The 72,089-nt window shown below is 43.5% G+C and overlaps 3 protein-coding genes across 3 annotated transcripts; 1 reads left to right on the top strand and 2 right to left on the bottom strand.

The window, feature by feature from the left end:
- Positions 1 to 10,265: 10,265 nt before the first annotated feature.
- Positions 10,266 to 12,665, bottom strand: LOC135828490 (E3 ubiquitin-protein ligase TRIM33-like). Its single transcript, XM_065340935.1, has 2 exons — positions 11,332 to 12,665; positions 10,266 to 10,815 (listed from the first exon to the last, which is right to left on the bottom strand). The coding sequence occupies exons 1-2, from the start codon at positions 12,524 to 12,526 to the stop codon at positions 10,538 to 10,540; spliced, it is 1,473 nt and encodes a 490-aa protein (XP_065197007.1). The 5' UTR covers positions 12,527 to 12,665; the 3' UTR covers positions 10,266 to 10,537.
- A 28,121-nt stretch (positions 12,666 to 40,786) lies between these two features.
- On the bottom strand, positions 40,787 to 45,999 carry LOC135828013 (E3 ubiquitin-protein ligase TRIM56-like). The gene is made up of 2 exons (XM_065340450.1): positions 45,189 to 45,999; positions 40,787 to 40,812 (listed from the first exon to the last, which is right to left on the bottom strand). The coding sequence occupies exons 1-2, from the start codon at positions 45,997 to 45,999 to the stop codon at positions 40,787 to 40,789; spliced, it is 837 nt and encodes a 278-aa protein (XP_065196522.1).
- Positions 46,000 to 60,174: 14,175 nt separating this feature from the next.
- On the top strand, positions 60,175 to 60,972 carry LOC135828012 (uncharacterized protein DDB_G0284459-like). The gene has a single exon (XM_065340449.1). It carries the CDS (start codon positions 60,175 to 60,177, stop codon positions 60,970 to 60,972), a length of 798 nt encoding a protein of 265 aa, XP_065196521.1.
- Positions 60,973 to 72,089: the final 11,117 nt, after the last annotated feature.

Genomic DNA, 72,089 nt, shown 5'->3' with positions numbered 1-72,089 from the left:
AGGGTGACAAAGCTCTACATTCCTGAACATTGAACCATTTTTAAATGCTGGTAAGATACAAGGAGTATCCAGCATCAGTTCTAGGAGAAAGGCAGTCGGTTGACTACAGTTAAGCTGGACTTCTGCATGCACTTCACCTTTTCCACACGCTGATATCAGCACTTGCACTGGCGCTGACGGCGAAAAACCACCTCCGATTCGAGTTGCCCAGATCTGAATGCTGGAGACTTTCAATGCGGCTTCAGACAAAGGTTGGCCTTGTCCATTTCTCACTCGAGCTGTAATTACAAATCGTTCTCCTGCAACCGCAATAGACGACGGGTAAATAAAGCAACAGCTTGACAAATCGATGTCAGTGTTATCCACGACTTTACCCATAACATCAAGGTGTCTTTTTAGTTCAGAAAGTTTTTTGCACTTTAATGTAATTCTTCTCGTTAGCGAACGTCTTTTGGCCACAATGCCACGGGATGTTTGCGAAAGAAGTTGAATGGAATGCGGATGCAGCTTAACGAGGTCTTCATTTGTTAGAGCATGTCTTTGTCCCTCGAGTATGTGCTGAACAGCGCCCGTTGCACTGTTCCATTCCCGATTACATTCTTGTAGTTCGACTAGCTCCTCTTTCCGAAATTCAACCCCGTTTCTCAGCTCGTGTTTTCGCTTCTTTACGTTAAGAAGTAGGTCCTGGCACTGCTCATGTATCATTGTCTTGATACTGGACACTTGACTCGCAGAGTAACACTCAAATGCTGTGAGGAGATCTCTGGCGTACTCAAGACCTTCGTTCACTTCCTTTTCTTTGTCCTCAGGGAAGATGATGCGCAGGAGCTCCATAAGTCTCTGCCTTAGCGCTGCGGCTGTTTCAGTAGCATCATTGACCTGATCGATGTGTGACGCATGCTTGATTTGTGCCTTACACGTTTCACACAAAACCTCCCGACAGCGATTGCAGTAATACCGTAACTCCATATTAATATGGAACGGGCAAAGGTGCGCTCGCCCGTGATGATGGTTTGGTTTATGGAAAAGATAGGCATCTACCACGGTTGAACGAACCTCGTGAGAGCTCGCTGTTTCTTGTGGGATGCTGGAAGGGTTCATACTTTCATCAGCGATTTGAAGACCAATACATTTGTCGTTCGTCTTCGTGGTTCCATCATGACTATCTGGAACTTTGTCGAACATGGAGTCATCAACCAACACCTGTCGGTGACTGCGACCGGGCGGTGGACATGGGGTAGTGCGCCGACATTTGGAACAGCGTATCCATCCATCTTGCTGAATGCTGTTTGAAAGACAGTCTAAGCAGATCTTGTGAAGACACTTGAGAAGTTTTCCCGCCTTCCCCGCTCCGTCCTTGCAGAACACACACGGTAGCCGCATCTTGCAAACGAACAAAACCAAATCTCTTAGACTAGTCTAAGCTGCTGTTCACGGGTATATCAAGAAGAATGCTCCAAGAACAATTTGCACTTCACAACTGAAGAGATTCCAACCGTCCTTGTGATCGCTTTACTTTCATGTGTGAAAGTTTCCGTCTTATCAGAGAGGTGAAATGTCCAGTGCCATATTTTTGTATGTGCACAGCGCAACTTAGCGAGGAATTTGGCGTTTCCACTTCCGACAATTTAGGCGACCGTTGGTACTATGTATGAGTTTTGCTCGCTTTTAGTTCTTCCAAATCGGAGAACTTGCACTAACAGACACACCAACGTGTGAATCCACTGCACAAACCATTCAATCCGAATAATTCAACACTTGTCCGCAGTGAGCGAACGTTTCTGCGAAAAATTGCGCGAAATTACGAAATTCGAGACATCAAGCGAAAATTCGGGTGCTGGGGTTCGCTCTGGAAACTATCTAAATTGACCGAGTACCTAAACAAATTTAATCCAGCGCCATGGACAGGCAGTGTAATGTTAGTTAATATTTCACCCGATGATGTTAGTATTTCATACGAAGGTGCACTACTTTGTACTGAATGCGGAAACCGGTAGGTCAAGTTGCGTGGCTGATGGGTCGTATTATCCACGCACGATTACAAGTACAGGTTTTGTGAACAACATTATGCGTACAGCAGGTAATTAGGTGAAATATGCATAGGCTTGGTAACGGCGAAGTCAGTGTGACCTCTGTAATGTTTGTCGCGATCGCTGCTAAGGTTCGACGTGATGTTACGTCATCATGAGTGTGGGTGTAATGTATGATTCTGCTGGTGCTGCAGCGATGTCCGTTTTCAGCAGGTTCCTCGTGCACGATAAGCCGCATCAGTAAGCCGAAGGAAGTGACTGAGGATCTGTGCGTGGTCAGATGCACCTAGAGGAGCAACATATGCTGGAGAGGGTGACAGGTGAGGATGATCCGTGAGTACAACGTCAATACACGATGATGAGCCATGGGGGGGGGGGTGAAGTGCGGTGGGAATGCCTCAATTTGCTCAAGGCCAAAACAAGAAAAGAGGTTATGGACAATCTTCCAGCATGATTCGTGGTGTCACTAGCCGATCAGTTAGAGTGGCGAGCATTCAAGTCTCCTGCGAGTACTAGCGCAGCATTGGCGAGGCTGATACTGGAAAGACAGTCATCTAGGTGCTCACTAAATGCCTGGACTTGGGAGATTCTGTCTCCAGGGGTTTGTTAGCAGAGCACAGATGATGAGAGGAAGTGAGAGAAGGGTTACTCGTCGCAATTCGAGCTAAACCGCTCCCAGTCCATAGCGCTCAAGGTCAAGGCGGCGCTTGATAGAGGAGTACGAACTGTCAGCTACAAGTGTAGCAAAACAGCCATAGCCTTTTGCTGGTACATTATCAGAGCGGATCAAAGGTGTGCGGTCCAGACGGTATGTCAGCCGCGCTTAACGTAGGCAGATTATGTCTGGAGAATATTGATGACAAACGTGACTAAGCTAAGCTAACTTATTCACTTTGGAGCGGCAGCTAAGTGAGAGTACTGAGAAGGATGAAGATGAGTGAGTAGGTTGATTGGGAGTTTTAGGTCTGTATAAGTGAAAATTTCGTTCACAAAATCTTTCGTTAGATCGCTCCACTAGCAGGCTTGTTACGTATTATATTTGGTTTTTGGTCAAGGTCCGTCCCCCGAAAGTTCAGACAAAAACTTTACTTTGGTACGAACTTTAGTTATTCCGTGGCCACTAACGGATATAGCGAAAGTTAATTCCAAACGAAAATTTGTACTTAGACAGTAGTATGTTGTCCAGAAGCAGGAAAGAATGGTGAAAGAATGGTGAAAGAATGGTGAAAGAATGGTGAAAGAATGGTGAAAGAATGGTGAAAGGATGGTGAAGAATGGTGAAAGAATGGTGAAAGAATGCTGAAATAATGGTGAAAGAATGGTGAAAGAATGGTGAAAGAATGTTGAAAGAATGGTGAAAGAATGGTGAAAGAATGGCAAAAGAATGGTGAAGGAATGGTGAAAGAATGGAGAAAGAATGTTGAAAGAATGGTGAAAGAATGGTGAAAGAAAGGTGAAAGAATGGTGAAAGAATGCTGAAAGAATGGTGAAAGAATGGTGAAAGAATGTTGCAAGAATGGTGAAAGAATGGTGAAAGAATGGTGAAAGAATGGTGAAAGAATGGTGAAAGAATGGTGAAAGTATGGTGAAAGAATGGTGAAAGAATGGTGAAAGAATGGTGAAAGAATGTTGAAAGAATGGTGAAAGAATGGTGAAAGAATGGTAAAAGAATGGTGAAGGAATGGTGAAAGAATGGTGAAAGAATGGTGAAAGAATGGTGAAAGAATGGTGAAAGAATGGTGTAATAAAATGGTGAAAGAATGGTCAAAGAATGGTCAAAGAATGGTGAAAGAATGGTGAAAGAATGGTCAAAGAATGGTGAAAGAATGGTCAAAGAATGGTGGAAGAATGGTGAGAGAATGTTGAAAGAATGGTGAAAGAATGGTGAAAGAATGGTGAAAGAATGGTGAAAGAATGGTGAAAGAATGGTGAAAGAATGGTGAAAGAATGGTGAAAGAATGGTTAGAGAATGGTGAGAGAATGGTGAAAGAATGTTGAAAGAATGGTGAAAGATCGGTGGTGCAAGTGAATTGAACGACAAACTCAGTTCTGTTGAGTGATGCGGTCTGATTCAAGGCGCCATTCACGAACCGAAATGCCTCTGGGGCAGAAATCTTAGCTCTTGACCTTCTGCCAATGCTCCTCCGAAATAACCAGGTGGGCCCTAGACCAAAATACCGCACAGCAGATACTGAGCATTGATTTTGATTACCGTGGCACTGCGATCCTCGCGCCGTTTAACAATTGCACTTGCAGAGCAACTTACATTATAGCAACAACAACTGCTTTATGGCAGTTTTCTAAAAAAAGTTATTGTGTTCTAGTCCATGGACCCCGTCTAAAAAGTAAGAAATTAACGAAATGTCATAGCCGAAAATTAAAATTTCACACCAAACCTCACAATAATCACACGCAGGATGAAATGCGAGAAGACCTTTTCCCCTCGTGGTCCTTTTTTCTATTCATGCATGTTGGCGCAGTACTCGTACAAGCCACCCGTGAAGTTTCAGCCCAGAAGATGGACTCTTGGTCGGACTAAGCAAATGTTGAAAGCAGTATTTCTTAAACTAAGATCCTCAAGTGTTGTGATTATTGTGAGGTTTTGTGTGAAATTTTAATTTTCGGCTATGACATTTCGTTAATTTCTTACTTTTTAGTCGGGTCCATGGACTAGAACACAAAAACTATTTTTAGAAAACTGCCATAAAGCAGTTTTTATTGCTATAATTTCTTTCGTTTTTTTGGCTAAGGATATTATTATTATTATAATTGTGTCACCAATGGAATGCCCTAAATGATGGCCTACATGTAGCGCCTCTACATGTGCATCATATCAAATTCAATACCGTATTATACGCATTGATGTGCAAGCCTTTTCTTGCAGAAAATGGCACTTGTCTTGCATATTCATGTTTTTCTGCAGGGGAATCATAATTATGGATAGTGGCGGTGATACTTTTTTTTAACACGCAGGTCATTCTGTGGATGTTGCTGTTGCAGAATTTCATGACTGTCATAAAATTGTCTTGCCTTTCCGATATTTCAGATTTCCAAACCCTCAATCAGATTTACTTGAGAAATGTAACCAGGTGCATGTCGCACATGTTTTTGTTCATTCTGCGTTTATAATTGTAGTCATGGGTTGTCGTGATAAGGTCATCCGGCATCATATTGTAAATCGTAATCCTGTTGATGTCGATAACAATTTTGGAAGTAGTTCAATGACTTCAAAGTGTTACAAGTCCACGATTGTCTAAAACAACACAGCAAAGTAGGAACAATAAACTTTGTTACAAAAAATGTATTATCTACGCATGCATCTACGCAAGAGTCACCACCAGCCAATTAGGACATGTGTCAAAGTATTGAGCGTTTTCGTTCCCTTCTTGTCAAAATACATGCTTTGTACATACGTAAGTTAGACCCTGAGCTTTGTGTTCAGAAGGAGAATGTGTTGTCTTTGCAGTTGTTTGGCACTGTTCGTCGTGAAGGTGCGAAATAGATCTCTTGATATTTCTCTCTTTTTCTTGTCACTACGTTTTTGTCACTTATTGGATTTGCATGCTGTTTTCTTGATTCTTCACATCTATTTTTTCGTGTCACTTCTTCCCATAATTGGAGTGATATATTTCTGAACTTCTTTTCCTTATAGTTGTAGTTCTTTAGCTTATTTCCATCATTCCCTGTAGTATTTTGACAAGAAGGGAACGAAAACGTTCAATACTTTGACACATGTCAAAAAATGTATGTATCTACGCATGCATCTACGCAAGAGTCACCACCAGCCAATTAGGACATGTGTCAAAGTATTGAACGTTTTCGTTCCCTTCTTGTCAAAATACATGCTTTGTACATACGTAAGTTAGACCCTGAGCTTTGTGTTCAGAAGGAGAATGTGTAATCTTTGCAGGTGTTTGGCACTGTTCGTCGTGAAGGTGCGAAATAGATCTCTTGATATTTCTCTCTTTTTCTTGTCACTACGTTTTTGTCACTTATTGGATTTGCATGCTGTTTTCTTGATTCTTCACATCTATTTTTTCGTGTCACTTCTACACATAATTGGAGTGATATATTTCTGAACTTCTTTTCCTTATAGTTGTAGTCTTTTATCTTATTTCCATTATTCCCTGTAGTATTTTGACAAGAAGGGAACGAAAACGTTCAATACTTTGACACATGTCCTAATTGGCTGGTGGTGACTCTTGCGTAGATGCATGCGTAGATAATACATTTTTTGTAATATTTTCTGCCTCCGTCCTACTTTCAAATAAACATTGTATTAAAATTTAAACAAATGCATTGTTGAGTCCGACACCCGTTAGGCACCGGCGGATTATGCTCGCGAAATCAAGGAATTATGCTTTCATGGATTCTCGCATTATGCTCGTAAAATCCTCATATTATGCTTTGGCACACGGGGATATATATTAACTTTGTTGTACTTTTGGAGCCTCAAAGTTCGGGAAATTGTGCCTTTTTTCGTACTTGCAAGTTGCAAGTGGCTATAAGTACAAGAAATTACATGTACATGTACATGAGTATCCCCATACCAAGGTGTCCATGCATGTAAGAGGTCAACATGGAAAAGAGAAAACAATACTTATTCTATTCATTACTTGATTTGTTTTGTACTTCAGTAAAAATATTATTTCATTGCTAAATTAGTTTGAGTTACCTTTGAAAATTGTCAAGTTCAACTGTCTTCGTAATCATTATACTAGTCCATCCGATGTCACCCTGGGCCTCACCCTGCGAATAATCAGCTCATCTTTACCTAGCTCCACGTCTCCTTCCATCATGACCGAACATCATCTAATTTAGAGCAATATCCGTAGCCTGCAGTCATATCATGGCTACTAAAATCCAGACTGGTCATGACTTCGTAACATGGATAATGTACAAATGTAATGTACATGTACACGGAGTTTTGCGGACTACCCGCCACTACATCATAAATGTACATGTATCTCGTCCGCCCCGGGATACCTGATGAAAGCTGATTCACTCGCATCTTCTGCTACATGTACTGTGTCAGTGTGAGAAAGAACTTTGAAGACTGAGACGAGTTCGAGCATACAATAATCATTGCCATGATTTCTACCCTGCTTTTCATTGAAAACACTATCTGCATGACCTCCGAACCCTTTGCCATGCAGACCACCAGCACTGATCAGGTGCATTGTACACAACTGTATAGCCTATATACTAGAACTGTGGTATAATCGTGTAGTTATGCTCCTACGTCCGAGAGGATGCCAAATTATGCTCCACATTTTCAACCATCAAATTATGCTAATAATTATGCCGGCATAATCCGCTGGTGCCTTCACCTCGTTCCAACAACTACACTGATCCTGAAGATATAAGGGGCAAGGATATATGGTTGGAGGTACTGAGAGATAAACAAGGCACTCCATAATAATAAAATGCTACACGACTTTGGGGGAGTACCGTATGAATGATATCCAGTCAAACCTCTTTAGGACGAACATCAAGGGACTGATGGTATTTGTTCTGTTAGTTTGTCTTAACCCTATTTTATAACGATTGAATACAATTATTTCTCCAATAGAGACGCGAATAGATTTTTTACAGCGAAAGATTCTAAGCCAGACCAAACCATTGACTCGTCTTGTATGAATAATAATAAATGAGTCACTGAACCTTTCTTTAGCAACATGACGGCAACTGAAACAACAGCAGAGAATATACGATACATGTACACCCTAGTAAAATAAAAGTTCATAATAATACAGCACATTCTCGCAGGTACTACAAACAGATTGCAGATCGTGATTCTTGCTCTGCCGGCACGCAACATTATTTGGGGCAGTGCAATCTCGGCGCTACTCACAAATCAAACAGCCCAGACTCGAGTAAACTAATCCAATCGTACGAGATTTTCACGAGACGAGACTGCGCCCATTGGCTTGTTTCGTATGAAGCAAACAAGTCACTCAATGCATGAACCTCTCCATACTGGAGATTTTCCCTGATATGCGAATTTATGTTGCATACTCGGCCAATGCGTCCTTGAACCTTTCCCTCCAGATTGGGAACTGCCAACAATGCTATGCCACTGCAAAATTCAGATTCTAACAGTTACCCTATGATCGGAGCACGGAATGCCAGATGCAATCATGACCAGTGCCTTACTTGTAACGACTTTTCTTACGTACCAATGTACAATGAACATGAGTATTTCGACAACACTTCCAAGCCTCAGCAGCAACATAAGCCTTACCGTCAAGAAGGTGAACTCGCGTTCTTCGCACACTGTTGGCAAGGTCAAAGCGATACGAATGGATCTAATTCCGAATAAAATCAGCATACGTTTCCGTAAATGAAAGGGTGAGCATAAGCAAATGAATCGAAGAAAACTGGTCAACTCAGAGATCACCTGTCATTGAGTATTCCGTAAAAGGAGGCCTCGACAGCAGAAAAGCTAAATTTAGAAAAGAGATCCTGTCAGCTTTTCCATTATTTATAATAATTACTATTGTAGAAGAGTTACCAGAAGCAAGGTGAAGAGACGAAGTACTGGAGATTTGATTACGTCGGTACTGGAAGTGACAACAACGATCAACAAGAGGAAATGAGGAAGACCGAGGAGTCAAACGAAAACGACCATGAATTCAAAGGACGTTGGAGGTGTCAACAAGCCCAACGGAAAAGAACAACGGCAAACGTCGAAGGTGACAGAGCTAAATGATCGGACATTGTCCATCAAGCGTCATTTGTCGGGAAGTGCTAATTGTCGTAAGTTGTATAGTGATGATGTCTTTTCGGTTTTAACTCGTGGAAAGTCTAAGTTCCATAATGCTGTGTTAGAAGCTCTGTATATTCGTAAACTAGATCCAGCACTTTGTGTACAGAAGGAGAATGTGTTATCGTTGCAGTTGTTTGGTGTCACACCTCGTGAAAGTGTGACAAGTGCTTCTTGATGTGTTCAACGTGTTTGTCTACAACTTGCTGCTTTTGTTTTCGAGTTTTTTTAACACTTTAGTCATTTTATCGCCTATGTTGAAGTGTTGACTTTTTCTCTATTTTTCTATATAGTTATGTGGTTTTCCAAATATCCAACATTCCCTGTACTATCCTGAAGAGAAAGGAAAGAAAACGTTTGAAAGAAAGGAAGTGTCTACTGAATTGTGTGGATTTGCGTCGTTGCATGCGAATATTGACTACGAAACTGTTTTTCCACCGCCTCCAAACTACCGTTTGAATTACTATTGTATTCCATAATTCCACCTAAAATCAACACACTTTTCGTAAATGAAAGAGTCAACACAAGCAAATGAATCAAAGGGAACTGGTCAACTCACCTGTCATTGAGTGATATTCCGTGAAAGGAGGGAGCTCAGCAGAGCCGAAGCGAAATAAGCCAGGACACGAAATATCCGAAACAGCTCATGCAAGAAGCAGTTCCAAAGAAGGAAGTTCCTCGCGCATGCACATCCGAAAACGGACTGCAACACAATGTCTGCCGTGCACGTGCACAGCACAAGGCTACCACTTAACTTGTAGATCAAATACCGAGCACTGGCCTTACGCAGAAACTTACGTAGCCTAAGTGAAATACCGAGCACCTTACGTAGAAACTTACGTAGCATAGCGATGTCGTTTTTTCTGCCATGTGAACACAATAATAGAAAAGCTGACAGGATCGCTTTTCTAAATCAAAACGGCCCACGTAGACGGCCTTGTATTCTAGTCCACTAGACCCCTTTTAACCTCTGGTGCTTTCGTGCAGGGCGCTGATAGCAAGATGTCACCGTTGTGTGCAGTGCTGGCTCCATTGCTGAGCTTAAGTACGTCCGTACTGGTGCAATAATATGAGAAAAGAATTTCGCACCCATCATTAAGCCAACGCCAAGCTTCAAATTTGCAATGGAGACCAACAACTCGAGAGGTCATCATGTCTTATAGTAACGCGTTTGTGATGGTGGTGGTGATGATGGTTAAATATATCCTAGCTCGTCCATTGCAAAATCTTTCATGTATCCTGGTGTGTTAAAGTTGGAAGAAAACACACAAATTGCTTGTCGTGCTGTTTTGTAAATGTGCTATCATAACCTGCATATCCTCTCTGTGTGCTGGTCAGCAATACCGTTGGCTGCGTGTGAATCTGAACACGTTTTTTTCGATTGACAGATGTAAGGCAAACAAACACCATCGATACCCACATTAGCTATCCAAAGAACAGTCATTGGTTAATTTGGTCGGACATCAACCAAATCAATTTTATTTTTGTTGTCAGTTTGCATGAAAAAAAGGGCACCGTTTAAGCGAATTACAATACAATCAGAAAAAAACATACATAAACAAAACTATAAACAAAACGCGAATGTTTATCATGACAAGACAAAACAAGATCTCGTTTCTTTAATGCCACAATAGACCATGGCCAATAAGGCAGCTTCTTAACTGAGCCACAAGGAGCAGTTCAGTATGACGTGATCAGAAAGAAAAGAGCAGGATCAATGAGTCGGGGTCGGGTTATCATACTACGCGATACGTGTCATATTCTCCACACGCTGTGACTGGGCGTCCAAAAGGCTTTTCGTATTTTGCAAAAATATATTCCGTTGTTCTTTATTGTGTTCATAAACCTTCATGAACGTACCACAGCCGAACATTCGCACCATTAATGTTGGCTTTATATTTGGACCTATTCGTACATCATGGTGGTTCTTCAACAATCCAGAGCCAATACAGTAGTGGTCAATGTTATACTTATCCTGCTTGTAGGGACAGCGTGTTATGTGTATGAGGTCTCCAGTCACTACATCGCAAATAGGACAAGACGAGGAGTTCAAATTAGCGGAAGACGCGTGGCTAGTCTCTGCACAGTCCCAAGTAAATCCGATGTCTAGCTTCCCGGATGTGCATTGTACAACAATGAATGTTACTCCAAAGTCACGGTTTTGAACTGGTTCAGTGGCGCGTGCCGTAGCAACACCATCCTTTACTTGGCGTATTTCCACGCCCGGGAAAGCCTGGGATAAATTGCATATCATTACCGCACTTTTTACGGATTCTCTGGGATAAAAGAAATGTGGGTCAAGGTAGCTCGCTCTGGATCTGAACACGAGCAACCAAGTTTTTAAAGGGAAATACATGTCCATATTCCTGGCCAATGAACCGTTTTGAAAGCCTGGTAAACGACTAGGAGTATCCAGTAATAGTTCTAAGAGAAAAGCAGTCGGTTGACTATAGTTAAGATGGAAATGGGCATGCACTTCCCCTTTGCTATAACCTGATATCGGCACTAGCACTGGAGCTGCCGGAGAAAACCCACCTTCAATTCTAGTGGCCCAGATTTGAATGCTGGAGACTTTCAATGCGGTACCAGACAACGGTTGGCTTCGACTATTTCTCACTAGAGCTGTAAGGTTCAAACGATCCCCTGCAAACGCCAAACACGTCTTGTGAGGAAAGGAACAACTCGACAAGTCGATGGCAGTGTTATCCACGACTTTACCCATGGCACCAAAGTGTCCATCCAATTTGGAAGACTGCTTGCACGTATATATCATTCTCGGCATTCGCGAACTTCCTTTGGCCACAATGTCATGGTACGCTTCTGTAAGACATTGAATCGACTTTGGACTCATTTGAATGAGGTCTTCATTTCTTAGAGCATATCTGCGTGCATCAAGTATGTGCTGAAGAGTACCTGTCACATTGTTCGTCTCCCGGCAATGGTCTACGAGTTCGATAAACTCCTTCTTCCGTATTTCACCCTCGCCAATCAGCTCCTCCTTTCGCTTCTTCACTCTGAGAAGTAGATCCTGGCACTGCTCATGTATCATTGTCTTGATACTGGACACTTGACGTGTAGAGTCACACTCAAATGCTGTGACTAGATTACCGGCGTAGTCCAGGCTTTCGTCCACTTCCTTTCCTTTGTCATCAGGGTCAAGATTGCGAAGGCGCTCCGTAAGTCTGTGTCTTAGCGCTGCGGCTACTTCAGTGGCTTCATTGATCTGATTCATATGTGACGCGTGCTTGACTTGCAACTTACAACGTTCACACAAAACCTCTCGACAGCGAGTGCACCAATACCGTAACTTCATCGTGCTGTGGTAAGGGCAAACGTGCACTCGCCCGCCGTGAGGTATCTGCTTGTGAAAACCTTGAGCATCCACCACAGTGGAACGGACGACAAAAGAGCTCGTTGGCTGTTGTGGGATGCTAGACAGGTTCATATTTTCATCAGCGAATACTTCAAGAACATTGTCTGTCTCGTTCGTCTTCTTTGTTCCATCGTGACTATCTGGAGCAGTGTGGAACATGGAATCATCAACCAAAACCTGTTTGTGATTGCGACCGGGCGGTGGACATGGCGTATAACGTCGACATTTGGAACAGCGTATCTTTCCATCTTGCTGAACACTGTCCGGAAGACAGTCTAGGCAGATCTTGTGAAGACACCTGAGAAGTTTTCCAGCTTTCCCGTCTCCATCTTGGCAGAAAACACATGGTGGCCGCATCTTCAAAAACGAACAAAAGCAAATCTCATAAAGTAGTCAAAGCTACTGTTCAATTGCATAACACCGAGAGTACACCAAGAACAGTTTACACTTCACAACTGAACAATTTGAAACCGTCCTCGACAGCAACTTACTTTAATGGTTGAAAGTTACTGTCTTATCACAGTGTTGAAACACTCTGTGCCATACATGTGTAAGTACAATGACGTTTTGCAGAGCGAAACCTGGCACGGATTTTCGCGTCTGGGCTTGCGAAAGTTTGGGCGAAAGTTCCTGCGACGTTTGAGTTTTGCTTGCTTTTTGTTGGTACATATCATGAAACTTGCACTATCAGACAAAGTAACTTGTGAATATAATGCACTGTCCCTAGTGAAGCGCAAAGCATGGCATACGGATGGTTCACAACCTTTCAGCGATGAGCACATTTGCTACAATTTCTGTATTTAAAGCCGCAAGTGTACGCGTGAAATTTCGAATTTTGTCCCATCAAGCGAATGTTCGCGCGAAGGATTCCCTCTGATTCCCTCCCTCCCTCCATCTCTGTATTACGCGAGTACCTGAACATGTTGAATTCCGCGAAATTTACAGGTAGTGTAATGTCAGTATTAACCAACGAAGGTGCACTATTTAGTACTGAAGGTGGAAACCGTTGGGTCAATTTGCTTGCCTGTTAGGTCGTATTATCTACGTACAATAACATGTACAGGTCTGCTCTCGATATAACAACTCTCACTTGTACATAAACCTCGTTAGTACATAAAAAAGCCAAATCCCGCGCCGAAACAGCATCATTCCCATACAAATTTTGTTCTACACAACATAATCCTACATAACATAAACCTCGACATAACACACGCTACGGCGGTCCCCGACGTGCGCACTCTCGATACAACATAAATTCACGTGCACGGTATGATCAAGCGGTAGCTGTAGCTAGGCAGTTTAGGCCAGTTTAGTCCTACATAACGTAAACCTCGGCATAACGCACCCTACGGCGCAGTCCCCGACGTGTACACTCTCGATACAACGTAGATTCACGTGCGCGGCACAATCAAGCTGTAGCCGTAGCTAGCCAGTTTAGTCCTATTGCATTATATTCTGCGGCATTGATGGTATCTGATGTCGATGGTGGTACATTGTGTATATGTTTGCACGGTTGAACCCGCCTTGTAATACCCTTCATTTTGAAGTGCATCTTGTATTTACACACGGTTTTCTACATAACATAACTCTCGATATAACATAATTTTTGCGTGGTCCCAGAGATTACGTTATATGGAGAGTAGACCTCTATTGTGACCAACAGCATGCACTAAAGTACACAGGAAACAGATAAGAAAGGTATACTCAAATCTGGGGACAGCAACTGTTTCGCTTTGTTAGAGCTCCTCAGCACAGCTCAGAGGACCAAAGCGAAGCTCTTCGCAATGAAGTACGTTTCCGTGAAGCAAAAGATTTTTAGAAAGAGCTCCAAACCCGGCCAAAAGTGCTCGAAATGCTCCAAGAGCAGTGAGAAAGGTGTATGTATGTGAGTGGGTAGGTGAGTTTTGGTATGTTAAGTTCCACTTACAATCATGTACCTTTGTAACCTGCATTTTCCAATCTACACTTGCTTTCACAATGCTCCCTGCCCATGTTTGTTTGTTTGTTTCTTTTATTTGAATTCGTTTAGAGCACAGGCAATTCTGCCTTCTCACCAGAGGAAAAACCTCCGGTTTCTGCTAAGAACGAATATAATATTATGAGAGAAGGAAATATTAAAAAGAATCATAACAATCATGATAATTCCAAAGCACAAAGTTTGTATATAATTCAAATGGGTGTGTGTATGTGTAAGCATGCAGTGAAGAAAACACCGAGAAAACATGCAGTAATGTGTAGGGATGCCGAGCAAGGTGGTTACAAATTATTAATTCTGTTCAGAGCCAGTTTAAAGGCAACCGCCGCACTGTGGAGGCGAATATCGCTGGGAAGGGAATTCCAAAGAGTGCTTCCCACAAATGTCAATGACTGACGACCGGAAGGTCCAGGAAGGAAAGGCACTTGCAGTAGCCGCTGCTCCTGTCCTCGAGTAATTCGGCGATCATCCCGGGATGCTTGGCCTGTGTTAGCCATCAACTGAAAGTAGGTGCAGAAAAGAGGACTTGCAAGATCATGTAGGCAACGGAAAACAAAAAATAAAACCTTGTAGTTAAAAATGTGAGTTAGGGATCGAATAGATAAGCGCACGAGGAGGGGGGCTGTGGATGCACGGCTGGAGAGTCGGAAAATTGCACGAATTCCGGATTTGCTGGATTTGATTAAACGACTCTGCAGCTGCTGTGTCAGCGACGGGAAGAATGCATTGGATGCGTACGTTAGTCGTGCTTGCACAATGCCAATGTACCAAAGTCTGCGGGCTCTTATGGGCAGAGATCGCCCATGGCGCCATAGCTGGCTGATGGCGACTGACGCCTTCTGCACAACACTGGAGACATGGGGCTGCCAGGATAGCTGGTCATCAATGGTTACGCCAAGGTATTTGGCAGTGGAGGTAACAGTTAAGGCTTGATCCTTACATTTCACGACTGGTATGTCGCCAGTGAGTCCCCGAGGTTGAATTACCATGACTTGGGTTTTGCCGGTATTCAGCAGAAGCCCAATTTCGGAGAGCCAGTCAGCCAGACGTGTCACAGCCGTAGTCAACGTCTTGCAAACAGTGTCCAGATCTGAATCTTCATAAATAAATTTAGATCTGTTTGAATATGCAACTAAAAGCAGATGGAGACAAATCAGAAGAGCTGCCTTTGCCGAATCGAGTGGAGGAAAGCATCGAAATGACATCATCGGAGTTCTATGACTCATGGACTCAGTATCATGTCGAAATGAGCACTCTGCAGCAGCGCGTGTCTGACGATCCTAGTGAAGTAGGTCTCAGCACAGTAAAACTTTTTTGCGACTGCAGGGGCGGTTTGCCATTTTTGGGCTCCGCTTGTTTTCAGTAAATCTGGCAGTTTTTGCCCCTCGGGGGCTGGCTTAGCACGATGGACACAAATGTATGTGGTGATATCACAGTGGAAGATCAGTTTGGTGTTCCAGACCCCGTGAGGAAAGATTCTGTCCGTCAGTCTTGCTCAACATGTGAAAGCCATTTTTTAAAAATCCTCGAAGTAATGGAAATGGAACGTAGTCTTGCTGCCGATCGAGAGAAAAGATTAAATAGTAAAATCGACGACCTCACCCGTTTAGTTTCCTCCCTGAAAGAGGTAGTTATGGAATCTGGATCACCAGCGTATTCAATGGCGGCAGCGAAGGCAGTCGGCCATGACGAGACAAAGAGCAAGGGAAAGCCACGCCGCGCACGGAGCAGTTTCAAAGCTGGTGAACAAGTTCAAGCTGAGTCTGCAAAGTCCGTACGATCTACGAATGCGCCAACATCTCAAGACAGCCGTGCTCAACCGGATCTGGAAGCTTCAGCAGCCACCTCCACGTGCGAGGACGTTGACTCGGTTCATGAACCCCGTACGCAGAGATCGGACCTTGGCCTTGATGACCCAGGAGCACGTGCAGAGGGACATTTGAAACCAAGTGCTGCACAGAAGATCGTCGATCGCCTCAAAAAATTTGAGGATATGCAGGACGATGTCGAAGCTTCCTGGAGGCTGGTCACGAATACTAAGCCCACGCAGAAAAAGTCAGTTTTCTTCGTTGGGAACCTGCTCCCCGAGATGCAGAGCGAGCAGTTGAAACTGTTTATTGAACGCAGAGCTGCAGACATCGATCACCCTGTCAGTGTTTTTGAGGTGAAGATCTTCCCCAAAGAATCCTCATCATCGGCCAGGATCACCATCAACGCTTCCAGTGCGAAGCTAGTCAACAGCCGCCGTTTCTGGCCTGCTCCACTGTACAGTAGGTGTTGGAATTTCGACAAGTACAGATCTGAAACAGAGGACAGCCACAGCAGTATGAATTCAGCCCAAGATGACCAGCATAGCCTTCCTTAACATCTGCAGCCTCCGCAGAAAAGTCGACGAACTCAAAGATTTCGTTTCCAAGCATGGTGTGCATGTCATGGGCGTTGCTGAAACATGGCTAGCTGCTGATGTAACTGATGGAGAGGTATCCATTCCTCACTACAAGCTATTCAGGAAAGATCGTGCCCTACAGCACGGCGGTGGCGTTTGCATATACTGTCATGAAACGACTCGTGTCAAACAACGTGCTGATCTGGAAACAGATTTGGAAATTTTGTGGATTGAGATCATGGAGCAAAAGCACAGTACCCTGGTGGGATGTGCATACCGTCCACCAGATAAGTCAGTGGCTTACTGGGATGTATTCCAAGCCAACATCGAAAAGGCAATGCAGGGAAGACAGTCGCGCACAGTTCTCATTGGAGACTTTAATGTGGACTATGCCGATCCTCTTGCCAGCCGTGCAAGTCACTTGCACTCCACACTCACACACTGCAACTTGTTTAACCATGTGTCTCAGCCGACAAGAGTCACGTCCTCTTCGGCATCTGTTATCGATCTGTTCTTGTCTAACGTTCCCATAGAGGGTGTATGTCGCACTGTCTATGTTGATATGAGCGATCATTTTGCCATCCTGGCCCATATGCCTGGCTTTGGCATGGGAAAGGCATATTCTGGACACCCAGCCGCCAAACGCCAAGGTAGGCGACTCCATCGGATAAATTGGAACACATTCAATGAGGACTTGAACCATCATCTAGCGACTTGTACCTTTACCGGAAATCTTGAAAATGCTGTGCAGAGTCTTACCACCTTTATCATATCTACCCTGGATGTGCACGCACCATTGATTCATCGGCGCCGACAGGAGAAACGTCCTTGCCCCTGGCTAACACCGGAGCTAGTTGCCGCGGTACGTGAGCAAAACCAGTTCCATCGCCGGTTGATGAGCGACAAAGGCAATGCGGATCTGCGTGAGCTCCACCGTCAGGCCCGCTCTACTGCAAGGAAACTGGATCGCCGTCTACGTAATGCCTACTTCATGAATCAGTGTGCAACTCGTGATCAGAGAAAGTTGTGGTCAGTTATGAACATCGTCACAGGCCGTGCTAAGCAGCGTCAAGAACCTCAAGCCGACATTGTGGACCTGAGCAAAACCTTTGGGGATGTTGTGCATGACCCAGACCGACCATCCACGCTAACACCACCAAGTGGACCGATGCCAGCGTCTAGCTTTCTGCAATTTGAACTGGTGCCGGTGAGTGATGTGAAAGCTTGTCTGAAGTGCATAAATCCCGCGAAGGCCACGGGCAGTGATTGCGTTCCTGGTTTAGTGTTGAGGGAATGTGCCGATAGCCTTGCTGGGCCACTCACGGATATCATTAACGGATCACTGTCCACTGGAACAGTACCAATGATGTTCAAGCGATCGTTTATTAGTCCTTTGTATAAGTCAGGAGACCCCACAGTGCCAGTTAACTACCGCCCAGTATCCTTATTGCCGATTATATCTCGTATTCTCGAACACTTTGTGAAAAAGCAGCTCGTGGAATATCTCACAGCGCATGAACTTTATCCAAAGACTCAGTTTGCGTATCGGAAGTGTCACTCGACGGAGGATGCACTTGTGCTTGCCGTCAACAGGTGGGTGCTTGCACGCTCACATCGCCGCTTCACGGGCATCGTCATGGTAGATATGAGTAAAGCCTTTGATCGGGTGCAGCATGAACGACTCGTCTCTGAGTTGCACTCCCTTGGTATCTCATCTAGTGCTCTACAATTGTTTTGTAGCTATCTGACTGAAAGAAGTCAACAAGTCCGAATTGCAAACTCAGTCTCCTCGTCAGTGCATTGTTCCCGTGGTGTGCCACAGGGCAGTGTACTTGGTCCCTTGCTGTTTGTTCTATACACGCGCCACTTAGATGCCATCCTGCCTGAACAAGTCATCCACCAAGAGTTTGCAGATGACATCATACTAGAGTTCTCCGACAGCGATCTGAACACTGTGTGCCGACAGCTTAGTGCAGCTGCCACTTCTGTATCACGTTGGCTTGCTGAAATTGGGCTGTTGCTCAATGCGAAGAAGACGCAAGTCATGGTCATCCAGCCCCGTGGACAGAGAGCTGCCATTCCTGATGTATTCTGTGGTCAGGACGCACTCAAGGTTACCCCTACTTCCAAGTACCTTGGGGTGGTCATTGATTGCGAACTGTCATGGAAGCAGCATGTGGACAACGTGACTAAGCGAACTGCCCAGACCATTGGTCAGCTCTGGCGCCATGGTCGTGCTCTAAGTTTATCAGCCAGACGGTCGTGGTTCATTAGCATAATCAGCAGCCATCTCTGCTATGCGTCTACGGCTTTCTATCCTTGCCTCACAGTGCAGTTGTTGGATCGCTTGGTCAAGATTTTCAAATCCGGAATTCGCGCCGTTTTCCAGGTGCCTTCTACTACCCCATCATCCCCTCTTCTCTGTCGACTTGATCTTCTTACTCTTACTCAGATATATAAGCAAAAATTATTATTTTTTGTTCACAGATGTCTTGGTACTGAAATGATCAGTAGTCTTTTCAGCACTTTCTTTGATTTAGTCAATGGTCGTGCCACGCGGGGTCAGGCTTCACGTCTGCTTCGTGTCCCGTTTTTGCCGGGTCCTTCCGGTCGATCCACTGTTCAGTTCATTGGTAGTGTGTACTGGAACTGCCTGCCGCCTGATGTCCGCTCCATCACCATTCTTTCTGCATTTAAGAAAGCAATTACAAACGATATCTTAAACTCTCTTACCCTTTCCTAAGATCTCAAAGACGCATAACTGTCAACATTCCCTCAACCCTGGAACCTTTCCATCCGTTGCATTATTTTCATGAAAAATTCATCAAATTCAAATTCGTTACTTGTAGTACTCCCTCATTGAATTGTTTCCGTCTTCTCTTTGTGCCTTGTTCATGATTGTATTTTCCTCTTCCTCCTTTTCTTATATCACCACCTTCATCATTTTGCGAGAACTGTGGCAATACGCCCAGTGAGAAGGCAGATTTTGCCTGTGCTTCTGGTGAAGTAAAATAAAGCTAAACAAACAAACAAACAAACAGTTAATTGTGGCCAGTTCTACCAGAGTGCAGTAACATATAGTTATATCTCTTAATTTGCTGGCCAAAAATCCTTATATAGGATTTGAAAATGTGTGCCTTTTATGCCGTTGTTATTGGTCGTCACGACCAATAATAACGGCATACTGGTTTTCATGGAAGTTGTAAATATTTGAGGCATGAATGTTTACATTTTAGATTCATAGGGCGATAATATTTCTGATGAATACTCATTTTCAGCACTAATTGGAAATTTGAACATAATTGTTCAGCTGCTGTCATGGAAAGGACTGAAGCAGTGAATGTGCAGAAGAACATTGCAGGTGTGGCACGCGGTGGTTTCATGACGATATATCGCACATGCCGTCATGAAACTACCAGTTTTAAGGATAAAACAAGGTCCAATAAAATCTCAAATCCTGTATAATTATAGGATTCGAAAAATAGGGCACAGGCCTTAGTAATATTGGGCAAGTTGATGAGCCTGAGATGTTAGTGTTTGATCAAATTATCTTAAGACCTAACAAGGAAAAATTGGTCACATTCTGTTTGCTATTCTCATGCCACACCCATTTTGGGTTGAAAATATGACCAAAATCCTATATATAGGATTTAGCAAATTAAGAGATAGGCAGTCACGTGATATCTAAACGTCTGACGTTCTAGTGAAGCATGTCTCTGCACAGTTAATTGAAGCCAGTTGTACCAGAGTGCAGTATTAAACATAATTATATTATCATATAGGCAGTCACGTGCTATCTAAAGAGTGCGCATCCAATATGTGCTAGAGCTGTTAGCGAGTTAGTTGTAGAACGTCAGTACCGTCGGTCAGTGTCGTGCAATGTTATCGCATGAGCTGATTGTTTAGTAACTGGTGGTGTTAGTGGACAGTATAGCGTAACTTGTAGTTCCTTTGTCTTTCTCCTTTGTACATGTATTTGAATTAGAGATCTGCGCTCAGGGACTAGCCTTGTATTTGTGCTTGTGATGATGAAATATTTCACAGTATCGAAGCAGTGACAGCTTGCATGGAGGCACGAACACCACTTGCCAACAAAATACCAAGATAATCATCGTCCCAATGATCTCTACCATGGATTACAACTCTCGCTGGTGCAGCCTGAGAAGTCCTGTCACGAAAGCCGTGGGTAGCCGGCGCGGCCGCAGCCCTTGAGTGGGATAGGGGGGGGGGGGGGGGGGTGAACATTTGTCTGCCAGTCAGGCACGCACGCACAGCCTGCGCGGGCCAAGGATGCACCCGCGTTGAAGGACCGGTACATGTTGGTTGGGTGCTGGCCAGGCACTCCTATGATTCCTCCCATGGTTTACAGCTCCCACTCTGGAGAAAATATGAGAACAGAATTTTGCTCCCATCATGAAGCCAACGCTAAGCTTCAAACTTGCAATGGAGACCAAAAACTCGAGACGTCATCATGTCTTATAGTAACGCGTTTGAGATGGAAGTGGTGATGGTGGTTAAATATATCCTAGCTCGTCCATTGCAAAATCTTCCATGTATCCTGGTGTGTTAAAGGTGCGAGGCAACACACAAATTGCATGACGTGTTGTTTTGTAAATGTGCTATCATAACCTGCATATCCTTTCTTTGTGCTGGTCAGCAACACCGCTGGCTGGGTGTGAATCTGAACACGGTTTTTTCGATTGAAACATGAATGGCAAGCAAACACCATCGATACCCACATTAGCTATCCAAAGAACAGTCATTGGTTAGTTTGGTCGGACATGCACCAGATCAAATTTGTATGTTGATTGTCAGTTCGCATGAAACAAGGAGCACCATTTGAGCGAATTGCAAAACAATCAGACAAAAAACAAAAACAAAACCGCAAATGTTCATCAAGACAAGACAAGACAAAATCTCGTTTCTTTATGCCACGATAGCACATGGCCACGAAAGCAGCTTCTTTACTGAGCCGCGAGGAGTTGTTTTAAAGTATGACGTAATCAGAAAGAAAAGAGCAGGATCGATGAGCTTGGTAATCATTATAAGCGATACGTGTTGTTTCTCCATACGCTGGGCCAGGGCGTCAAAAAGGACTTTTCGCCCCTCGCATGAATTTATTCCGTTGTTCTGTATTGTGTTCATAAACCTGAATGCATGTACCACAGCGGAACATTCGCACCTTTAGTATTGGCTTCGTATTTAAATCTATACGTACGTTATGATTGTTCTTCAACAATCCAGAGTCAATGACATAATGGTCAATGTTATACTTATCCTGGGTGTAGGGAAAGCGTGTTATATGTATGAGGTCTCCAGCAACTACATCACAAATAGGACAAGACGAGGAGTTCGAATTAGCGGCGGATGCCAGAACAAGTTTCATTTCTTGGCTATTCTCTGCACAGCCCCAAGTAAATCCGATGTCTAGCTTCCTGGTTATGCATTTTAAGATGATAATTGATACTCCAAAGTCTCGGTCTTGAACTGGTTCAATGGCGCGTACCGTTGCAACTCCATTCTTTACTTGGCTTATTTCCGTGTACAGGAAGGCATTCGTAAATGTACACATCCTTACCCCTAGTTTTACGCATTCTTTTGGGGAACACAAATCTACGTCAAAGTCGCTCGCCCTCGATTTGTACATGAGCAGCCAGGTTTTAAGGGGAAATACCTATCTACAATACTGGCCAATGAACCACTTTGAAAGTCAGGTAAAATGCAAGGAATATCCAGCAACAGTTCTAGCAGAAAAGCAGTAGTTTGACTGCAGCTAAACTGGACTAAAGCATGCACTTCCCCTTTGCTATAACCTGATATCGGCACTAGCACTGGAGCTGCCGGAGAAAAAGCACCTTCAATTCGAGTTGCCCAGATTTGAATGCTGGAGATTTTCAATGCGGTATCAGACAACGGTTGGCCTCGACCATTTCTCACTAGAACAGTAAGGTAAGATTGTTCCCCTGCATATCCAGGATACACCGGGAAAGGAAAGGAACAACGCGACAAATCTATTTCAGTGTTGTCCACGACTTTACCCATAATACGAAATTGTCCTTCCACTTCTGACATTTTCCTGCACGTAAATGCTATTCTCCGCAGTAGCAATCTTCCTCTGGCCACAATGTCACGTTACACGTCTGTCAGAAGCTGAATCGAATGTGGACGCATTTTAACGAGGTTTTCGATTCTTAGAGCATTTCTGGGTGCGTCAAGTATGTGATGAAGAGCGTTGTTCGACTCCCGTAAATGGTCTAGGACTTCGACTAGCTCCTTCTTCTGCAATTCACCCTCGCTAATCAGCTCCTCTTTTCGCTTCTCTACTCTGAAAAGTAGCTCCTGGCACTGCTCATGTATCATTGTCTTGATACTGGACACTTGACTTGCAGAGTCACACTCAAATGCTGTGAGGAGATCACCGGCGTAATCCAGGCTTTCGTTAACTTCCTTTTCGTTGTCATCAGGGAGGATGTTGCTGAGGCGCTCCGTGAGTCTGTGTCTTAACGTTCCGGCTGCTTCAGCGCCATCATTGATCTGATCGATATGTGACGCGTGCTCACCTTGTTCCTTACACGTTTCACACAAAACCTCCCGACATAGGGTGCAGTAATACTGCAACTTCATCTTCATATGGTAAGGGCAGAAGTGCACTCGCCCGTGATGAGGTATCTGGAAACCTTGAGCATCCACCACGGCAGAATGGACTAGGTGAGAGCTCTTTGATTCTTGTGGGATGTTAGGAGAATCCATGCTTTCATCAGCGACGGTTTGCTGATCATCGTCTTTAGCTTTCGCCTTCGTGGTTCCATCATGACTGTCCGGGACAGTGAGGAACATGGAGTCGTCAACCAACACCTGCTGGTAATTGCGACCGGGTGGTGGACATGGCGTAGTACGTCGACATTTGGAACAGCGTATCCTTCCATCTTGCTGAATTCTGTGCGGAAGACAGTCTAAGCAGATCTTGTGGAGACACTTGAGAAGTTTTCCTGCTTTCTCTGCTCCATTTTTGCAGGATACACATGGTGGCCGCATCTTACTAACGAACAAAACCAAATCCCTTTAAAAATTAGTCTGAACTGATATTCAACTGCGTATCAAAGAGATTTCACCAAGACAATATTACGCTTCTCGAATGAACGATATGAAACTGTCGTTGAGACCGACTTAATTAAATGGGTGAAAGTTGCCGTCTTATCGGATTGGCGAAAATTTCAGTGCCTTACATGTATACATGAAGGAGACTTTCTGCAGAAGTTTATTTCGAGCTTTGTTCAACTACTGCTTTCAACGTTTTGAGTATTCTTGTGAAATTTCGTATTTCGTGCGATTAAGGGAAAATTCGCGCGAAAGGTTCCATCTTGAACATCTTTAACTGACCGAGTACCAGAGAAAATGAATTTCAGCGCAATTCAAATGCAACGCCATGTTTGTATTTCCTGAGAAGGTGCGTTATTTCGTACTGAAGGTGGAAACTGTTTGTGTCAAATTGCTAGGCTGATAAAGTGTACGTTTCCACACACGATGACACGCATTGTGACACACAATATGCCCAGAGCAAGGCAACACACAAATTGCGTGACGTATTGTTGTGTAAATGTCCCATCTCATCATTCGTCGCAACATACCCTGCTGGTCAACAATCGCGCTTGCAGGGTGTCACTTTGATCACTATTCTTAAAATGTACCCGTGAATAGGAGGCAAACACCATGGACACCCACATGTTATCCAAGAAACAGCCGTTGATTAGCTTTTTGGCGGTCATCAAACAGATAAACCTTGCGGGGTTATTGTCAGTTAGTAAGGATTACGGGGCCATTTTCAGGAATATGCAGACGAAACACCATAATTACTGACAAACCGCTAAAGTTCATCATGACAAGAAAATTCCTATTCTATGATAACCTGTTGAACGAGGAACAATATATATGACGTAATCAGAAAGAAAAAGCACGATTTTTTGCAATGAAAAGCCATAACATGCGATATTTGTTTTTGTTCCAGACCATTTATGCGTGTATCGCATTCAAACATTCGGAACTTTGATATTCACCTGCTACAATAATCTATACTTAACAAAGGAAATAATATAATCTATGACAAAACTCAAATTTTCATTATCACAAGGCAACAAAAAAAACTTAAAGTCGTTTAAGGAGGAAATTATCTTAGACGTGGTCATGAAAAAAATCACAATTGTTAGCAAATAAAACCATAACAGGCCATATATGTTATTGTCCATTCACTGGGGCTTGGAGTCAAAAAGGCTTTATCGCTTGCATTGATTTATTTATTTGTTGTTTATCAAATTCAAAAACATCAACTCGTGTATCGCGGTGGAACATTCGCACCATTAATATTGGCTTCGTACTGGAATCTATACGTACGCTATGGTTGTTCTTCAACAATCCAGAGCGAAGATCATAGTGGTCAATGTTATACTTACACTGCATGTAGGCACAGCGTGTTACGTGTATGAGGTCTCCAGTCACTAAATTACGCATAGGAGTAGACGAGGAGTGCGAATTAGCTGAGGACGCGAGTTCAAGTTTCATTTCTTGGCTAGTCTCTGCACAGTCCCATGTAAATCCGATATCTAGCTTGTTGCATGGGCAATTTATAATGATGATTGCTACTGCAAAGTCTCGATTTTGAATCGGTTTAGAGCCTCGTGCCGTAGCAACTCCATCCCGGACTTGGCGTACTCGGAAGAATGTGGATGCCTGTGAAAGAAACGTTAGGAGTGGGTATGCTCGTATGGACTCTCTGGGAGAACAGCACATTGGGTGAAAGACGCTGGCCCAGGATCTGAACACATGCACCGACGCTGTTGGAGTGTGACAAAGCTCTACATTCCTGACCATTGAACCTTTTTTCAATGCTGATAAGATACAAGGGGTATCCAGCATCAGTTCTAGGAGAAAGATAGTCGGTTGACTACAGTTAAACTGGACTTCTGCATGCACTTCACCTTTTCCAAACGCTGATATCAGCACTTGCACTGGCGCTGACGGCGAAAAACCACCTCCGATTCGAGTTACCCAGATCTGAATGCTGGAGACTTTCAATGCGGCTTCAGACAAAGGTTGGCCTTGTCCATTTCTCACTCGAGCTGTAAGTACAAATCGTTCTCCTGCAACCGCAATAGACGACGGGTAAAGAAAGCAACAGCTTGACAAATCAATGTCAGTGTTATCCACGACTTTACCCATGACATCAAGGTGTCTTTCTAGTTCGGAAAGGTTCTTGCACTTTAATGTTATTCTTCTCGTTAGCGAACGTCTTTTGGCCACAATGCCACGGGACGTTTGTGAAAGAAGTTGAATGGAATGCGGATGCAGCTTAACGAGGTCTTCATTTGTTAGAGCATGTCTGTGTCCCTCGAGTATGTGCTGAACAGCGCCCGTTGCACTGTTCCACTCCCGATTACATTCTTGAAGTTCGACTAGCTCCTCTTTCCGAAATTCAACCCCGTTTCTCAGCTCGTGTTTTCGCTTCTTCACGTTAAGAAGTAGGTCCTGGCTTTGCTCATGTATTATTGTCTTGATCCTGGACACTTCACTTGCAGAGTCACACTCAAATGCTGTGACGAGATCACTGGCGTACTCAAGACTTTCGTTCACTTCCTTTTCTTTGTCCTCAGGGAAGATGATGCGCAGGAGCTCCATAAGTCTCTGCCTTAGAGCTGCGGCTGTTTCAGTAGCATCATTGACCTGATCGATGTGTGACGCATGCTTGATTTGTGCGTTACACGTTTCACACAAAACCTCCCGACATCGATTGCAATAATACCGTAACTCCATATTAATATGGAACGGGCAAAGGTGCGCTCGTCCGTGATGATGGTTTGGTTTATGGAAACGATAGGCATCTACCACGTTTGAACGGACCTCGTGAGAGCTCGCTGTTTCTTGTGGGATGCTAGAAGGGTTCATACTTTCATCAGCGATTTGAAGATCAATACATTTGTCGTTTGTCTTCGTGGTTCCATCATGACTATCTGGAACACTGTCGAACATGGAGTCATCAACCAACACCTGTCGATGGCTGCGACCGGGCGGTGGACATGGGGTAATACGCCGACATTTGGAACAGCGTATCCATCCATATTGCTGAATGCTGTTTGAAAGACAGTCTAAGCAGATCTTGTGAAGACACTTGAGAAGTTTTCCCGCCTTCCCCGCTCCGTCCTTGCAGAACACACACGGTGGCCGCATCTTACAAACGACAAAACCAAATCTCTTAGACTAGTCTAAGCTGCTGTTCACCAATATATCACGGAGAACACACCAAAAACAATTTGCGCTTCCCAACTAAATAGATTCCAACCGTTGTTATAATCGACTTACTTCAATAGCTGAAAGTGTCCGCCTTGTCAGATTGGTGAAAGTTCTAGCTCCATACATTTGTATGTGCACAGCGAAACTTCGCTAGGAATTTTGCGTTTAAGCTTGCGAAAATTTGGGCGAGTGTTCGTACAACGTGTGCGTTTTGCTCGCCTTTAGCTCGTCCAAATTGGAGAACTAGCACTAGCAGACAAATCAACGTGTAAATCCACTGCACAAACCATTCAGTGCGATTAACTCAACACCTGTCCGCGGTGAGCTAACGTTTCTGCGAAAAATTGCGTGAAATTTAGCAACTCGACACATCAAGCGAAAATTCTGGTGCTGGGGTTCACTCTGAAAACTATCTACATTTCCATTGTCCTAGTACCTGAACAAGTTTAATTCAGCGCCATTCATAAGACGTGTGATGTGTGTATTTCATACGAAAGTGCACTACTTTGTACTGAATGCGGTAGCCGTTGGGTCAAGTTGCGTGGCTGATGGGTCGTATTATCCACGCACGATTACAAGGTCATGTATTGTGAACCACATTATGGGCACATCTGGTAATTAGGCAAAATATTCCTAGTAGGCTTGGTAACGTCGAAGTCAGTGTGAACTCTGTAATAGCGTAATTTTTGTCGCGATCGCTGCTAAGGTTCGACGTGATGTTACGTCATCATGAGTGTGGGTGTAATTTATGATTCTGCTGGTGCTGCAGCTGGATTTCCGTTTGCAGCAGGTTCCTCATGTACTTGTACGATAAGCAGCATCAGTAAGCAGTAGGAAGTGACTGAGGATCTGTGCGTGGTCAGATGCACCAAGAGGGGCAACAGACGTAAGAGAGGGTAACGGTTGAGGATGATCCATGAGTACAACGTCAATACACGATGGTAAGCCAGGGGGGGGGGGTGGATGTCACCATTTGCTCAAGGCCAAAACAAGAGAAGAGTTTATGGAACTCTCTTTCAGCATGATTCGTGATGTCACTAGCACACCACTTAGATTGGCGAGCATTCAAGTCTCCTGCAAGTACTGGTGCAGCATTGGCGAGGCTGATACTTGACAGACAGTCCTCTATGAGCTCACTAAATGCCTGGACTTGGGAGATTCTGTCTCCAGGGGGTCTGTAAGTAGAGCACAGATGATGAGGAGAAGTGAGAGAAAGGTTACTGGCCGCAATTCGAGCCAAACCACTTCCAATCCACAGCGCTCAAGGTCGAGCCGGCGCTTGATGGAGGAGAACCACCTGTCAGCTACAAGAGTAGCAACACCGCCATAGCCTTTTTCTGGTAGATTATCAGAGCGGATCAAAGGTCAGCGGTCCAGACGGTATGTCAGCCACGCTTAACGTAGACAGATTATGTCTGGAGAATACTGGCTAGCTTATTCACTTTGGAGCGGCAGCTAAGTGAGAGTACTGAGAAGGATGCCGATAAGTGGTTAGGTTGATTGGGAGTTTTAGTTCTGTATAAGTAAAACATTTCGTTCATAAAATCTTTCGTTAGATCGCTCCACTAGCAGGCTTGTTACGTATTAATTTTGGTTTTTGGTCAAGGTCTGTCCCCCGAAAGTTCAGAAAAAACTTTACTTTGGTACGAACTTTAGTTATTCCGTGGCCACTAACGGATATAGCGAAAGTTAATTCCAAACGAAAATTTCTACTTATACAGTAGTATGTTGTCCAGAAGCAGGAAAGAATGGTGAAAGAATGGTGAAAGAATGGTGAAAGAATGGTGAAAGAATGGTGAAAGAATGGTGAAAGAATGCTGAAAGAATGGTGAAAGAATGGTGAAAGAATGGTGAAAGAATGCTGAAAGAATGGTGAAAGAATGGTGAAAGAATGGTGAAAGAATGGTGAAAGAATGGTGAAAGAAATGTCACTTCTCTGCGGTTGACGTCACAGTATAAGAATTAGCAGAGAAGTAGTGTTCCCTGTCCACCCGGGAACGGGTACGAGGGAGCACGGTGTGGGATAAAAGGAGGTGACGAGTGCAGGGTCGGCCTCTTTTGTCTTTGTGCGGAGAGTTGAGTGAGAGTGCCCACCCACCCACCCCAGTAATCATCATGTAATTTCATACATCATCGCTTTGATTATTCTAGTGATTTGATTATTCTAGAGTGTGCGGATGCATAATGGTCGGGCGTGGTTTTCTGGTTGTACGTAGCTGGAGTTTTTGGTTAGACTAGGCAATGGTTCGGTATAGTCATGTCCGCGGAATTGTGTGCAAAGACAATAAGTTGGGGCGCTGTGCTGTGGTGGCCCCCACTGGCAGTGTTCACGTGTTCAATAGTGGTGTACACGTATGAGTGAGTGTGCGGATGTGTGCGCAACGAGTGATTGCAGGGTGGACAGAGAATGGTGAAAGAATGGTGAAAGAATGGTGAAAGAATGGTGAAAGAATGGTGAAAGAATGGTGAAAGAATGGGGAAAGAATAGTTAAAGAATGGTGAAAGAATGGTGAAAGAATGGTGAAAGAATGGTGAAAGAATGGTGAAAGAATGGTGAAAGAATGGAGAAAGAATGGTGAAAGAATGGTGAAAGAATGGGGAAAGAATGGTGAAAGAATGGTGAAAGAATGGTGAAAGAATGGTGAAAGAATGGTGAAAGAATGGTGAAAGAATGGTGAAAGAATGGTGAAAGAATGGTGAAAGAATGGTGAAAGAATGGTGAAAGAATGGTGAAAGAATGGTGAAAGAATGGTGAAAGAATGGTGAAAGAATGGTGAAAGAATGGTGAAAGAATGGTGAAAGAATGGTAAAAGAATGGTGAAAGAATGGTGAAAGAATGGTGAAAGAATGGTGAAAGAATGGTGAAAGAATGGTGAAAGAATGGTGAAAGAATGGTGAAAGAATGGTGAAAGAATGGTGAACGAATGGTGAACGAATGGTGAAAGAATGGTGAAAGAATGGTGAAAGAATAAAGAAAGAATGGTGAAAGAATGGTGAAAGAATGGTGAAAGAATGTAGAAAGAATGGTGAAAGAATGGTGAAAGAATGGTGAAAGAATGGTGAAAGAATGGTGAAAGAATGGTGAAAGAATGGTGAAAGAATGGTGAAAGAATAGTAAAAGAATGGTGAAAGAATGTCGAGAGAATGGTGAAAGAATGGTGAAAGAATGGTGAAAGAATGGTGAAAGAATGGTGAACGAATGGTGAAATAATGGTGAAAGAATGGTGAAACAATGGTGAAAGAATGGTGAAAGAATGGTGAAAGAATGGTGAAAGAATGGTGAAAGAATGGTGAAAGAATGGTCAAACAATTGGTGAAAGAATGGTGAAAGAATGGTGAAAGAATGGTGAAAGAATGGTGAACGAATGGTGAACGAATGGTGAAAGAATGGTGAAAGAATGGTGAAAGAGTGGTGAAAGAATGGTGAAAGAATGGTGAAAGAATGGTGAAAGAATGTAGAAAGAATGGTGAAAGAATGGTGAAAGAATGGTGAAAGAATGGTGAAAGAATGGTGAAAGAATGGTGAAAGAATGGTGAAAGAATGGTGAAAGAATGGTGAAAGAATGGTGAAAGAATGGTGAAAGAATGGTGAAAGAATGGTGAAAGAATGGTGAAAGAATGGTGAAAGTATGGTGAAAGAATCGTGAAAGAATGGTGAAAGAATGGTGAAAGAATGGTGAAAGAATGTAGAAAGAATGGTGAAAGAATGGTGAAAGAATGGTGAAAGAATAGTGAAAGAATGGTGAACGAATGGTGAAAGAATGGTGAAAGAATGGTGAAAGAATGGTGAAAGAATGGTGAAAGAATGGTGAAAGAATGCTGAAAGAATGGTGAAAGAATGGTGAAAGAATGGTGAAAGAATGCTGAAAGAATGGTGAAAGAATGGTGAAAGAATGGTGAAAGAATGGTGAAAGAATGGTGAAAGAAATGTCACTTCTCTGCGGTTGACGTCACAGTATAAGAATTAGCAGAGAAGTAGTGTTCCCTGTCCACCCGGGAACGGGTACGAGGGAGCACGGTGTGGGATAAAAGGAGGTGACGAGTGCAGGGTCGGCCTCTTTTGTCTTTGTGCGGAGAGTTGAGTGAGAGTGCCCACCCACCCACCCCAGTAATCATCATGTAATTTCATACATCATCGCTTTGATTATTCTAGTGATTTGATTATTCTAGAGTGTGCGGATGCATAATGGTCGGGCGTGGTTTTCTGGTTGTACGTAGCTGGAGTTTTTGGTTAGACTAGGCAATGGTTCGGTATAGTCATGTCCGCGGAATTGTGTGCAAAGACAATAAGTTGGGGCGCTGTGCTGTGGTGGCCCCCACTGGCAGTGTTCACGTGTTCAATAGTGGTGTACACGTATGAGTGAGTGTGCGGATGTGTGCGCAACGAGTGATTGCAGGGTGGACAGAGAATGGTGAAAGAATGGTGAAAGAATGGTGAAAGAATGGTGAAAGAATGGTGAAAGAATGGTGAAAGAATGGGGAAAGAATAGTTAAAGAATGGTGAAAGAATGGTGAAAGAATGGTGAAAGAATGGTGAAAGAATGGTGAAAGAATGGTGAAAGAATGGAGAAAGAATGGTGAAAGAATGGTGAAAGAATGGGGAAAGAATGGTGAAAGAATGGTGAAAGAATGGTGAAAGAATGGTGAAAGAATGGTGAAAGAATGGTGAAAGAATGGTGAAAGAATGGTGAAAGAATGGTGAAAGAATGGTGAAAGAATGGTGAAAGAATGGTGAAAGAATGGTGAAAGAATGGTGAAAGAATGGTGAAAGAATGGTGAAAGAATGGTGAAAGAATGGTGAAAGAATGGTGAAAGAATGGTAAAAGAATGGTGAAAGAATGGTGAAAGAATGGTGAAAGAATGGTGAAAGAATGGTGAAAGAATGGTGAAAGAATGGTGAAAGAATGGTGAAAGAATGGTGAAAGAATGGTGAACGAATGGTGAACGAATGGTGAAAGAATGGTGAAAGAATGGTGAAAGAATAAAGAAAGAATGGTGAAAGAATGGTGAAAGAATGGTGAAAGAATGTAGAAAGAATGGTGAAAGAATGGTGAAAGAATGGTGAAAGAATGGTGAAAGAATGGTGAAAGAATGGTGAAAGAATGGTGAAAGAATGGTGAAAGAATAGTAAAAGAATGGTGAAAGAATGTCGAGAGAATGGTGAAAGAATGGTGAAAGAATGGTGAAAGAATGGTGAAAGAATGGTGAACGAATGGTGAAATAATGGTGAAAGAATGGTGAAACAATGGTGAAAGAATGGTGAAAGAATGGTGAAAGAATGGTGAAAGAATGGTGAAAGAATGGTGAAAGAATGGTCAAACAATTGGTGAAAGAATGGTGAAAGAATGGTGAAAGAATGGTGAAAGAATGGTGAACGAATGGTGAACGAATGGTGAAAGAATGGTGAAAGAATGGTGAAAGAGTGGTGAAAGAATGGTGAAAGAATGGTGAAAGAATGGTGAAAGAATGTAGAAAGAATGGTGAAAGAATGGTGAAAGAATGGTGAAAGAATGGTGAAAGAATGGTGAAAGAATGGTGAAAGAATGGTGAAAGAATGGTGAAAGAATGGTGAAAGAATGGTGAAAGAATGGTGAAAGAATGGTGAAAGAATGGTGAAAGAATGGTGAAAGAATGGTGAAAGTATGGTGAAAGAATCGTGAAAGAATGGTGAAAGAATGGTGAAAGAATGGTGAAAGAATGTAGAAAGAATGGTGAAAGAATGGTGAAAGAATGGTGAAAGAATGGTGAAAGAATGGTGAAATAATGGTGAAAGAATAGTGAAAGAATGGTGAACGAATGGTGAAAGAATGGTGAAAGAATGGTGAAAGAATGGTGAAAGAATGGTGAAAGAATGGTGAAAGAATGGTGAAAGAATGGTGAAAGAATGGTGAAAGAATGGTAAAAGAATGGTGAAAGAATGGTGAAAGAATGGTGAAAGAATGGTGAAAGAATGGTGAAAGAATGGTGAAAGAATGGTGAAAGAATGGTGAGAGAATGGTGAAAGAATGGTGAAAGAATGGTGAAAGAATGGTGAACGAATGGTGAACGAATGGTGAAAGAATGGTGAAAGAATGGTGAAAGAGTGGTGAAAGAATGGTGAAAGAATGGTGAAAGAATGGTGAAAGAATGTAGAAAGAATGGTGAAAGAATGGTGAAAGAATGGTGAAAGAATGGTGAAAGAATGGTGAAAGAATGGTGAAAGAATGGTGAAAGAATGGTGAACGAATGGTGAACGAATGGTGAAAGAATGGTGAAAGAATGGTGAAAGAATAAAGAAAGAATGGTGAAAGAATGGTGAAAGAATGGTGAAAGAATGTAGAAAGAATGGTGAAAGAATGGTGAAAGAATGGTGAAAGAATGGTGAAAGAATGGTGAAAGAATGGTGAAAGAATGGTGAAAGAATGGTGAAAGAATAGTAAAAGAATGGTGAAAGAATGTCGAGAGAATCGTGAAAGAATGGTGAAAGAATGGTGAAAGAATGGTGAAAGAATGGTGAACGAATGGTGAAATAATGGTGAAAGAATGGTGAAACAATGGTGAAAGAATGGTGAAAGAATGGTGAAAGAATGGTGAAAGAATGGTGAAAGAATGGTGAAAGAATGGTCAAACAATTGGTGAAAGAATGGTGAAAGAATGGTGAAAGAATGGTGAAAGAATGGTGAACGAATGGTGAACGAATGGTGAAAGAATGGTGAAAGAATGGTGAAAGAAGTGGTGAAAGAATGGTGAAAGAATGGTGAAAGAATGGTGAAAGAATATAGAAAGAATGGTGAAAGAATGGTGAAAGAATGGTGAAAGAATGGTTGAAAGAATAATGGTGAAAGAATGGTGAAAGAATGGTGAAAGAATGGGTGAAAGAATGGTGAAAGTATGGTGAAAGAATCGTGAAAGAATGGTGAAAGAATGGTGAAAGAATGGTGAAAGAATGTAGAAAGAATGGTGAAGAATGCTGAAAGAATGGTGAAAGAATGGTGAAAGATGGTGAAATAATGGTGAAGAATAGTGAAAGAATGGTGAACGAATGGTGAAAGAATGGTGAAGAATGGTGAAAGAATGGTGAAAGAATGGTGAAGGATGGTGAAAGAATGGTGAAAGAATGGTGAAAGAATGGTGAAAGAATGGTAAAAGAATGGTGAAAGAATGGTGAAAGAATGGTGAAAGAATGGTGAAAGAATGGTGACAGAATGGTGAAAGAATGGTGAAAGAATGGTGAAAGAATGGTGAGAGAATGGTGAAAGAGGTGAAAGAATGGTGAACGAATGGTGAACGAATGGTGAAAGAATGGTGAAAGAATGGTGAAAGAGTGGTGAAAGAATGGTGAAAGAATGGTGAAAGAATGGTGAAAGAATGTAGAAAGAATGGTGAAAGAATGGTGAAAGAATGGTGAAAGAATGGTGAAAGAATGGTGAAAGAATGGTGAAAAAATGGTGAAAGAATGGTGAAAGAATGGTGAAAGAATGGTGAAAGAATGGTGAAAGAATGGTGAAAGAATGGTGAAAGAATGGTGAAAGAATGGTGAAAGAATGGTGAAAGCATGGTGAAAGAATCGTGAAAGAATGGTGAAAGAATGGTGAAAGAATGGTGAAAGAATGGTGAACGAATGGTGAAAGAATGGTGAAAGAATGGTGAAAGAATGGTGAAAGAATGGTGAAAGAATGGTGAAAGAATGGTGAAAGAATGGTGAAAAAATGATGAAAGAATGGTGAAAGAATGGTGAAAGAATAGTGAAAGAATGGTGAAAGAATGGTGAAAGAATGGTGAAAGAATGGTGAAAGAATGGTGAAAGAATGGTGAAAGAATGGTGAAAGAATGGTGAAAGAATGGTGAAAGAATGGTAAAAAAATGGTGAAAGAATGGTCAAAGAATGGTGAAAAAATGGTCAAAGAATGGTCAAAGAATGGTCAAAGAATGGTCAAAGAATAGTGTAAGAATGGTGAAAGAATGGGGAAAGAATGGTGAAATAATGGTGAAAGAATGGTGAAAGAATGGTGAAAGAATGGTGAAAGAATGGTGAAAGAATGGTGACAGAATGGTGAAAGAATGGTGAAAGAATAGTCAAACAATTGGTGAAAGAATGGTGAAAGAATGGTTACAGAATGGTGGAAGAATGGTTAAAGAATGGTGAAAGAATGGTGAAAGAATGGTGAAAGAATGGTGAAAGAATGGTGAAGGAATTGTGAAAGAATGGTGAAAGAATGGTGAAAGAATGGTGAAAGAATGGTGAAAGAATGGTGAACGAATGGTGAAAGAATGGTGAAAGAATGGTGAAAGAATGGTGAAAGAATGGTACAAGAATGGTGCAAAAATGGTGAAAGAATGGTGAAAGAATGGTAAAAGAATAGTGAAAGAATCGTGAAAGAATGGTGAAAGAATGGTGAAAAAATGGTGAAAGAATGGTTAAAGAATGGTGAAAGAATGGTGAAAGAATGGTGAGAGAATGGAGAAAGAATGGTGAAAGAATGGTGAAAGAATGGTGAAAGAATGGTGAAAGAATGGTGAAAGAATGGTGAAAGAATGGTGGAAGAATGGTGAAAGAATGGTGAAAGAACGGTGAAAGAATGGTGAAAGAATGGTGAAAGAATGGTGAAAGAATGGTGAAAGAATGGTGACAGAATGGTGAAAGAATGGTGAAAGAATGGTGAAAGCATGGTGAAAGAATGGTGAAAGAATGGTGAAAGAATGGTGAAAGAATGGTGAAAGAATGGTTAAAGAATGGTGAAAGAATGGTGAAAGAATGGTGAAAGAATGGTGAAAGAATGGTGAAAGAATGGTGAAAGAATGGTGAAAGAATGGTGAAAGAATGATAAAAGAATGGTGAAAGAATGGTGAAAGAATGGTGAAAGAATGGTGGAAGAATGGTGAACGAATGGTGAAAGAATGGTGAAAGAATGGTGAAAGAATGGTGAAAGAATGGTGAAAGAATGGTGAAAGAATGGTTAAAGAATGGTGAAAGAATGGTGAAAGAATGGTGAAAGAATAGTGTAAGAATGGTGAAAGAATGGGGAAAGAATGGTGAAATAATGGTGAAAGAATGGTGAAAGAATGGTGAAAGAATGGTGAAAGAATGGTGAAAGAATGGTGAAAGAATGGTGAAAGAATGGTGAAAGACTGGTGAAAGAATGGTCAAACAATTGGTGAAAGAATGGTGAAAGAATGGTGAAAGAATGGTGAAAGAATGGTGAAAGAATGGTAAAAGGATGGTGAAAGAATGGTGAAAGAATGGTGAAAGAATGGTGAAAGAATGGTGAAGGAATTCTGAAAGAATGGTGAAAGAATGGTGAAAAAATGGTGAAAGAATGGTGAAAGAATGGTGAAAGAATGGTGAAAGAATGGTGAAAGAATGGTGAACGAATGGTGAAAGAATGGTGAAAGAATGGTGAAAGAATGGTGAAAGAATGGTGAAAGAATGGTGAAAGAATAGTGAAAGAATGGTGAAAGAATGGTGAAAGAATGGTGAAAGAATGGTGAAAGAATGGTGAAAGAATGGTGAAAGAATGGTGAAAGAATGGTGAAAGAATGGTGAAAGAATGGTAGAAGAATGGTGAAAGAATGGTCAAAGAATGGTGAAAGAATGGTCAAAGAATGGTCAAAGAATGGTGAAAGAATGGTCAAAGAATAGTGTAAGAATGGTGAAAGAATGGGGAAAGAATGGTGAAATAATGGTGAAAGAATGGTGAAAGTATGGTGAAAGAATGGTGAAAGAATGGTGAAAGAATGGTGACAGAATGGTGAAAGAATGGTGAAAGAATAGTCAAACAATTGGTGAAAGAATGGTGAAAGAATGGTGACAGAATGGTGGAAGAATGGTTAAAGAATGGTGAAAGAATGGTGAAAGAATGGTGAAAGAATGGTGAAAGAATGGTGAAGGAATGGTGAAAGAATGGTGAAAGAATGGTGAAAGAATGGTGAAAGAATGGTGAAAGAATGGTGAACGAATGGTGAAAGAATGGTGAAAGAATGGTGAAAGAATGGTGAAAGAATGGTACAAGAATGGTGCAAAAATGGTGAAAGAATGGTGAAAGAATGGTAAAAGAATAGTGAAAGAATGGTGAAAGAATGGTGAAAGAATGGTGAAAAAATGGTGAAAGAATGGTTAAAGAATGGTGAAAGAATGGTGAAAGAATGGTGAGAGAATGGAGAAAGAATGGTGAAAGAATGGTGAAAGAATGGTGAAAGAATGGTGAAAGAATGGTGAAAGAATGTAGAAAGAATGGTGGAAGAATGGTGAAAGAATGGTGACAGAATGGTGAAAGAATGGTGAAAGAATGGTGAAAGAATGGTGAAAGAATGGTGAAAGAATGGTGAAAGAATGGTGAAAGAATGGTGAAAGAATGATGAAAGAATGGTGAAAGAATGGTGAAAGAATGGTGAAAGAATGGTGAACGAATGGTGAAAGAATGGTGAAAGAATGGTGAAAGAATGGTGAAAGAATGGTGAAAGAAAGGTACAAGAATGGTGAAAAAACGGTGAAAGAATGGTGAAAGAATGGTGAAAGAATGGTTGAAGAATGGTGAAAGAATGGTGAAAGAATGGTGAAAAAATGGTGAAAGAATGGTGAAAGAATGGTGAAAGAATGGTGAAAGAATGGTGAGAGAATGGAGAAAGAATGGTGAAAGAACGGTGAAAGAATGGTGAAAGAATGGTGAAAGAATGGTGAAAGAATGGTGAAAGAATGGTGAAAGAATGGTGAAAGAATGGTGAAAGAATGGTGGAAGAATGGTGAACGAATGGTGAAAGAATGGTGAAAGAATGGTGAAAGAATGGTGAAAGAATGGTGAAAGAATGGTGAAAGAAAGGTGAAAGAATGGTGGAAGAATGGTGAAAGAATGGTGAAAGAATGATGAAAGAATGGTGAAAGAATGGTGAAAGAATGGTGAAAGAATGGCGAAAGAATGGTGAAAGAATGGTCAAAGAATGGTGAAAGAATGGTCAAAGAATGGTGAAAGAATGGTGAAAGAATGGTGAAAGAATGGTGAAAGAATGGTGAAAGAATAGTGAAAGAATGGTGAAAGAATGGTGAAAGAATGGTGAAAGAATGGTGAAAGAATGGTGAAAGAATGGTGAAAGAATGGTGAAAGAATGGTGAAAGAATGGTGGCAGAATGGTGAAAGAATGGTGAAAGAATGGTGAAAGAATGGTGAAAGAATGGTGAAAGAATAGTGAAAGAATGGTGAAAGAATGGTGAAAGAATGGTGAAAGAATGGTGAAAGAATGGTGAAAGAATGGTGAAAGAATGGTCAAAGAATAGTGTAAGAATGGTGAAAGAATGGGGAAAGAATGGTAAAAGAATGGTGAAAGAATGGTGAAAGAATGGTGAAAGAACGGTGAAAGAATGGTGAAAGAATGGTGAAAGAATGGTGAAAGAACGGTGAAAGAATGGTGAAAGAATGGTGAAAGAATGGTCAAACAATTGGTGAAAGAATGGTGAAAGAATGGTGAAAGAATGGTGAAAGAATGGTCAAAGAATGGTCAAATGGTTGAAAGAATGGTGAGAGAATGGTGAAAGAATGGTGAAAGAATGGTGAAAGAATGGTGAAAGAATAGTCGTGCAAGTGAATTGAACGACGAACTCAGTCTGTTGAGTGATGCGCTCTGATTCAAGGCGCCTTCACGTACCGAAATGCCTCTGGGCCAGAAGTCTTAGCTCTTGACCTTGTGCCAATGCTCCTCCGAAATAACCAGGTGGGCCCTAGACCAAAATACCGCACAGCAGAAACTGAACATTGATTTTGATTACCGTGACACTGCGATCCTCGCACCGTTTATAGATTGCACTTGCAGAGCAACTGACATTATAGCAATAAAAACTGCTTTATGGCTCTTTTCTAAAAAAAGTTATTGTGTTCTAGACCATGGACTCCGTCTAAAAAGTAAGAAATTAACGAAATGTCATAGCCGAAAAATGTTGGGTTAGCTTTTGGGCTAACCCTAGTTAGCGATAAGACCGATGCGCTGCTCTCTATCTCATGCTAGCTGCGATCGAGCTGGCTTTACACGTGCACTCAACTGCTGCGCATGCGCGCCCAAATCGCCTTGGGTAGCTCTTGCTGCGCTGACTTTGGCTTGCGCTTTCCTTTGCAGTGTCACTGAGCAGCAACCGGAATTGTTTGCCGAGAATAGAATTAATTATTCAGACTCCTTGTAGATTCCTCGCAGCCGTTTACTGCACGACAAACATGTTGTCTACCTCTGAAGAACGCCGTATGAACGTGTCGGACTTGCGGGCCGAGCTGGAAGGCCGTGGGCTGAATTCGAGCGGAACAAAGCCCCAGCTTCTTGCCCGTTTGCTGCTCAGTATCCAGGACACGTCGAGCTCGGTGGCACGGGAACCTCGATCTCCGTCGGCCACGCCATCCTCGCGGCAGGAGCACGAGCAGGAGCAAGAGCAGGATCTGGAGAGTGCTGCAGCAGCTTCTCCGACTCCCCAGATCCCGGACCGGAGCAGTAATGACGATTTGCGCCAGTTTGTGCGGCAGGAAGTACATTCCGCCGTCACCGTTGCCTTGTCGGAGGCGATCGCTCCAATGCTGGCCACCATCACTGCCCCTGGATCCGCTGGAACTCAACCTTCGGCGGAGTCTTCCAACGCTGGTAATCTCTCCGTTCCCCAGGCTATACGAGAGAAAATATTGAAGGGTGACTTTGTAGATTTCACCCAGCTGCTGCCCGATACTATCGCCACCTCGTATTCTGCCCCACGCCAGCTTCAGCTGCAGTTCAGCAGTGGCGGCCAGTCTCTGGAGGTGGTGGAAGGTGGAGCGGCGCAGCCCGTTCGTCGACGCGTCCACGACTTGCCGACATGGCTGGAGGCATGGACTCTCTTCATGAACGTCATGTGTTCTGCCAACCCGTCCCGCCTGCAGGAGATGCTCTCAACGCCAACTGCTTCACCCTGGTTGGCTGTTTGCAACGTCGATCAGGGAACTTTGCACCCGGTCGCGGGTACTGCTGCAGCTCAGTCGTGAGCGATCACTTTGGCTGTTTGCAACGCCAATCGCTTCACCAGTTGATGGAAACCAGCACACTGGTGTACCCCAATCATCCTTGTGCGGTGTTGTGAGAATACGTGGGTATGCATGCAGCTTTGCTCTGTGACTTTCCATTGCATGTAGTCACTTGGCTCTCCCATTTCCTATACACTGCTCTGATGCATTCGGGTGCAAGCGCTAATTAATATTTCACACAAAACCTCACAATAATCACACACAGGATGAAATGCGAGAAGACCGTTTCCCCTCGTGGTCCTTTTTCCTATTCATGCATGTTGGCGCAGTACTCGTACAAGCCTCCCGTGAAGTGTCAGACCAGAAGATGGACTCTTGGTCGGACTAAGCAAATGTTGAAAGCAGTATTTTTTAAACTAAGATCCTTAAGTGTTGTGATTATTGTGAGGTTTTGTGTGAAATTTTAATTTTCGGCTATGACATTTCGTTAATTTCTTACTTTTTAGACGGGGTCCATGGACTAGAACACAATAACTTTTTTTAGAAAACTGCCATAAAGCAGTTTTTATTGCTATAATTTCATTCGTTTTTTAGGCTAAGGATATTATTATTATAATAATTGTTTCACCAAGGGAATGCCCTAAATGATGGCCTACATGTAGCGCCTCTACATGCGCATCATATCAAATTCAATACCGTATTATACGCATTGATGTGCAAGCCTTTTCAGGGGAATCATATGGGTAGTGGCGGTGATACTTTTTTTTTAATACGCAGGTCATTCTGTGGATTTTGCTGTTGCAGAATTTCATGACTATCATAAAATTGTCTTGCCTTTCCGATATTTCAGATTTCCAAACCCTCAATCAGATTTACTTGAGAAATGTAACCAGGTGCATGTCGCGCATGTTTTTGTTCATTCTGCGTTTATAATTGTAGTCATGGGTTGTCGTGATAAGGTCATCCGGCATCATATTGTAAATCGTAATCCTGTTGATGTCGATAACACTTTTGGAAGTAGTTCAATGACTTCAAAGTGTTACAAGTCCACGATTGTCTAAAACAACACAGCAAAGTAGGAACAATAAACATTGTATTATAATGTAAACAAATACATTGTTGAGTCCGACACCTCGTTCCAACAACTACACTGATCCTGAGGATATAAGGGGCAAGGATATATGGTTGGAGGTACTGAGAGATAAACAAGGCACTCCATAATAATAAAATGTTGCACGACTTTGGGGGAGTATGAATGATATCCAGTCAAACCTCTTTAGGCCGAACATCAAGGGACCGATGGTACTTGTTCTGTTAGTTTGTCTTAACCCTCTTTAAAAACGAGTGAATATAATTATTTCTCCAATAGAGACACGAATAGATTTTTTACAGCGAAAGATTCTAAGCCAGACCAAACCATTGACTCGTCTTGTATGAATAATAATAAATGAGTCACTGAACCATTCTTTGGCAACATGACGGCAACTGAAACAACAACAGAGAAAATACGATACATATACACCCTAGTAAAATACAAGTTCATAATACAGCACATTCTCGCAGGTACTACAAACAGATTGCAGATGGTAATTCTTGCCCTGCCGGCACGCAACTTTATTTGGGGCAGTGCAATCTCGGCGCTACTCACAAATCAAACAGCCCAGACTCGAGTAAACAAATCCAATCGTACGAGATTTTCACGAGACGAAACTGCGCCCATTGGCTTGTTTCGTATGAAGCAGACAAGTCACTGAATGCATGAACCTCTCCATACTGGAGATTTTCCCTGATATGCGAATTTATGTTGCATACTCGGCCAATGCATCCTTGAACCTTTCCCTCCAGATTGGGAACTGCCAACGATGCTATGCCACTGCAAAATTCAGATTCTACCCTATGATCGGAGCACGGAATGCCGGAAGCAATCATGACCAGTGCCTTACTTGTAACGACTTTTCTTACGTACCAATGTACAATGAACATGAGTATTTCGACAACACTTCCAAGCCTCAGCAGCAACATAAGCCTTACCGTCAAGAAGGTGAACTCGCGTTCTTCGCACACTGTTGGCAAGGTCAAAGCGATACGAATGGATCTAATTCCGAATAAAATCAGCATACGTTTCCGTAAATGAAAGGGTGAGCATAAGCAAATGAATCGAAGGAAACTGGTCAACTCAGAGATCACCTGTCATTGAGTATTCCGTAAAAGGAGGCCTCGACAGCAGAAAAGCTAAATTTAGAAAAGAGATCCTGTCAGCTTTTCCATTATTTATAATAATTACTATTGTGGAAGAGTTACCAGAAGCAAGCTGAAGAGACGAAGTACTGGAGATTTGAATACGTCGGTACTGGAAGTGACAACAACGATCAACAAGAGGAAACGAGGAAGACCGAGGAGTCAAACGAAAACGACCATGAATTCAAAGGACGTTGGAGGTGTCAACAAGCCCAACGGAAAAGAACAACGGCAAACGTCGAAGGTGACAGAGCTAAATGATCGGACATCGTCCATCAAGCGTCATTTGTCGGGAAGTGCTAATTGTCGTAAGTTGTTTAGTGATGATTTCTTTTCGGTTTTAACTCGTGGAAAGTCTAAGTTCCATCTTGCTGTGTTAGAAGCTCTGTTTATTCGTAAACTAGATCCAGCACTATGTGTACAGAAGGAGAATGTGTTTGCGTTGCAGTTGTTTGGTGTCACACCTCGTGAAAGTGTGACAAGTGCTTCTTGATGTGTTCAACGTGTTTGTCTACAACTTGCTGCTTTTGTTTTCGAGTTTTTTTTAACACTTTAGTCATTTTATCGCCTATGTTGAAGTGTTGACTTTTTCTCTATTTTTCTATATAGTTATGTGGTTTTCCAAATTTCCAACATTCCCTGTACTATCCTGAAGAGAAAGGAAAGAAAACGTTTGAAAGAAAGGAAGTGTCTACTGAATTGTGTGGATTTGCGTCGTTGCATGCGGATATTGACTACGAAACTGTTTTTCCACCGCCTCCAAACTACTGTTTGAATTACTATTGTAATCCATAGTTCCACCTTAAATCAGCACACTTTTCGTAAATGAAAGAGTCAACACAAGCAAATGAATCAAAGGGAACTGGTCAACTCACCTGTCATTGGGGGATATTCCGTGAAAGGAGGTCTCCGCAGAGCCGAAGCGAAATAAGCCAGGACACGAAATATCCGAAACAGCTCATGCAAGAAGCAGTTCCAAAGAAGGAAGTTCCTCGCGCATGCACATCCGAAAACGGACTGCAACACAATGTCTGCCGTGCACGTGCACAGCACACGGCTACCACTTGTAGATCAAATACCGAGCACCTTACGTAGAAACTTACGTAGCCTAAGTGAAATACCGAGCACCTTACGTAGAAACTTACGTAGCATAGCGATGTCGTTTTTTCTGCCGTGTGAACACAATAATAGAAAAGCTGACAGGATCGCTTTTCTAAATAAAAACGGCCCACGTTGACGGCTTTGTATTCTAGTCCACTGGACCCCTTCTAACCTCTGGTGCTTGCGTGAAGGGCGCTGATAGCAAGATGTCACCGTTGTGTGCAGTGCTGGCTCCATTGCTGAGCTTAAGTACAACCGTGCTGGTGCAATAATATGAGAAAAGAATTTCGCACCCATCATTAAGCCAACACCAAGCTTCAAATTTGCAATGGAGACCAACAACTCGAGAAGTCATCATGTCTTATAGTAACGCGTTTGGTGGTGATAGTGGTTAAATATATCCTAGCTCGTCCATTACAAAATCTTCCATGTATCCTGGTGTGTTAAAGGTGGAAGAAAACACACAAATTGCTTGTCGTGCTGTTTTGTAAATGTGCTATCATAACCTGCATATCCTCTCTGTGTGCAGGTCAGCAATACCGTTGGCTGCGTGTGAATCTGAACACGTTTTTTTCGATTGACACATGAAAGGCAAACAAACACCATCGATACCCACATTAGTTATCTAAAGAACAGTCATTGGTTAGTTTGGTCGGACATCAACCAAATCATTTTTTATTTTTGTTGTCAGTTTGCATGAAACAAAGGGCACCATTTGAGCGAATTACAATACAATCAGAAAAACAAACATAAACAAAACGCAAATGTTCATCAAGACAAGACAAAACAAAGTCTCGTTTCTTTAATGCCACGATAGACCATGGCCAATAAGGCAGCTTCATAGCTGAGCTGCAAGGAGTAGTTCAGTATGACGTGTTCAGAAAGAAAAGAACAGGATCGATGAGTAGGGTTATCATCCTACGCTATATTTATGTGTTCTATTCTCCACACGCTGTGACTGGGCGTCCACAAATCTTTTCATATCTTGCATAAATATATTCCGTTGTTCTTTATTGTGTTCATAAACCTTCATGAACGTACCACAGCCGAACATTCGCACCATTAATGTTGGCTTTATATTTGGACCTATTCGTACATCATGGTGGTTCTTCAACAATCCAGAGCAAATAAAGTAGTGGTCAATGTTATACTTATCCTGCTTGTAGGGACAGCGTGTTATGTGTATGAGGTCTCCAGTCACTACATCGCAAATAGGACAAGACGAGGAGTTCGAATTAGCGGAAGACGCGTGGCTAGTCTCTGCACAGTCCCAAGTAAATCCGATGTCTAGCTTCCCGGATGTGCATTGTAAAACAATGAATGTTACTCCAAAGTCTCGGTCTTGAACTGGTTCAGTGGCGCGTGCCGTAGCAACTCCATCCTTTACTTGGCGTATGTCCACGCCCGGGAAAGCCTGCGAGAATTTGCATATGATCAACCCACTTTTTACGGATTCTCTGGGATAAAGGAAATGTGCGGAAAGGAAGCTCGCCCTGGATCTGAACACGAACAACCAAGTTTTTAAAGGGAAATACATGTCCATATTCCTGGCCAATGAACCGTTTTGAAAGCCTGGTAAACGACTAGGAGTATCCAGTAATAGTTCTAAGAGAAAAGCAGTCGGTTGACTATAGTTAAGATGGACATGGGCATGCACTTCCCCTTTGCTATAACCTGATATCGGCACTAGCACTGGAGCTGCCGGAGAAAACCCACCTTCAATTCTAGTGGCCCAGATTTGAATGCTGGAGACTTTCAAAGCGGTATCAGACAACGGTTGACTTCGACTATTTCTCACTGGAGCTGTAAGGTTCAAACGATCCCCTGCAAACGCCAAATACATCTTTTGAGGAAAGGAACAACTCGACAAGTCGATGGCAGTGTTATCCACGACTTTACCCATGGCACCGAAGTGTCCTTCCAATTTGGAAGACTGCTTGCACGTTAATATCATTCCAAGCATTTGCGAACTTCCTTTGGCCATAATGCCATGGTACGCTTCTGTAAGACATTGAATCAACTTTGGACTCATTTGAATGAGGTCTTCCTTTCTTAGAGCATATCTGCGTGCATCACGTATGTGCTGAAGAGTACCTGTCACATTGTTCGTCTCCCGGTAATGGTCTACGAGTTCGATAAACTCCTTCTTCCGTATTTCACCCTCGCCAATCAGCTCCTCTTTTCGCTTCTTCACTCTGAGAAGTAGATCCTGGCACTGCTCATGTATCATTGTCTTGATACTGGACACTTGACTTGCAGAGTCACACTCAAATGCTGTGAGAAGATTGCCGGCGTAATCCAGGCTTTCGTTCACTTCCTTTTCGTTGTCATCAGGGATCATGTTGCTCAGGCGCTCCGTAAGTCTGTGTCTTAAAGTTCCGGCTGCTTCAGCGCCATCATTGATATGATCGATATGTGACGCGTGCTCATCTTGTTCCTTACACGTTTCACACAAAACCTCCCGACATAGGGTGCAGTAATACTGCAACTTCATCTTCATATGGTAAGGGCAAAAATGCACTCGCCCGGGATGAGGTATCTGGAAACCTTGAGCATCCACCACGGCAGAATGGACTAGGTGAGAGCTCTTTGATTCTTGTGGGATGTTAGGAGAATCCATGCTTTCATCAGCAACGATTTGCTCATTATCGTCTTCAACTTTCGCCTTCGTGGTTCCATCATGACTATCTGGGACAGTGAGGAACATGGAGTCGTCAACCAACACCTGTTGGTAGTTGCGACCGGGTGGTGGACATGGCGTAGTACGTCGACATTTGGAACAGCGTATCCTTCCATCTTGCTGAATACTGTGCGGAAGACAGTCTAAGCAGATCTTGTGAAGACACCTGAGAAGTTTTCCTGCTTTCTCTGCTCCATTTTTGCAGGATACACATGGTGGCCGCATCTTACTAACGAACAAAATAAAATCCCTTTAAAAAATAGTCTGAACTGATGTTCAACTGTATATCAAAGAGATTTCACCAAGAAAATATTACGCTTCTCGAATGAACGATTTGAAACTGTCGTTGAAATCGACCTACTTAAATGGGTGAAAGTTGTCGTCTTATCAGATTGGCGAAAATTTCAGTGCCTTACACGTATACCACCCACCTCTTCTTACATATATACGTGCAATATTAGATAATGTTTTGGATAGCGAAACTGCGCAAGGATGTTCGCGTATGGGCTGGGGAAATTTGGGCGAATGGTCTCGCGACAATTGAGTTTTGTTTTCACTTTGTCGGCTCATAGCAGAAACCTTGCACTAGCAGACAAAGCAACGTGTTGATCTACGGCACTGATGAAGAGCAAACCATTTCATATGGGTGATTCATCACCTGTCCCCGATGAAGGAGACTTTCTGTAGGAGTTTATTTCGAGCTTTGTTCAACTACTGCTTTCAACGTTTTGAGTATTCTCGTGAAATTTCGTATTTCGTGCCATTAAGGGAAAATTCGCGCGAAAGGTTCCGTCTTGAACATCTTTTATTGACCGAGTACCAGAGAAAATAAATTTCAGCGCAATTCAAATGCAACGCCATGTTTGTATTTCCTGAGAAGGTGCGTTATTTCGTACTGAAGGTGGAAACTGTTTGTGTCAAATTGCTTGGCTGATAAAGTGTACGTTTCCACACACGATGACACGCATTGTGACACACAATATGCCCAAAACAGATTATAAGGAAAAATTGGTCCTACTAATAATGCTGATGAGGAAGTCGGTGTGAACACTGCAATGCTCTTCGCGCGCGCCGCTTAGGTTCGATCTGATGTTCCGTCATAACTGAAAGGTGGTGGAGATGATGGACAATTAATCCGGGGTCGCGCATCGCAGTATCTTCCACGTATCTGCTAAAATAGCAAGGCAACACACAAATTGCGTGACCGTATGGTTGTGTAAATGTCCCATCTTAACATCCGTGACACCATACACTGCTGGTCAACAATCTCGCTTGCGGCGAGTCACTTTGATAACTATTCTTACAATGTACCCGTTAATAGGATGCAAACACCATGGACACCCACATGTTATCCAAGAAACAGACATTGATTAGTTTTTTGGCGGTCATCAAACAGATCAACCTTGCGCGGTTGGTGTCGGTAAAAAAACATTACGGGACCATTTTCAGGAATATGCAGACGAAACAATTATAATTACTGACAAACCGCTAAAGTTCATCATGACAACACAATACATATTATAGCAATAAAAACTGCTTTATGGCAGTTTTCTAAAAAAGGTTATTGTGTTCTAGTCCATGGACCCCGTCTAAAAAGTAAGAAATTAACGAAATATGAAAAATTTCACACAAAACCTCACAATAATCACACACAGAATGAAAAGCTACATGCAGAAGACCTTTTCCCCTCGTGATCCTCTTTCCTATGCATGCATGTTGCCAATTGTTGGTGCAGTACAAGTTTAGTGTTGAAAGCAGCATTTCAAGTGTTGTGATTATTGTGAGGTTTTGTGTGAAATGTTAATTTTCAGCTATCACATTTCGTTAATTTCTTACTTTTTAGACGGGGTCCATGGACTAGAACACAATAACCTTTTTTAGAAAACTGCCATAAAGCCGTTTTTATTGCTATAATTTCTTTTGTTTTTTCTGTCACCAATCAATGGAATTCCCTATATCAATATGTAAATGATGGCCTTCACATCATATCAATACCATATTATACGCATTGATGTGCAAGCCTTTTCTTGCAGAAAATGGCACTAGCATAATGCATGTTCTTCTGCGGGGAAACATGTGAGCAGTGGTGGTGATACTTTTTTTATACGGAGGTCATTCTGTGCATGTTGCTGTTGCAGAATTTCATGACTCTGTCATAAAATTGTCTTGCCTTTCAGATATTTCAGATTTCTCCACCCTCAATCAGATTTATTTGAGAAATGTAGCCATGCGCCAGGTGCGTGTCGCAGATGTTTTTGTTGATTCTGTGTTTATAATGGTTTATAGTCATGGGTTATCGTGATAAGGTCATCCAGCATCATATTGAAACTGAAATCGTAATCCTGTTGATGTCGATACAACTTTTGGAAGTAGTTCAATGACTTCAAACTGTTAGTCCACGATTGTCTAAAACAACACAGCAAAGGAGGAACAATAAACATGTATTAAAATGTAAACGAATACATTGCTGAGTCCAAAACCTCGTTCCAACAACTACACTGATCCTGAGGAGAAAAGGGGCAAGGCTATGGTTGGAGGTACTGAGAGATAAAAAAGGCACTCCACAATGATAAAATCTTACATATCTTTTGGTGAGTATGAATGATATCCAGTCGAACCTCTTTAGGACGAACACCAAGGGACCGATGGTATTTATTCTGTGAGTTTGTCTTAACCTATTTTATAACCAGTGAATACAATTATTTCTCCAATAGACATACGAATAGATTTCTTCTACAGCGAAAGATTCTAAGCCACACAGACTCATTGACTCGTCTCGTATGAAACAATTGAGTCACTAGAGAGATTCTGCAAAACGAAAATGCGTACAAACTTTCGCTCTACATCATGAAGTGCGAAACGTCGCACCTTTGGACGCGAAACTTGCAGGGAACGCGAAATGAACTGTCGTAGGAAATTTCGTGAGATCGGGTCATGGCGTACCTGCACTTGGCCCGCGCAAACGAGATTTTCACGAGACGGGACTGCACCCATTCAGTCCTTCCCCAGACGCGCAAAAAAAAGACCTCTCCCACTAATCCCGATATAACAGATTCTTGACTGTTTTTGCCGCGAAAGCGAAAAAATGTTCTCAAATTTGAGAACTGTCCTAAATTGGTTCTGAGAGATGGAAGCCGTTTTACCTGGCCTACGTCGTTTTACTTTGCACCACCTCGTTTTATTTCACACCACGTATTCTTGACGGGACGCTCTTTCGGCGGATATATTTTTAGTGAAGTTTCGTAGAGGAGACGTATATCGAAAATGTTGTGAACGAAGCTGAAATTGGCATTTTTATGCACCTAATTTCAAGCCGAATTATCACCAGAGCACGCAGCGTTTTCGGCCAGCAGGAAGGCGGCAACATATAGAGGCAAGCAATACCTATCACTTACAAGACAAATCTGATCTGTTCACGAGCTCCAAATACCTAAAATTCAGAACTTGCTGTGCTTGCTTGGCCCTATCTACATGTATGTTACATAGAGTATCACACACATTTGGCAAGTACAATGCACAACATTATAATACCGTCTTCTAAGCTGTAGTCTTCACTGGTTTACAGTTTTGGATATGTAGAGTAAAGCCTCATTCACACTTCACTTTGCGTAAGGGAAACACGTCACAACGGCCGTTTGCGGCGAGAAAGTTGACTTGATCTTGAGTTGAGTTACTTGTTTGGTCCATCGCGCGACCTTCGCCTGTGCGCATTGCGTTCATGAAATGAAGTATGAATCAGTCTTGAATGTGCCAGTCCATTGCTCAGTCTTACCATGTTCTTGCTTAAGTCTGTTGTGATTTATCTTGAATCCGTAGACATTTCGCCGTATTGGTACCACCCGCTCCATAAAACATGCTGGTTCTTGTAATGGCATGCACCATAAAATGACATCTGTTCTATAACCGTAATCATCTGCCCGCCATATCTTCTACATTTAGTGAGATGTTGCCTAGGGCTGCTGCACTGTATGCATGCAGTTGTAGTTCCCACCGCCTTGATGCTGGCGGCGTATTCAACATGCCATGTATGCATTGTATGCACGCCTATGGATTCGTCCTTTTCTCGTGTAAGTGTACACTCAAGATTGTTCTGTCTAATTGAGTGATCTAGACTTGTTCTCACTTTGCCTTTGGCCACCAATATTCTTATATGCGAATCGTTCATCAGAGTATAACTTCATTTTCAGGCTCTCTGGTGAGTACATTCTTTCTTGCTGTCCAGGGTTGCTGCACTGTATAGTAATCATCGCTGACTGGCTGTTGGCAGAGTATTTGATGTGTGCAGGTGTATGGATCAGTTCCTTCCTCATGTAAGTGCGCCAGCATTTGTGATATGAAGTTGAGTGATATAGAACTCGTCTCAAATATAACACCATTTGCCAATCAGCGGCCGTTCTAAGCGGGATATATTCAGCGATATATCCCGCTCAGTTCACATGGGTCACTTCGAGAATAAGGAAACTTTAAGCCTAGTTCACATTCGACGTAACGCTGACGGTATGGGACGTAAGGGCCTGTTGGGACGGCCGGGGTGAGCTGTAAAATCTTGTACGATTCGTAAGACACAACATGTAGTATGACATGACATGTGGCAGCTATTGCAATTTTCGAGAAGGGACACGAAATCTCATCTTCCTAAAATTTGAATCAGTTGTGCTAGCCATTCGGCGAGTTATCATGGGAAGCGTAGTGTTGACCGTGTTCGAAATGTTAAAATACCTAAGTGTGCTGTTGTGCGCATCGGGAGGGGTCAGCGCACGACACATCCCCTGTTCACACTCGAATGCAGTTGTTTTGTACGCTTGCGTCCCCGTCTACGGTCTGAAAAGTTGAACTGATCCAACTCTTCCCCTCGCTTCCCAATCTGTAGGGTAGAACGCTTGCGTTCCTGTTCCTGGTGTTCACATTGGACGCTGTCTGTCGGCGTCATAACCGTTCCGTCGGTTCCCGTCAATCCTTACGTCGCGTCCCGTTGCGCCCCTTCGAATGTGAGCTAAGCTTTCGTGTTGGTCACGCTCTGTATTTAGGAAAGTACCATGCAAATGGATTATACCATTCGCACTCTGTGTATACCGAATCCCCCAATTGTCCCTCGTCCTAACACACTCTCGAAAATATTCGCCGTATACCCCTCATACTCATGGTATAATCCGTACCTAATATATAATCAGTATCATCTGCTGTTTATTTTCCATTGCAGGTTAACGTCTCAATCAAGCATCGTCATCAAAACTTTGCGTAGAAGAGTGTTTGTCAGCGGTGTCGGTCATCCTCTGGGATCCTCTTTCTGTTATTACTGAAGCTCAATTCCCAATACATGAACTGCTTTCCACAATGCGCAACATGCAACACCTGCGATGAGCTGCAATCGCGACAGACGATTCACAATCTGTTTTGTGTCTGCGGCATCTAAGTGCAGTGCGTAGTACCCTCACGTGCACCCAGCCTAGTGAACTGCACTCCATTTGTGTACAACGCGCTTCGCAAGAGTTATGCTTTTGCCAACTTCTGGGACAGTGGCCCTACAACTGCTTGCGACAGTGCGCGACAGGCATTTCCTCGCCGCAAGTGTTACATCGCAGAAAGTGATACATGTAATTGTGAATTGTAAATACTTTTAATCCAATTCAACTTTTAGTATGTGCTTCTCTTTGTTGAACAGCAATGGGTAACCAACTCTTCTCCTGTCCATTCATTCTCCTGCTCGTGTTTGTATGGTGGTTGTATACTGTGACAGCCATTGAATGATAAATGTACTACAGTATCAGGTTTTGTGTGGTGATATATTCACGTCCAAATATGTTCAATTTTCACTTGAGCACACAAGGGTTAGAAGCTTAGAAACACTATACATCTATTCTTTAGGGTGTTCTCCATTGATATATTGAAAGATCTCACCTGTTCAAGACGTCCATGTCGACTTTGAGGCCGACTTTCGTATCGATGTCGGCTATTTTCTAGTACTTAGAAAAATGATCCCTACCACCCGGGACGCATTCTATCGCGTTGTTTGCATTCTCCTGGCGGCAGGGCATTGCCAAACTGATAACCTTTCATATGAAATAATTCAAGGGATGTGGAAGAAGCCTTCACTGCTCGACCAGGCCGATAACCCTATTTCATACATACCCCAAAACTAGACAAATTCGAAATTTCTCAAGCTTGAGAACGTTTCCCGGCAAAAAAACCCTCGAAATCTGTTATATCGGGATTGGTCGTTTGGGAAAGGACTGATTGGCTTGTTTCGTATGAAACAAACAAGTTACTGAACCTCTCCACAATAGAGATTTCCCCTGATATGCGAATTTATTTTTCAAACTCGGTCAATTGGTACTTGAACCTTTCCCTCCAGATTGGGAACTGCCAACGATAGTATGCCACTGACCAGTGCCTTACTTGTAACGTACCAACAAGAGTACATAACCCCCCAGAGTGTGCAACGCCGATCCAACTCTGTGTAGGGTCTTGGTCGAGCGGAATCGGATCTTCTGATGTCATGCGTACACTTCACACCAGCGCAAGGCCGGTCTCGAGGCAGGGCACCATTGTTTTTGATCCAAGAGTACCCGCGACTCCCCGGGTTCCCCTCAGATGTGTACGGTATTATGACGCAAAGATCCGATTCCGCTCGACCAAGACCCTATGCAGAACTGGATCAGGCGTTGCACACTCTGGGCGGTTATGTACTCTTGGTACCAATGTACAATGAATATGAGTATTTCGACAACACATCTAACATAAGCCTTACCGTCAAGAAGTTGAACTCGCGTTCTTCGCACACTGTAGACAAGGGCAAAGAGATAAAAATGGATCTAAATCCGAATAAAATCAGCACACGTTTCCGTAAATGAAAGGTGAACATAAGCAAATGAATCGAAGGAAACCGGTAAACTTAGAGATCACCTGTCATCGAGTATTCCGTAAAAGGAGGCCTCGCAGCTCGGCAGCAGAAAAGCAAAATTTAGAAAAGAGATCCTGTCAACTTTTCCATTATTTATTGCATTCCGCCCCAAAATCAGCACACTTTTCCTGAATGAAAGAGTCAACACAAGCAAATGAATCAAAGGCAACTGGTCAACTCACCTGTCATTGAGTAATATTCCGCGAAAGGAGGTCTCAGCAGCGCCGAAACGAAATAAGCCAGGCCATGAGACGAAATATCCGAAACAGCTCATGCAAGAAGCAGTTCCAAAGAAGGAAGCTCCTCGCGCGTGCACATCCGAACACGGATCCGCGGACTGCATGCATGTGCACTGAACACAATGTCTGCCGTGCACGTGCACAGCACACGGCTACCACGCGTTGGTAGATCTAATACCGAGCACGTTACGTAGAGACTTACGTAGCCTAAGTGAAATACCGAGCACCTTACGTAGAAACTTACGTAGCATAGCGATGTCGTTTTTTCTGCCATGTGAACACAATAATAGAAAAGCTGACAGGATCGCTTTTCTAAATTCTATAATGACCTGTTGAACGAGGAACAATATTTATGACTAATCAGAAAGAAAAGCACGATGTTTTGCAATGAAAAACCATAACATTCGATAATATATTATTTGGTTTTGTTCCAGAACATTTCTGCGTGTATCGCATTCAAACATTCGCACCTTTGATATTCACCTGCTACAATAATCTATACTTAACAAAGGAAACAATATAATCTATGACAAAACTCAAATTTTCATTACCACAAGGCAACAAGAAAACCTTAAAGTCGTTGAAGGAGGAAATTAACTAAGACGTGGTCATGAAGAAAAATCACGATTGTTAGCAAATAAAACAAACCACAACAGGCCATATATGATATTGTCCATTCACTGGGGCTTGGAGTCAAAAAGGCTTTTATCTCTTGCATTGATTTATTTATTTGTTGTTTATCAAATTCAAAAACATCGACTCGTGTATCGCAGTGGAACATTCGCACCATCAATATTGGCTTCGTGCTGGAATCTATACGTACGCTATGGTTGTTCTTCAACAATCCAGAGCGAAGATCATAGTGGTCAATGTTATACTTACACTGCATGTAGGCACAGCGTGTTACGTGTATGAGGTCTCCAGTCACTAAATTGCGAATAGGAGTAGACGAGGAGTGCGAATTAGCTGAGGACGCGAGTACAAGTTTCATTTCTTGGCTAGTCTCTGCACAGTCCCATGTAAATCCGATATCTAGCTTGTTGCATGGGCAATTTTTAATGATGATTGCTACTGCAAAGTCTCGATTTTGAATCGGATTAGAGCCTCGTGCCGTAGCAACTCCATCCCGAACTTGGCGTACTTGGAAGAACGTGGAAGCCTGTGAAAGAAAAGTTAGGAGTGGGTGTGTTCGTATGGACTCTCTGGGAGAACAGCACATTGGGTGAAAGACGCTGGCCCAGGATCTGAACACATGCACCGACGCTGTTAGAGGGTTACACATCTCTACATCTCTGACCATTGAACCATTTTTAAATGCTGGTAAGATACAAGGAGTATCCAGCATCAGTTCTAGGAGAAAGGCAGTCGGTTGACTACAGTTAAGCTGGACTTCTGCATGCACTTCACCTTTTCCACACGCTGATATCAGCACTTGCACTCGCGCTGACGGCGAAACACCACCTCCGATTCGAGTTACCCAGATCTGAATGCTGGAGACTTTCAATGCGGCTTCAGACAAAGGTTGGCCTTGTCCATTTCTCACTCGAGCTGTAAGTACAAATCGTTCTCCTGAAACCGCAATGAACGACGGGTAAAGAAAGCAACAGCTTGACAAGTCAATGTCAGTGTTATCCACGACTTTACCCATGACATCAAGGTGTCTTTCTAGTTCGGAAAGGTTCTAGCACTTTAATGTAATTCTTCTCGTTAGCGAACGTCTTTTGGCCACAATGCCATGGGACGTTTGTGAAAGAAGTTGAATGGAATGCGGATGCAGCTTAACGAGGTCTTCATTTGTTAGAGCATATTTGTGTCCCTCGAGTATGTGCTGGACAGCGCCCGTTGCACTGTTCCACTCCCGATTACATTCTTGAAGTTCGACTGTATCATGTCGAAATGAGCACTCTGCAGCAGCGCGTGTCTGACGATCCTAGTGAAGTAGGTCTCAGCACAGTAAATTGTGGCCAGTTGTACCAGAGTGCAGTAACATATAGGTATATCTCTTAATTTGCTGGCCAAAAATCCTATATATAGGATTTGAAAATGTGTGCCTTTTATGCCGTTGTTATTGGTCGTCACGACCAATAATAACGGCATACTGGTTTTCATGGAAGTTGTAAATATTTGAGGCATGAATGTTTACATTTTAGATTCATAGGGCGATAATATTTCTGATGAATACTCATTTTCAGCACTAATTTGAAATTTGAGCATAATTGTTCAGCTGCTGTCATGGAAAGGACTGAAGCAGTGAATGTGCAGAAGAACATTGCAGGTGTGGCACGGGGTGGTTTCATGCCGACATATCGCACATGCCGTCATGAAACTACCAGTTTTAAGGATAAAACAAGGTCCAATAAAATCTGAAATCCTATATAATTATAGGATTCGAAAAATAGGGCACAGGCCTTAGTAATATTGGGCAAGGAGATGAGCCTGAGATGTTAGTGTTTGAAAAAAATTATCTTATTCAACTCTCGATATCTACTAAGACCTAACAAGGAAAAATTGATCACATACTGTTTGCTACTCTCATGCCACATTTTGAGTTGCAAATTATGACCAAAATCCTATATATAGGATTTAGCAAATTAAGAGATGGGCCGCGAGCAGCTAAAACATGTCTTTGGGGTTTCGTAAAAAAGTTGGGAAATGACGAAATGAAAATTTTTTTGGAGCGCGTTCACTCTGCAGATCTGCACTTCATTCAAATGATCCATGATGTGGCGATCATCTTCTCAAATTTTGTCCAAACAATTGTTTGGAGGTCTACTTCAAGTAGCTGGCGAGCAAAGACTGACAATGTCCGCATCTAGTGATACTAGAGCAGCTCGCAGGGCCAGACGATCGCTGTGCATGGCCCAGGTTTGTTCAGGTGTCTGCAAGCCCGTGGCGGCGGGTCTGCAGAGCGACGCTGACAATTTGTTGGGATCTCAGTGATGTTGATGTCGACAGCGAAGCTGAATCGTCCCCGTCGTCTCCAGTAGCGAAGAGGCACAAGTTGTGGGCTAGTACATAATCATTTGGGCGGCGAACCGGCTGCTACGACGTTACTTGCGTTCAGCTCTCATGAGGCGTCTGACGCAGTCTCGGAAACGCAGGCGACGATCGAAAGTGTCACTGCCAGAATCGAAAGAGTATGCAAGTGCAACGCCACCCAGAGCATCGTGTTGCTTTCCAGGAAGAACTTGGGCCATGCCTTTGAACTGATGTCGTTGACATGCTCAAGTCGGTGTCAACATCTTTAGTTCCGTTGTATTGTGCTCCGCCACAAAAGCCACTAAGTGATCGTTTGTCTCTTTGTGTCAGACTGTGCGAAAACTGTCATTTTCTATTTCAAAGTACATATTTTGAAAACGGTGTTTGGGGCACTTATAGACTACTTTTCTGCCCTGTATCACCTTCAAGAGGTCAAGTAAGGTACCAAGAACTGTTTTCTGGAGGAAAACAAAATTTGAAAATTTTCACTCTAAGACATGTTTTAGCTGGTTGTGGCCCAGATAGGCAGTCATGTGATATCTAAACGTCTGACGTTCTAGTGAAGCATGTCTCTGCACAGTTAATTGAAGCCAGTTGTACCAGAGTGCAGTATTAAACATAATTATATTATCATATAGGCAGTCACGTGCTATCTAAAGAGTGCGCATCCAATATGTGCTAGAGCTGTTAGCGAGTTAGTTGTAGAACGTCAGTACCGTCGGTCAGTGTCGTGCAATGTTATCGCATGAGCTGATTGTTTAGTAACTGGTGGTGTTAGTGGACAGTAAAGCGTAACTTGTAGTTTCTTTGTCTTTCTCCTTTGTATTTGAATTAGAGATCTGCGCTCAGGGACTAGCCTTGTATTTGTGCTTGTGATGATGAAATATTTCACAGTATCGAAGCAGTGACAGCTTGCATGGAGGCACGAACACCACTTGCCAACAAAATACCAAGATAATCGTCGTCCCAATGATTTCTACCATGGATTACAACTCTCGCTGGTGCAGCCTGAGAAGTCCTGTCACGAAAGCCGTGGGTAGCCGGCGCGGCCGCAGCCCTTGAGTGGGATAGGGGGGGGGGGGGGGGGTGGTGAACATTTGTCTGCCAGTCAGGCACGCACTCACAGCCTGCGCGGGCCAAGGATGCACCCGCGTTGAAGGACCGGTACATTTTGGTTGGGTGCTGGGCCTAGTGCTGGCCAGGCACTCCTATGATTCCTCCCATGGTTTACAGCTCCCACTCTGGAGAATATATGAGAAAAGAATTTTGCTCCCATCATGAAGCCAACTCTAAGCTTCAAACTTGTAATGGAGACCAACAACTCGAGAGGTCATAATGTCTTATAGTAACGCGTTTGAGATGGAAGTGGTGATGGTGGTTTAATATTATCCTAGCTCGTCCATTGCAAAATCTTCCATGTATCCTGGTGTGTTAAAGGTGCGAGGCAACACACAAATTGCATGAGGTGTTGTTTTGTAAATGTGCTATCATAACCTGCATATCCTCTCTGTGTGCTGGTCAGCAATACCACTGGCTGGGTGTGAATCTGAACACGGTTTTTTCGATGGACACATGAATGGCAAGCAAACACCACCGATACCCACATTAGCTATCCAAAGAACAGTCATTGGTTAGTTTGGTCGGACATGAACCAGTTCAAATTTTTATGTTGATTGTCAGTTCGCATGAAACAAGGAGCACCATTTGAGCGAATTGCAAAACAATCAGACAAAAATCAAAAACAAAACGAAAATGTTCACCAAGACAAGACAAACCAAAATCTCGTTTCTTTAATGCCACGATAGCACATGGCCCATAAGGCAGCTTCTTAACTGAGCCGCGAGGAGTAGTTAAGTATGACGTGATCAGAAAGAAAAGAGCAGGATCGATGAGCTTGGTATTCATTATAAGCGATACCTGTTATTTCTCCATACGCTGGGCCAGGGCGTCAAAAAGGACTTTTCGCCTCTCGCATAAATTTATTCCGTTGTTCTGTATTGTGTTCATAAACCTGAATGCATGTACCACAGCGGAACATTCGCACCATTAGTATTGGCTTCGTTTTTAAATCTATACGTACGTTATGATTGTTCTTCAACAATCCAGAGTCAATGACATAATGGTCAATGTTATACTTATCCTGGGTGTAGGGACAGCGTATTATATGTATGAGGTCGCCTGCAACTACATCACAAATAGGACAAGACGAGGAGTTCGAATTAGCGGCGGATGCCAGAACAAGTTTCATTTCTTGGCTATTCTCTGCACTGCCCCAAGTAAATCCGATGTCTAGCTTCCCGGTTATGCATCTTAATATGATAATTGATACTCCAAAGTCTCGGTCTTGAACTGGTTCAATGGCGCGTACCGTTGCAACTCCATCCTTTACTTGGCTTATTGCCGTGTACAGGAAGGCATTCGTAAATTTACACATCCTTACCCCTAGTTTTACGCATTCTTTTGGGGAACACAAATCTACGTCAAAGTCGCTCGCCCTCGATTTGTACATGAGCAGCCAGGTTGTTAAGGGGAAATACCTATCTACAATACTGGCCAATGAACCACTTTGAAAGTCAGGTAAAATGCAAGGAATATCCAGCAACAGTTCTAGCAGAAAAGCAGTAGTTTGACTGCAGCTAAACTGGACTAAAGCATGCACTTCCCCTTTGCTATAACCTGATATCGGCACTAGCACTGGAGCTGCCGGAGAAAAAGCACCTTCAATTCGAGTTGCCCAGATTTGAATGCTGGAGATTTTCAATGCGGTATCAGACAACTGTTGGCCTCGACCATTTCAAACTAGAACAGTAAGGTTAGATTGTTCCCCTGCATATCCAGGATACACCGGGAAAGGAAAGGAACAACGCGACAAATCTATTTCAGTGTTGTCCACGACTTTACCCACAACACGAAATTGTCCTTCCACTTCTGACATTTTCTTGCACGTAAATGCTATTCTCTGCAGTAGCGATCTTCCTCTGGCCACAATGTCACGAGACACGTCTGTCAGAAGCTGAATCGAATGTGGACGCATTTTAACGAGGTCTTCGATTCTTAGAGCATTTCTGGGTGCGTCAAGTATGTGATGAAGAGCGTTGTTCGACTCCCGTAAATGGTCTAGGACTTCGACTAGCTCCTTCTTCCGCAATTCACCCTCGCTAATCAGCTCCTCCTTTCGCTTCTTTACTCTGAAAAGTAGCTCCTGGCACTGCTCATGTATCATTGTCTTGATACTGGACACTTGACGTGTAGAGTCACACTCAAATGCTGTGAGAAGTTCACCGGCGTAATCCAGGCTTTCGTTCACTTCCTTTTCGTTGTCATCAGGGACGATGTTGCTGAGGCGCTCCGTGAGTCTGTGTCTTAACGTTCCGGCTGCTCCAGCGCTATCATTGATCTGATCGATTTGTGACGCGTGCTCACCTTGTTCCTTACACGTTTCACACAAAACCTCCCGACATAGGGTGCAGTAATACTGCAACTTCATCTTCATATGGTAAAGGCAAAAGTGCACTCGCCCGTGATGAGGTATCTGGAAACCTTGAGCATCCACCACGGTTGAATGGACTAGGTGAGAGCTCTTTGATTCTTGTGGGATGTTAGGAGAATCCATGCTTTCATCAGCGAGGGTTTGCTGATCATCGTCTTTAGCTTTCGCCTTCGTGGTTCCATCATGACTGTCCGGGACAGTGAGGAACATGGAGTCGTCAACCAACACCTGCTGGTAATTGCGACCGGGTGGTGGACATGGCGTAGTAGCTCCTTTTTTTTTGCAGCTACGAGTGTGGCACGCGTTTTTCAAGCTCGTAGCCTTTCGTTTTTTTGGACATCCCAGCCGGCATCAGGCCGGACCGGAGATAGCTAGGTGGGTAGTAGTAGTAGTAGAAATAGTGTAGGATAGTCTAGATAGTTAGGTAGGGCCAGGCAGGAACCCTTCGCCATGGGCGAGCTCTCTGCTGAGGCCGTGACGAAGCTGCTTTGCACCCTCCCGGGGATTGAGCAGGGTCTCCTTGCAGTGATGCAAACGCTGGCAAAGTTCGCGACCGAGTCTGCTGATCGCGAAGCGCGTATGAAACGCAAAATTGGTGAGCTGGCAGCGGAAGTAAAAGATTTGAAGGAAGAGTTAGTTGTTTCAAAAAACTCCGCCATTGCCTGGATGCAGTCGAAGACGACGAGAAACAGCTCACCAGTTCAAGCAGACGTACATCGTACGCAAAGTAGTACCGGTGGTACCCGTGCCAGCAAACGCAGCACCAAGCGCTTAAGCAAGCTGCAGCTCACATGGAACCCAGCAGCACCGTATCACGTACTGGCGTCACAAGCGCGGATCGAAAGCCCCACGGCCCCCAGGCCCAGGGAAGCGGTGGCTTGGCAAAGGCAGAGTGTTCTGAGTCACAGCCCAAGACAGATGTGACAGAGTCCAAGTCTCAGACAGATGTGACAGAGTCCAAGTCTCAGACAGATGTGACAGAGTCCAACGGCAAGCCAATCTTCCATGTTATCGAGGATGACTCATGGAAGCTTGTCTCCTCAGAACCACCCAAGAACAAGCGTGCCGTAGTGTACGTAGGCAATATCGCCACAGATAGCACTGAGAGCCACTTCAGGCAATTTATCAAAACCAGGAGTGAGTTTCTGGGCGCCTCTATTCCTGTCCACACCTGCAGTGTATGGCTGTCAGAAAGTGGGCGTGCTTCCGCCAGAGTGACCATTGATGCCACTTCATTCTCCACAGTTACAGCGCCCAACTTCTGGCCAAGACCCCTATACTGCAGGCCATGGAGGTTCTCTGAAACCAGCCCTGAGGGCAGCACCAGCAGTCGCTGCCACAGTAGCAGAAACAGCACCTCTGCCAGTGTTCTGACTAAACAGCAACAGCAACAACAGCAGCAGGGCTCAACCTCCTCCCCGCCGCCGCCGCCGCCACCACCGCCGCCACCACCACCGGCAGACATCATCTCCACTCCACTGCCTGGTGGCCAAAAACGGAGAAACTCCCACCTCTCCCCACCAGAGGCTGGAGACCTGAAGAGATCAAACGGATCTGCGCCACAACATGACCTACATGGTCACCAATGAAGCGCTTCCTCAGGCTCCTACTCACCAATGCTTTTGGCCTAAAGTCAAAGCTTGGTGAACTTGCACATGTTGCAAAGTGCTCCTCACCTGATGTCATCGCTGTTATGGAGACAAAATTCTCAACCGCAAAGGTCACTGACAGTGAGGTCTGTCTGTCCGGATACGCTCCCCCAATCCGACATGACAGAAACGCTCATGGAGGCGGAGTTGCCATCTGGGTGAAATCAGACATGGCCTTCCAGCACCTGGACCGGTTCAGCACGGAACACCACGAAGTGATATGGATATCTGTATCAACAGCTAGCCGGCCCAAGATTGTTATCTGTGCACTCTACCGATCAGGCTCCACAGCCGGGACAGACACCGAGCTGATCGAATACCTTGATACCCACCTAGATGAGGCCCGCAGCCACGGTGACTATGTTATCCTCGCAGGGGACTTCAATGTCCACAATGCAGCATGGCTAGGGAGCACCAAGACTACCTCGGCAGGAGAAGCAGCCGAGGAACTCTGCTATGTTCGTGGCCTGGAGCAACATGTCAACATCCCCACACGTGGAGACAACACCCTGGACCTTGTGATGTCTGACTTCAGTGAACCGGTTCAGGTGAAATGCCATGCCCCACTGGGGTCCTCTGACCACGCTGTCCTCACCATGGACTTCCCTATCTCTGCGTTCCGTGAACCAAAAACCACACGCACTGTCTGGCGGTACAACCAAGCAGACTGGAACCGCCTCTGTCACTTTTTCCTAGCCTATGACTGGTCAACTGCCTTCACCACCAGCGCTGATGAGTCGTGCGCCAACATCACCGAAGTTATCCTCCAGGGTATGTCACGTTTCATCCCATCCCGGAAACTCACATCCCGGCCGACGGATCCAGCTTGGTGGACCCCTGAGTGCACGGATGCCATAAAAGCAAAAGAGAGGGCTTGGGCTACTGCCAGACGGCAGAAGTCAACAGCAGCGCGGCAGACAGCCTCAGCCGCCACTCTACGTTGTAATGACATCCTCCAGCATGCCAAGGTGGCCCGCCTGGCTACCCTGCGTACTAAGCTCTCCAAAGCTAGCCTGAGTGACCGCTCGTGGTGGTCTACCATCAAGCAAGCAGGTGGCAGCAGCAGAAACACGTCCATCCCAACTCTTACGCCGCAGCCTGGTTTGGAATGCGTATCGAATGCCGAAAAAGCTGAGTGTTTTGGGCAGTATTTCGCCTCAAAGTGCAGCCTGGGCGCCGACGACTTCCCCGCCAACCAACCAGCGACTGATTTCCCCCACGTTGCTCAGCGCACGGCTGAAAAGCTCTCAACGGTTCGGTTCCGCCCTGCCACTGTCAAGAGAGAACTCCGGCGCCTAAATGCATCGAAAGCTACTGGACCGGATAGCATTCCCGCGCGAGTTCTGAAGATTTGTGCCGACCCCCTAAGTAAGCCACTCTCCAAACTGTTCTCCCTTAGCTTCTACAGCATGGTTATGCCGACATCCTGGAAGACAGCTAGAGTCACACCCATTCACAAGAAGAAATCCAAGAACCTGCCTCAACACTACAGACCTGTGTCTCTGCTGTCCATCATATCCAAAGTGATGGAAACAATTGTCAATCGTCAGATAACCAGTTTCGTGGAGTCCCACAATGTCATCTCTGCGAAACAGTTCGGGTTCAGAAAGGGCCTGAGCACAGCCGACGTCTTAACCAAGCTCCACTGTGAATGGTCCCGAGCAGCCGGCCTAGGAGGAGCCGGCCATGTTTTGGCGATAGACATAGCAGGCGCCTTTGATAAAGTCAGCCATGCTGGCCTGCTGCATAAGGCTTCCGTGTACGGTCTAGACGGCACGCTTCTCGGATGGCTGGAAAGCTACCTGCACAACCGGCGCCTGCAGGCTGTTGTGGCGGCCAAGAGTCCTCCCTGCACCATATCCAAGCAGGGGTACCACAAGGTAGCATCCTTGGACCAACGTTATTCCTCCTGTACGTAAATGACTGCGAGGACACCCTGCCTGCTGGTGCTGAGCTTGCCACGTATGCAGATGACACGACACTGTATCAGTGCATCTCTGCCACCGCCAGCATATCCGACTCTGCAGCACAACTCCAGGAAGCAGTGGACGCCGTCTCCCACTGGGGTTCCAAGTGGAAGGTCACCTTCGAGCCATCCAAATCTCAGGCCCTCATCATCGACCACCGCAAGCCTCCCCCAGCGTTCCCACCAGTGCTCTTCAATGGAGTGACTTTTCCTGAAGAGAAGGAAATTAAACTTCTGGGCATAGCATTCGACTCGCAACTGTCCTACGCAGCACACCTCCGGGCCGTGGCCTCAAAGGCTGCCCAACGCCTACACTTCCTGAGAAAGGTTGCGCCCCTGTTGGACTCCAGTGGCCGCACGGCAGTCTACAAAGGCTTCGTGCGGCCAACAATGGAATACTGCTGCCTGGTGTGGATGGGGTCAGGTACATCCAGACTGGACAAAATCCAGCACAAGGCACTGAAGGTGATTGGCCCAGGCGCCTGGCTCCCTAGCCTGAAACACCGCCGACTGGTTGCTGCGCTTTCGTTCACGTTCAAGCTGTCTTACCTTCCAACAACAAGCCCCCTGAAGCCCATCCTCCCACCTCCAGCCAATCCCCGCCCAGTGGGTGGTCGATCCACTAGGTTAGTCACGGAGACTGCCCACTGCCACCCGCTCCAGCTCAAGTCGACGCTGCCCGTGCGCATTCGTAGCAGCCTCCAGGGTTCCTACCCAGACTGCATTATTCCCTTGTGGAACAGCCTACCAGCGACCATTCTACCAGCACGGCCGCAACCCAGCCAGCTCCAATCATTCAAAGAAAAATGCAACAAGTATCTGCTGCACCTGAACTGGCAAGCAGCCACCGACGCCCTATGAAACGGTTTAGACCAGTGCCTCACTAGCATCCTCCCCCCCCCCCCCCTTACCACAATGTGACGTTATCTTTCACTCTGCTTCTCTCACGACCATCTACCCATTGTCCTTGTTTCTTACTATTATTCATTTCCCCTCTTCCTCCTCTCTACATGGTTTTACTGCATTATGGCGCGCTTTGTCTGCGTAGACGCCGAGACCTTTGAGGTCGGCAGAGCAGCCCGGCCCCGCCACCACTTCTCGCACATATTCGGGAATATATATAGTGGACTTTCGTATAAAAAAAAAAAAAAAAAAGGACGTCGACATTTGGAACAGCGTATCCTTCCATCTTGCTGAATACTGTGCTGAAGACAGTCTAAGCAGATCTTGTGAAGACACTTGAGAAGTTTTCCTGCTTTCTCTGCTCCATTTTTGCAGGATACACATGGTGGCCGCATCTTACAAACGAACAAAATAAAATCCTTTAAAAAAATAAAATCCTTTTAAAATTTAGTCTGAACTTATGTTCAACTGTGTATCAAAGAGATTTCACCAAGAAATTATTACGCTTCTCGAATGAACGATTCGAAACTGTCGTTGAGATCGACTTACTTAAATGGGTGAAAGTTGCCGTCTACATGTCTACATGTCTACTATCCTAGTACCTGAACAAGTTTAATTCAGCGCCATTCATAAGACGTGTGATGTGTGTATTTCATGCGAAAGTGCACTACTTTGTACTGAATGCGGAAGCCGTTGGGTCAAGTTGCGTGGCTGATGGGTCGTATTATCCACGCACGATTACAAGGTCATGTATTGTGAACCACATTATGGGCACAGCAGGTAATTAGGCAAAATATTCCTAGTAGGCTTGGTAACGTCGAAGTCAGTGTGAACTCTGTAATAGCGTAATTTTTGTCGCGATCGCTGCTAAGGTTCGACGTGATGTTACGTCATCATGAGTGTGGGTGTAATTTATGATTCTTCTGGTGCTGCAGCTGGATTTCCGTTTGCAGCAGATTCCTCATGTACGATAAGCAGCATCAGTAAGCAGTAGGAAGTGACTGAGGATCTGTGCGTGGTCAGATGCACCAAGAGAGGGTAACCGTTGAGGATGATCCATGAGTACAACGTCAATACACGATGGTAAGCCAGGGGGGGGGGGTGGATGTCACCATTTGCTCAAGGCCAAAACAAGAGAAGAGTTAATGGAACTCTCTTCCAGCATGATTCGTAATGTCACTAGCACACCAGTTAGAGTGGCGAGCATTCAAGTCTTCTGCTAGTACTGGCGCAGCATTGGCGAGGCTGATACTTGACAGACAGTCCTCTATGAGCTCACTAAATGCCTGGACTTGGGAGATTCTGTCTCCAGGGGGTCTGTAAGTAGAGCACAGATGATGAGGAGAAGTGAGGGAAAGGTTACTGGCCGCAATTCGAGCCAAACCACTTCCAATCCACAGCGCTCAAGGTCGAGCCGGCGCTTGATGGAGGAGAACCACCTGTCAGCTACAAGAGTAGCAACTCCGCCATAGCCTTTTGCTGGTAGATTATCAGAGCGGATCAAAGGTCAGCGGTCCAGACAGTATGTCAGCCACGCTTAACGTAGGCAGATTATGTCTGGAGAATACTGATGACAGACTTGACTAAGCTAAGCTAGCTTATTCACTTTGGAGCGGCAGCTAAGTGAGAGTACTGAGAAGGATGACGATAAGTGGTTAGGTTGATTGGGAGTTTTAGTTCTGTATAAGTAAAAAATTTCGTTCACAAAATCTTTCGTTAGATCGCTCCACTAGCAGGCTTGCTACGTATTAATTTTGGTTTTTGGTCAAGGTCTGTCCCCCGAAAGTTAAGAAAAAAAATTTACTTTGGTACGAACTTTAGTTATTCCGTGGCCACTAACGGATATAGCGAAAATTAATTCCAAACGAAAATTGGTACTTATACAGTAGTATGTTTTCCAGAAGCAGAAATTAATGGTGAAAGAATGGTGAAAGAATGGTGAAAAAATGGTGAAAGAATGGTGAAAGAATGGTGAAAGAATGGTGAAAGAATGGTGAAAGAATGGTGAAAGAATGGTGAAAGAATGGTGAAAGAATGGTGAAAGAATGGTGAAAGAATGATGAAAGAATGGTGAAAGAATGGTGAAAGAATGGTGAAAGAATGGTGAAAGAATGGTGAAAGAATGGTGAAAGAATGGTGAAAGAATGGTGAAAGAATGGTGAAAGAATGGTGAAAGAATGGTGAAAGAATGGTGAAAGAATGGTGAAAGAATGGTGAAAGAATCGTCAAAGAATGGTGAAAGAATGTTGTAAGAATGGTGAAAGAATGGTGAAAGAATGGTGAAAGAATGGTGAAAGAATGGTGAAAGAATGGTGAAAGAATGATGAAAGAATGGTGAAAGAATGGTGAAAGAATGGTGAAAGAATGGTGAAAGAATGGTGAAAGAATGGTGAAAGAATGGTGAAAGAATGGTGAAAGAATGGTGAAAGAATGGTGAAAGAATGGTGAAAGAATGGTGAAAGAATGGTGAAAGAAAGGTGAAAGAATGGTGAAAGAATGGTGAAAGAATGGTGAAAGAATGGTGAAAGAATGGTGAAAGAATGGTGAAAGAATGGTCAAAGAATGGTGAAAGAATGGTGAAAGAATGGTGAAAGAATGGTGAGAGAATGGTGAAAGAATGGTGAAAGAATGGTGAAAGAATAGTCGTGCAAGTGAATTGAACGACAAACTCAGTCTGTTGAGTGATGCGGTCTGATTCAAGGCGCCTTCACGAACCGAAATGCCTCTGGGCCAGAAGTCTTAGCTCTTGACCTTCTGCCAATGCTCCTCCGAAATAACCAGGTGGGCCCTAGACCAAAATACCACACAGCAGATACTGAGCATTGATTTTGATTACCGTTACACTGCGATCCTCGCACCGTTTATAGATTGCACTTGCAGAGCAACTGACATTATAGCAATAAAAACTGCTTTATGGCTCTTTTCTAAAAAAAGTTATTGTGTTCTAGTCCATGGACCCCGAGTTAAAAGTAAGAAATTAACGAAATGTCATAGCCGAAAATTAATATTTCACACAAAACCTCACAATAATCACACACAGGATGAACTGCGAGAAGACCGTTTCCCCTCGTGGTCCTTTTTCCTATTCATGCATGTTGGCGCAGTATACGTACAAGCCTCCCGTGAAGTGTCAGACCAGAAGATGGACTCTTGATCGGACTAAGCAAATGTTGAAAGCAGTATTTTTTAAACTAAGATCCTTAAGTGCTGTGATTATTGTGAGGTTTTGTGTGAAATTTTAATTTTCGGCTATGACATTTCGTTAATTTCTTACTTTTTAGACGGGGTCCATGGACTAGAACACAATAACTTTTTTTAGAAAACTGCCATAAAGCAGTTTTTATTGCTATAATTTCTTTCGTTTTTTTGCTAAGGATATTATTATAATAATTGTGTCACCAAGGGAATGCCCTAAATGATGGCCTACATGTAGCGCCTCTACATGCGCATCATATCAAATTCAATACCGTATTATACGCATTGATGTGCAAGCCTTTTCTTGCAGAAAATGGCACTAGTCTTGCATATTCATGTTCTTCTGCAGGGGAATCATATGGGTAGTGGCGGTGATACTTTTTTTAATACGCAGGTCATTCTGTGGATGTTGCTGTTGCAGAATTTCATGACTGTCATAAAATTGTCTTGCCTTTCCGATATTTCAGATTTCCAAACCCTCAATCAGATTTACTTGAGAAATGTAACCAGGTGCATGTCGCACATGTTTTTGTTCATTCTGCGTTTATAATTGTAGTCATGGGTTGTCGTGATAAGGTCATCTGGCATCATATTGTAAATCGTAATCCTGTTGATGTCGATAACACTTTTGGAAGTAGTTCAATGACTTCAAAGTGTTACAAGTCCACGATTGTCTAAAACAACACAGCAAAGTAGGAACAATAAACATTGTATTATAATGTAAACAAATACATTGTTGAGTCCGACACCTCGTTCCAACAACTACACTGATCCTGAGGATATAAGGGGCAAGGATATATGGTTGGAGGTACTGAGAGATAAACAAGGCACTCCATAATAATAAAATGTTACACGACTTTGGGGGAGTATGAATGATATCCAGTCAAACCTCTTTAGGCCGAACATCAAGGGACCGATGGTACTTGTTCTGTTAGTTTGTCTTAACCCTCTTTTATAACGAGTGAATACAATTATTTCTCCAATAGAGACACGAATAGATTTTTTTACAGCGAAAGATTCTAAGCCAGACCAAACCATTGACTCGTCTTGTATGAATAACAATAAATGAGTCACTGAACCATTCTTTGGCAACATGACGGCAACTGAAACAACAACAGAGAAAATACGATACATGTACACCCTAGTAAAATAAAAGTTCATAACACAGCACATTCTCGCAGGTACTACAAACAGATTGCAGATGGTAATTCTTGCCCTGCCGGCACGCAACTTTATTTGGGGCAGTGCAATCTCGGCGCTACTCACAAATCAAACAGCCCAGACTCGAGTAAACAAATCCAATCGTACGAGATTTTCACGAGACGAAACTGCGCCCATTGGCTTGTTTCGTATGAAGCAAACAAGTCACTGAATGCATGAACCTCTCCATACTGGAGATTTTCCCTGATATGCGAATTTATGTTGCATACTCGGCCAATGCGTCCTTGAACCTTTCCCTCCAGATTGGGAACTGCCAACGATGCTATGCCACTGCAAAATTCAGATTCTACCCTATGATCGGAGCACGGAATGCCGGAAGCAATCATGACCAGTGCCTTACTTGTAACGACTTTTCTTACGTACCAATGTACAATGAACATGAGTATTTCGACAACACTTCCAAGCCTCAGCAGCAACATAAGCCTTACCGTCAAGAAGGTGAACTCGCGTTCTTCGCACACTGTTGGCAAGGTCAAAGCGATACGAATGGATCTAAATCCGAATAAAATCAGCACACGTTTCCGTAAATGAAAGGGTGAGCATAAGCAAATGAATTGAAGGAAACTGGTCAACTCAGAGATCACCTGTCATTGAGTATTCCGTAAAAGGAGGCCTCGACAGCAGAAAAGCTAAATTTAGAAAAGAGATCCTGTCAGCTTTTCCATTATTTATAATAATTACTATTGTGGAAGAGTTACCAGAAGCAAGCTGAAGAGACGAAGTACTGGAGATTTGAATACGTCGGTACTGGAAGTGACAACAACGATCAACAAGAGGAAACGAGGAAGACCGAGGAGTCAAACGAAAACGACCATGAATTCAAAGGACGTTGGAGGTGTCAACAAGCCCAACGGAAAAGAACAACGGCAAACGTCGAAGGTGACAGAGCTAAATGATCGGACATTGTCCATCAAGCGTCATTTGTCGGGAAGTGCTAATTGTCGTAAGTTGTATAGTGATGATGTCTTTTCGGTTTTAACTCGTGGAAAGTCTTAGTTCCATCTTGCTGTGTTAGAAGCTCTGTATATTCGTAAACTAGATCCAGCACTATGTGTACAGAAGGAGAATGGGTTTGCGTTGAAGTTGTTTGGTGTCACACCTCGTGAAAGTGTGACAAGTGCTTCTTGATGTGTTCAACGTGTTTGTCTACAACTTGCTGCTCTTGTTTTCGAGTTTTTTTTAACACTTTAGTCATTTTATCGCCTATGTTGAAGTGTTGACTTTTTCTCTATTTTTCTATATAGTTATGTGGTTTTCCAAATTTCCAACATTCCCTGTACTATCCTGAAGAGAAAGGAAAGAAAACGTTTGAAAGAAAGGAAGTGTCTACTGAATTGTGTGGATTTGCGTCGTTGCATGCGAATATTGACTACGAAACTGTTTTTCCACCGCCTCCAAACTACCGTTTGAATTACTATTGTAATCCATAGTTCCACCTAAAATCAGCACACTTTTCGTAAATGAAAGAGTCAACACAAGCAAATGAATCAAAGGGAACTGGTCAACTCACCTGTCATTGGGGGATATTCCGTGAAAGGAGGTCTCAGCAGAGCCGAAGCGAAATAAGCCAGGACACGAAATATCCGAAACAGCTCATGCAAGAAGCAGTTCCAAAGAAGGAAGTTCCTCGCGCATGCACATCCGAAAACGGACTGCAACACAATGTCTGCCGTGCACGTGCACAGCACACGGCTACCACTTGTAGATCAAATACCGAGCACCTTACGTAGAAACTTACGTAGCCTAAGTGAAATACCGAGCACCTTACGTAGAAACTTACGTAGCATAGCGATGTCGTTTTTTCTGCCGTGTGAACACAATAATAGAAAAGCTGACAGGATCGCTTTTCTAAATCAAAACGGCCCACGTTGACGGCTTTGTATTCTAGTCCACTGGACCCCTTTTAACCTCTGGTGCTTGCGTGCAGGGCGCTGATAGCAAGATGTCACCGTTGTGTGCAGTGCTGGCTCCATTGCTGAGCTTAAGTACAACCGTACTGGTGCAATAATATGAGAAAAGAATTTCGCACCCATCATTAAGCCAACACCAAGCTTCAAATTTGCAATGGAGACCAACAACTCGAGAAGTCATCATGTCTTATAGTAACGCGTTTGGTGGTGATAGTGGTTAAATATATCCTAGCTCGTCCATTACAAAATCTTCCATGTATCCTGGTGTGTTAAAGGTGGAAGAAAACACACAAATTGCTTGTCGTGCTGTTTTGTAAATGTGCTATCATAACCTGCATATCCTCTCTGTGTGCAGGTCAGCAATACCGTTGGCTGCGTTGAATCTGAACACGTTTTTTTTCGATTGACACATGAAAGGCAAACAAACACCATCGATACCCACATTAGTTATCTAAAGAACAGTCATTGGTTAGTTTGGTCGGACATCAACCAAATCAATTTTTATTTTTGTTGTCAGTTTGCATGAAACAAAGGGCACCATTTGAGCGAATTACAATACAATCAGAAAAACAAACATAAACAATACGCAAATGTTCATCAAGACAAGACAAAACAAAATCTCGTTTCTTTAATGCCACGATAGACCATGGCCAATAAGGCAGCTTCATAGCTGAGCTGCAAGGAGTAGTTCAGTATGACGTGTTCAGAAAGAAAAGAACAGGATCGATGAGTAGGGTTATCATCCTACGCTATATGTGTTCTATTCTCCACACGCTGTGACTGGGCGTCCACAAATCTTTTCATATCTTGCATAAATATATTCCGTTGTTCTTTATTGTGTTCATAAACCTTCATGAACGTACCACAGCCGAACATTCGCACCATTAATGTTGGCTTTATATTTGGACCTATTCGTACATCATGGTGGTTCTTCAACAATCCAGAGCAAATATAGTAGTGGTCAATGTTATACTTATCCTGCTTGTAGGGACAGCGTGTTATGTGTATGAGGTCTCCAGCCACTACATCGCAAATAGGACAAGACGAGGAGTTCGAATTAGCGGAAGACGTGTGGCTAGTCTCTGCACAGTCCCAAGTAAATCCGATGTCTAGCTTCCCGGATGTGCATTGTAAAACAATGAATGTTACTCCAAAGTCACGGTTTTGAACTGGTTCAGCGGCGCGTGCCGTAGCAACTCCATCCTTTACTTGGCGTATGTCCACGCCCGGGAAAGCCTGGGAGAATTTGCATATGATCAACCCACTTTTTACGGATTCTCTGGGATAAAGGAAATGTCGGGAAAGGAAGCTCGCCCTGGATCTGAACACGAACAACCAAGTTTTTAAAGGGAAATACATGTCCATATCCCTGGCCAATGAACCGTTTTGAAAGCCTGGTAAACGACTAGGAGTATCCAGCAATAGTTCTAAGAGAAAAGCAGTCGGTTGACTATAGTTAAGATGGACATGGGCATGCACTTCCCCTTTGCTATAACCTGATATCGGCACTAGCACTGGAGCTGCCGGAGAAAACCCACCTTCAATTCTAGTGGCCCAGATTTGAATGCTGGAGACTTTCAATGCGGTATCAGACAACGGTTGGCTTCGACTATTTCTCACTAGAGCTGTAAGGTTCAAACGATCCCCAGCAAACGCCAAACACGTGTTGCGAGGAAAGGAACAACTCGACAAGTCGATGGCAGTGTTATCCACGACTTTACCCATGGCACCGAAGTGTCCTTCCAATTTGGAAGACTGCTTGCACGTTAATATCATTCCAAGCATTTGCGAACTTCCTTTGGCCATAATGTCATGGTACGCTTCTGTAAGACATTGAATCAACTTTGGACTCATTTGAATGA

This window comes from Sycon ciliatum, chromosome 12, assembly GCF_964019385.1.
Source record: "Sycon ciliatum chromosome 12, ocSycCili1.1, whole genome shotgun sequence".
Classification (NCBI taxonomy): Eukaryota; Metazoa; Porifera; class Calcarea; order Leucosolenida; family Sycettidae; genus Sycon; species Sycon ciliatum.
This window is presented reverse-complemented; position numbering and strand designations above follow the sequence as displayed.

Excerpts from the sequence above, each read along its gene's own strand:
- LOC135828490 (XM_065340935.1), bottom strand. The coding sequence starts at position 12,526 with ATGCGGCCACCATGTGTTTTCTGCCAAGATGGAGACGGGAAAGCTGGA. Across the intron at positions 10,816-11,331 it reads CTGGGCCACTAGAATTGAAG|TGACTGGAGACCTCATACAC; the intron begins GTGGGTTTTCTC and ends TTTGCGATGTAG.
- LOC135828013 (XM_065340450.1), bottom strand. The coding sequence starts at position 45,999 with ATGCGGCCACCATGTGTATCCTGCAAAAATGGAGCAGAGAAAGCAGGA. Across the intron at positions 40,813-45,188 it reads GGAGACGAACAATGTGACAG|ACAATCGTGGACTTGTAACA; the intron begins GTACTCTTCAGC and ends GTGTTGTTTTAG.
- LOC135828012 (XM_065340449.1), top strand. The coding sequence starts at position 60,175 with ATGGAACCCAGCAGCACCGTATCACGTACTGGCGTCACAAGCGCGGAT.